This window comes from Heterodontus francisci, chromosome 25 (genome assembly GCF_036365525.1).
Source record: "Heterodontus francisci isolate sHetFra1 chromosome 25, sHetFra1.hap1, whole genome shotgun sequence".
Lineage (NCBI taxonomy): Eukaryota > Metazoa > Chordata > Chondrichthyes > Heterodontiformes > Heterodontidae > Heterodontus > Heterodontus francisci.
In genome coordinates this window covers 33,514,899-33,586,987 of record NC_090395.1, presented here as the reverse complement: position 1 = coordinate 33,586,987, position 72,089 = coordinate 33,514,899, and the positions used below count along the sequence as shown (strand labels likewise).

Genomic DNA, 72,089 nt, shown 5'->3' with positions numbered 1-72,089 from the left:
GAACTGATGTTACATTGCTGGTGGAGGGAGCAGACTCAACACTGCCTACATTAACCATGTACTGGGCAATCCCTCTATTCATCCAGCTACTCTACGTGTGATCTGTGTAATGACTTTCTCCATCTGACCCCAAAGCATGTAGAAGCCAGGGAGAAAGTCCCTCAGTGGTAGCACCCAGGACCTCCATAGTAGCAATGTGAGTAGTATGTAAAGGATCTCAGTCACTGGGGGCTCTGCTGCAGACCTTCTTGCAGTTGCTCCATAGCTGACTGCAGTTCCGATAACTGGTTATGCACAACAACCCCACATCAGTGGCAGCATGGATACGAAGTTGGCTGAGTGACAGGAAACAGAGAGTAGTGATGAACAGTTGTTTTTTGGACTGGAGGAAGGTATACAGTGGAAATCCCCAGGGGTCAGTACTAGGACCATTGCTTTTCTTGATGTATATTAATGACCTAGACTTGGGTGTACAGGGCACAATTTCAAAATTTGCAGATGACACAAAACTTGAAACTGATGTGTACTTTGAGGAGGATAGTGATAGACTTCAAGAGGAGATAAGCTGGTGGAATGGGTGGACACGTGGCAGATGCAATTTAATGCAGAGAAGTGTGGTAGGAGGTATGAGGAGAGGCAATATAAAATAAAGGCTACAATTCTAAAGGAAGTGCAGGAACATAGACCTGGGGGTATATGTGCGCAAATTGTTGAAAGTTCAGGGCAGATTGAAAAAGTAGTTAATAAGGCATATGGAATTCAGCAAACGCAGCCGAGTACAAAAGCAAGGAATTTATGGTGAACCTCTATAAAATACTGGTTCTGCCTCAATGGGAGTATTGTGTCCCATTCTGGGCACCACTCTTTAGGAAGGATGTGAAGGTTTTAGAGAGGGGGGCAGAAAAGATTTATGAGAATTATTCCTGGAATGAGGGACTTCAGTTATGTGGATAGATTAGAGAAGCTGAAGTTTTCTCCTCAGAGAAGAGAAGGTTAAGAGGAGATTTGATAGAAGTGTTCAAATCATGAGGGATCTGGACAGAGTAGATTAGATTAGATTAGAGATACAGCACTGAAACAGGCCCTTCGGCCCACCGAGTCTGTGCCGAACATCAACCACCCATTTATACTAATCCTACACTAATCCCATATTCCTACCAAACATCCCCACCTGTCCCTATATTTCCCTACCACCTACCTATACTAGTGACAATTTATAATGGCCAATTTACCTATCAACCTGCAAGTCTTTTGGCTTGTGGGAGGAAACCGGAGCACCCGGAGAAAACCCACGCAGACACAGGGAGAACTTGCAAACTCCACACAGACAGTACCCGGAATCGAACCCGGGTCCGAGTAGATAGGGAAAAACTGTTCCCATTGGTAGAAGGATTGAGAACAAGAGGGCACAGATTTAAGGTGAATGGCAAAAGAAGCAACGGCGACATGAGGAAAAACCTTTTTATGCAGCGATTGGTTAGGATCTGGAATGCGCTGCCTGAGAGTGTGCTGGAGGCAGATTCAATTGTAGCTTTCAAAAGGGAATTAGATAAGCACCTGAAGAGAAAATATTTGCAGGGTTACAGAGAAAGGGCAGGGGAGTGGGACTAGCTGAGTTGCTCCTGCAGAGAGCTGGCACCAACATGATGGGCCAAATGGCCTCCTGTGCTGTAACCATTCTATGATCAGCTGATAGACCTTGCTGATATTTGGGGCACTCTCTAATGACTGCAGAAAATGATGGTGGTCAAATAGTATCTGTCTTTTAAAGTGGGAGGTCCTGACTACGCCTGGAATTTTGAACCTGACTTAATACTGGGATCTATTCGGTGGTGATCTCTGCGACTGACCCTTCCCAAATTTCGCAGGGTCAGGGAGGTCATGCCATTTAAATGCCCCTGCTGCCCACACGTGCCAGTAGAGATGCATTCCATGGGCATGCCTGCCTTGGGATGCTGAAAAATGCAGTGGAATGTGCCAGCTCATGGGTGGGGGGGTGACTGATTCTCCAGGAATCATTTTCTGAGCATGGAATAAAGGGGCCAAGAGAAATTTTTAAATTCCAATGTGTTCGGGGACCCCATCTTTGCTGGCTAATATAGCTGCTTTCCATTGGCATAATCATGCAACTGAGGTCCCACCAGATGGGGTAAAATGCAAACGCACCATCTGGGAGTTCCAGCCACTGGACACACCCTCTCCTATGCGTCTAGCTTTGGTTGAGGTGGGTGGAGTTTACACCCCTTACAAGACCCCATGGAAGGGAGGCAATGGCATAGAGGTAATGTCACTGGACTAGTAATCCAGAGGCCAGGCTAATGCTCTGGGGACAGGGTTTCAAATCCCACCATGGCAGCTGGTGGAATTTAAATTCAATTAATAAATCTGGAACCAGCAATGGAAACCATTGTTGATTGTCATAAAAACCCATCTGGTTCACTAATGTCCTTTCGGGAAGGAAATATGTCTTACATAAGACCTAGGAGCAGGAGTAAGCAAATCAGCCCCTTGAGCCTGCCCCGCCATTCAATACGATCATGGCTGATCTCATCTCGGCCTTAACTCCACTTTGCTGCCCATTCTCCATAACGCTTCAAACCTTCACTAATTAAAAATCTGTCTATCTCCTCCTTAAATTTACTCAATGTCCTGGCATCCACTGCACTCTGGGGTAGTGAATTCCACAGATTCACAACCCTTTGAGAGAAGTAATTTCTCCTCATCTCTGTTTTAAATCTGATACCCCTTATCCTAAAACTATGACCTCTCATTCTAGATTGCCCCACCAGAGAAAACATCCTCTCTACGTCTACTTTGTCAATCCCCTTAATCATCTTATATACCTCAATTAGATCTCCTCTCATTCTTCTAAACTCTAGAGAGTAAAGGCCTAAACTGCTCAATCTCTCTTCATAAGACAAAACCCTCATCTCTGGAATCAATCTAGTGAACCTCCTCTGAACTGCTGCAATGCAACTGCATTCCTCCTCAAGTAAGGGGACCAAAACTGTACGCAATACTCCAGGTGCAGTTTCACTAATGCCTTATACAGTTGCAGCAACACTTCCCTACTTTTATACTCTATTCCTTTAGCAATAAATGCCAAAATTCCTTTTGCCTTCCTTATTACCTGCTGCACCTGCAGACTAATTTTCTGCGATTCATGCACGAGGACACCCAGATCCCTCTGCGTCGAAGCACTCTGAAGTTTCTTTCCATTTATTTAATAATTTGCCTTTCTATTCTTCCGAACAAAATGGATAACCTCACGCATATCCTGGTCTGGCATACATGTGACTCCAGACCCACAGGAATATGGTTGACTCTTACATGCCCTCTGAAATCGCCTAGCAAGCCAATCAATTGTACCAAACCGCTGAAGAAAAGTCTAAAATGAATGAATCTGGATGGACTACCCGGAATCGACCCAGGTACTGGGCCATGTTGACTCTGCAAAGACCTCCTTACTAACATCGGGGGGCTTGTGCCAAAATTGCGAGAGCTGTCCCACAGACTAGTCAAGCAACAGCCTGTTGTAGCCATAGTCACAGCATCACACCTTACTGCTAATGTTCCAGACATCACCATCCCTGGGTATGTCCTGTTCCACCACAGCTCAGACCCACCAGAGGTGGCGGCACAGTGGTATACAGTCGGGAGGGAGTTGCCCTGGGAGTCTTCAGCATTGAAGTCTCATAGCATCAGGTCAAACATGAGCATGGAAACCTCCTGTTGATTACCACTGACCGCCACCCACCCCCCCCCACATCTGATGAATCAGTACTCCTCCATGTTGAACATCACATGAAAGAAGCAGTGAGGGTGGCAAGGGCACAGAATGTACTCTGGGTGGGGGGCTTCAATGTCCATCACCAAGAGTAGTTCAGTAGCACCACTACTGACCGAGCTGGCTGAGTCCTAAAGGACTTAGCTGCTAGACTGGGTCTGCGGAGGTTGGTGAGGGAGCCAACAAGAGGGAAAAACCTTGACCTCATCCTGACTGATGCATCTGTCCATGACAGTATTGGTAGGAGTGACCACTGCACAGTCCTTGTGGAGACAAAGTCTCGTCTTCACATTGAGGATACCCTCCATCATGTTATGTGGGACTACCAACATTCTAAATGGGATAGATTTCGAACAGATCTAGCAATGCAAAACTGGGCATCCATCAGGTGCTGTGGGCCATCAGCAGCAGCAGAATTGTACTCAATCACAATCTGTAACCTCATGGTCTGGCATATTCCCCACTCTACCATTACCATCAAGCTGGGGGATCAACCCTGGTTCAATGAAGAATGCAGGAGGGCATGCCAGGAGCAGCACAGACATACCTAAAAATGAAGTGTCAACCTGGTGAAACTACAACACAGGACTACATGCAGACCAAACAGTGGAAGCAGCATGCAATAGGCAGAGCTATGCAATCCCACAACCAACAGATCAGATCTAAGCTCTGCAGTCCTGCCACATCCAGTTGTGAATGGTGGTGGACAATTAAACAACTAACAGGAGGAGGAGGCTCCACAAATAAATTTGGAGTATATATAAATGATTTGGAGGAAAATGTAGCTGGTCTGATTAGTCTGACACAAAGGTTGGTGGAGTTGCGGATAGTGATGATTGTCAGAGGATACAGCAGGATAGAGATTGGTTGGAGGCTTGGGCGGAGAAATGGCAGATGGAGTTTAATCCGGACAAATGTGAGGTAATGCATTTTGGAATGCAGGTGGGAGGTATACAGTAAATGGCAGAACCCTTAGGAGTATTGACAGGCAGAGAGATCTGGGCGTACAGGTCCACAGGTGACTGAAAGTGGCAACGCAGGTGGATAAGGTAGTCAAGAAGGCATACGGCATGCTTGCCTTCATCGGTCACGGCATAGAGTATAAAAATTGGCAAGTCATGTTGCAGCTGTACAGAACCTTAGTTAGGCCACACTTAGAATATTGTGTGCAATTCTGGTTGCCACACTACCAGAAGGACGTGGAGGCTTTGGAGAGGGTACAGAGGAGGTTTACCAGGATGTTGCCTGGTCTGGAGGGCATTAGCTATGAGGAGAGGTTGGAAAAACTCGGATTGTTTTCACTGGAACGACGGAGGTGGAGGGGTGACATGATAGAGGTTTACAAAGTTATGAGCGGCATGGACAGAGTGGATAGTCAGAAGCTTTTTCCCAGGGTGGAAGAGTCAGTTACTAGGGGACATAGGTTGAAGGTGAGAGGGGCAAAGTTTAGAGGGGATGTGCGGGGCAAGTTTTTTACACAGAGGGTGGTAAGTGCCTGGAACTTGCTGCCAGGGGAGGTGGTGGAAGCAGATACGATCGCGACGTTTAAGAGACATCTTGACAAATACATGAATAAGATGGGAATAGAGGGATATGGGCCCCGGAAGTGCAGAAGGTTTTAGTTTAGGCAGGCATCAAGATTGGCGCAGGCCTGGAGGGCCGAATGGCCTGTTCCTGTGCTGTACTGTTCTTTGTTCTTTGTTCTTTTTGAACTATCCTCAATCTTGGGGGAGCCCAGCACATCAGTGCAAAAGACAAGGCTGAACCATTTGTGACCATCTTCAGCCAGAAGTGCTGAATGGATGATCCATCTCGGCCTCCCCTTGAGGTCCCCAGTATCACAGATGCCAGTCTTCAGCCAATTCAATTCAGTCCACGTGATATCAAGAAATTACTGAAGGTACTGGATACTGCAAAGGCTATGGTCCCTGACAACATTCCGGCAATAATACTGAAGACTTGCTCTCCAGAACTGGTTGCGCCCCTAGCAAAGCTGTTCCTGTACAGCTACAACACTGTCATCCACCTGACAATGTGGAAAATTGCCCAGGTATGTCCCGTTCACAAGGAAAAGGACAAATCCAACCCGGCCAATTACTGCCCCATCAGTCTACTCTCAATAATCAGCAAAGTGATGGAAGGTGTCGTCGACAGTGCTATCAAGTGGCACCTACTCAGCAATAACCTGCTCACTGACACTCAGTTTGGGTTCCACCAGGGCTACTCAGCTCCTGACCTCATTGCAGCCTTGGTCCAAACATGGACAAAAGAACTGAACTCCAGAAATGAGGTGAGAGTGACTGCCCTTGATATCAAGGCAGCATTTGACCAAGTGTGGCATCAAGGAGCCCTAGAAAATCTGGATCGGGGGATAACTCTCCGCTGGCTGGAGTCATACCTAACACAAAGGAAGATGGTTGTGGTTGTTGGAGGTCAATCATCTCAGTCCCAGGAGTTCCTCAGGGTAGTGTCCTAGGCCCTCCATCATAAGGTCACAAGTGGGGATGTTCACTGATGATTGCACAATGTTCAGTACCATTTGAGACATTGAAGATACTGAAGCAGTCCGTGTCCATATGCAGCAAGGCCTGGACAACATTTAGACTTAGGCTGATAAGTGGTAAGTTATATTCACACTACACAAGTGCCAGGCAATGGCCATTTCCAATAAGAGAGAATCCAGCCACTCCCCTTGACATTCATTGGCATTATCATCATGGAATTCCCCCACTATCAACATCCTGGGGGCCAGTATTGATCAGAAACTGAACTGGACCAGCCAAATATGTGGTTACAAGAGCAAGGTCAGGGGCTAGGAATCCTGCAGTGAGTAACTCACCTCCTGACTCCCCAAAGCCTGTTCACCATCTACAAGGTACAAGTTAGGAGTGTGATGGAATGCCCTTCACTTGCCTGGATGAGTGCAGCTCCAACTTAAGAAGCTCGACACCATCCAGGATAAAGCAGCCCATTTGATTGGCACCCAATCCACCAACATTCACTTCCTCCACCACCAACACACAGCGGCAGCAGTGTGTACCGTCTACAAGATGTACTGCAGCAACTCACCAGGGCTCCTTTGACAGCAACTTCCAAACCCGCAATCTCTACCTCCTAGAAGGACAAGGGCAGAAAATGCATGGGAACACTGCCACCTGCAAGTTCCCCTCCAAGCCACACACCATCCTGACTTGGACTGATATCACCATTCCTTCACTGTCGTTGGGGCAAAATCTTGGAACTTCTTTCCTAACAGCACTGTGGGTGTACTTACACCCCAAGGGCTGCAGTGGTTCAAGAAGGCAGCTTCTCAAGGGCAATTAGGGATGGGAAATAAATGCTGACCTAGCCAGCGACTTTCACACACGTAGAAAAATATTTTTAAAAACTGCAAGATGAGGCCAGGACTTATATATGGGCCCTGGCCTAATTTATAATATTAGCACCACCCTGTCAGACTGTCAGAGTTGTGGCGGGTTTGCATTTCGTTTCAGGCCTTTAATACAGTGGTAAAAATGTAGTACTTTTATTGGCAGCTGACTGAGCTGGAATATCAAATATGCCTGTTCAAAAATAATTGTCGTGCCATGTTAAAAGACACTATTCCGTTCATTTACTGCTGTTTGCACATTATTAAACACTACTTTTTCAATAATTCCACAGAAATACATAATACTGTATCCTGGAGCTGGTTTTTTAATTTAATTTTTTATTTATTACTTTTATTTTTTTAATTTACTTTTTATTTTTATTTATAAAAATATATAAAAAAGGATACAGACTGGCATTTAGATATATAAGAGTTAATATAGGAGATTAGCTGGGTGGAGGTTCGGAGGGTGGTTGGGGGGGCGTTGTGGGGGTGGTGGGGGTTTATGGGGATAGAGGCAATCTCTCCAGTGTCAGTAAATTCTCTGTTCATTTTCCATCAGGCGGGAATCTGAAAATTGAGTGGAAAACTGGGTTTTGATTAAATTCCTGCCAGTCTGAAATTTCACATTATCTTAAACTAGGCAGAACATGTTTGCACGCAGCTCCTGTATCTGGAGGTTTAGCGAGATCCAGTGGGGTAGTTTGTTGTCAAACCGGTAATAGGGAGTCCATTGACATCACTGGAAATTAAAAAATGGGACAGGTGTAAAATACGCTGCCAACCAGCCATCACCCATGTTACACTCTGGCACAAAGTCAAAATCTACCCCAATGTGTGAAATTTAAGCTGCCTTAGAGTAGGTTAAAATATTTCACTGTCTGCAAGGCGAATGGAAAATAAATATTTCTCAGGGCCATAACATTACAAAAACAACTTGCACTTATCTAACACCTTTAACATGGAAAACCATTCCAAGATTCATAAGGAAAATGGATAATTTCCAAACATTACATCCATATTTATCTTTGGCTGCAGTAATAGATGTCTGTATAGCAATGTTACTGTGCAGTATAGAAGAAGGGCAGGAGGAATCTCACCTCTGAGTGCATCACATTGAGAAATCATAGAATATGTGGCAACACGTCAGTTCCACAATATTAAAAGAAAATCTTGCAATTACAAGTGTATCTAGTTTCTGACATTAAAACAAACAATTCTGGAAACCTTCAGCAGGTCAAGCAGCATCTGTGGAGAAGGGAGAGTTAACACGTTTCAGGTCTTTGACATTTTCTCAGAACTCTGACATATGGGCTGAGTTCTTTCTTTTGTGTGCTCTGAGACAGTGGTGGTGACAATCTAGAGATAGAATCTGTTGGTATGTTTCTTTAACCTGCTTGCTCTGTAAGTAAAGAAAAGGGATTGCTTCCTCCTGCACTACTGCACGTATGAAGATTTATTCTCCACGTGGACCTTGCTTCACTTTCTCAGTCTCCACATAGTCTTCACTGGCACCAAGTCAATCAGCTTGGGCGGGCATTTCCTCTTCCAGAATCATGATGATTTGAAGTTGGGACCCCAAGAGAATTGGGTGTCGAAAATTCAGATGTCGAGGTAAAAGCGCAAGGCACTACAGACTTCAGCACACGGTTTGTTTTAAACTTTTTTTGGATCGTTTGGGGTTGGAACATTGAAACAGAGACAGAGGATGGAGAGAGATCAATGAGCAGAGTGGGAAATGTAATAGAGAAAGGTCCAGCAAGAGTGGCAAAGGCAGATGGTATCCCTCAATCTCTGTTCCAGTTCCTAATCACACAACGTTTAACATCATCAATCTATCTTTTTTCTCCTTCCTTCGAGATTGCTGTTATCATCTCTTCAGAAAATCCACTCAGTCTTTCCATTCACTCCACTACCAAACCCATCTCCAATCTTCCCTTTCTTTCCAAAGTTTTGAAATGTGTCATTATCATGCAGCAATGCTGCCATTATTTGAGATTTTCTAATCTGGCTTCCACCTTGCCCATAGCACAGAGACTGTACTGTTCAAGGTCACAAAAGACTGTGACCGCTTTTCTCATTCTTCTTGATCACACATCCTCCTCCAACCACAGACTGGTTCCACTCATACCTATCATAATGCAGAAATTGCATTGCTTCCAAAGGCATCACCTCTTCTGCTTGCATGATTATCTCAGGTATGCTTCGAATATCTGTCCTTGGGGACTACCCCTTCACCATTTATTTGCTAATCCGTGGGAATATCTTTTGGAAGCACTGAGTCAGTTCCATAGGCTAATAAAATGTGGCAATACTTTTCTGCCTCCTTTATTGATCCAAAGCCCACTGCTACACCTTCTATCTGACTGTCACATAGCGAGACATCCATGGATCTAAAATTCCTGCCATGCTCTTTTGCTCTCACCAATAATTGCTTGTCTTGCACTTTGCCTCCATCAACCTCCCTGACTGTCACTTTAAACTGAGTCAGAAACTGATCTAGAGTTAGCTTCCTTCCCTATTTTGCTTTGTTTCCAAAATATTGCAGTCTGCATGCTCACTCAGACAAAGTCCCATACTCCCATCAACCTTGTCCTCTCCAGGTTCTCCCTGGTTCTCTCTGTGCCAGCGTGCTGACCTGAAAATTTTCATTCTCATTTTAGCCTCACCCACTCTACCTCAATGACCTCTTCCAGCACTCATTGAATAGTGATCACCCTACTTTAGTGGCCTCCTCCACTTGGTTTGTGTACCACTAGGTTACTTCTTGTCCTTTGCTGTCTCTGCACTGGTCATGCACTCTGCTCTTGCTCTTCGGACCTCCCTCCCTAGTTCATTGTGCCTTTTAACCTCCCACCCTGCTTTCAAAACCTTCTCAAAACTCTTCACTCTTTTGACACATCACTGGAACCTTTTCCTGTTTAATGTCATGTGCTTTGAGGTATTGGGGGGCTTGCACCAGTTTTAGGTGTGAATCAGGTGCAAGTGCCAGAAGAGGCCAACCTGAAGACTACGCAAAATTGGACAAGCCGCTGGCTGCAGTCATTCCCTCGGGGGCAACTCATCGTGCTGGTCGCCTGCAATTCTGGACCAGCTGCCTCGCTAGCAGCAGCTCCAAGGCAAGTCCTGGTGGTGGGGATGGGGTGTTGGAGGAGAGTGCTAAGGAGCTGGGAGGAACACTACTGCTCCTCCTGACTCCACATTAAGTATAATAAAAGCAAAATACTGTGGATGCTGGAAATCTGAAATAAAAACAGCAAGTGCTGGAAATACTAAGTAGGTCTGGCAGCATCTGTGGAGAGAGAAACAGAGTTAACGCTTTAGGTTTGTGACCATGCTGATGAAAGGTCACAGAGCTGAAACATTAACTCTGTTTCTTTCTCCACGGATGCTGCCAGACCTGCTGAGCATTTCCACATTAAGTATGTTTTTAAAATGTATCATTTTGTTTGGGGCTTGTAGTGGTTGCTATAAGGACTGCTGGTTAAGCTGCATGTAGACCAGATAATTCTGAGCATGACTTCTGCTCTACTCAGGGCAAAGTCATATCTGGAATGGGTCCTAAATTTGGAGGTGAGAGTTCTAGATTTCCACTCCTATTTGTGTGAAAATATGCTTCTAAATGGCTTAGTTTTAATTTTTATTCTTATCCTATTCTGGACTCCCCTACCAGAGGAAGTAGTTTCTCACCATTTACCCTATCAACACCTTTAAACATCTCAAACATTTTAATTAGCCAGAGCATCTCTACCAAATGTTTCTCTTTCCACCCTGGACAATCACATCAGAAGTCAAACAAGCCCTGTTCCCTTCTTCAGCTACATCTTGGTGATATCATTGCACACAAAACAAAATCTGGAAAAATCCTAGGGTATTTCACAGAAACATGGAATAGTCCACCATATCCCATTGACTGTCTACCAGCTCTTACAAAGAAGCATGCAGTTTTTAAAACATTCTTCCATGGGATGTGGGCATCACTGGCAACAACAGCATTTGTTGCCCAGTCCTAATTGGCCTTAACAACTGAGGGGCTTACTAGGTGATTTCAGAGGACAGTTAAGAGTCACATGTAGGCCAGACCAGGTAAGGACAGCAGATTACCTTTTTTGGAGGACATTGCTGAACCAGATGGTTTTTAACAACAACTGATGATAGTTTTCATGGCACTATTACTGAGACTAGCATTTAATTCCAGTTTTTAAAAATCAATTAATTGAAATTCCAACAGCTGCCATGGTAGGATTTGAACCCACGTCCCCAGTGCAATAACCAGGGCCTCTAGAATACTAGCTCAATGACATTACCCCACACCATCATCACCCCTTGCTAATCCCACTTCCCCACTCTTTCCCCATATCTCTGATTTTTTTTCTCCAGCAAGCATTTTTCCAATTCCCTTTTGAAGGCTACTATTAATTCTAAACAGGTGAGAAAAAACTGACTTTAATTATCCTTAAAAATGATACATAATAACAGTGCTTACTTTTATATATTCTAGAATTGATTTTACCAAAGAGCTTTAAAGATTGTTTTAAATTCATTGCCCTGGATATGACAATCTCAAACAAGAGAGTCTAACAATGTCCCCTTGATGTTCAACGGCATTGCCATTGCTGAATCCCCCACCATCAACATTGTGGGGGCTACTATTGACCAGAAACTTAACTGCAGCAGCCATATAAATACTGTAGCTACAAACGCAGGACAGAAGCTGGAAATTCTGTGGTGAGTAACTCACCTTGTGACTCCCAAAGCCTGTCCACCATCTACAAGCCACAAGTCAGTAGTGTGATGGAATACTCTCCACTTGTCTGGATGAGTGCAGCTCCAACAACACTCATGAAGTTTGACACCATCCAAGACAAAGCAGTCCGCTTGATCGGCCCCCCTTCCAGTAACTTAAAACCCCTCCACCACCGACCCACAGTGACTTCAGTGTGTACAATCTACAACAGGGATTGCCAACACATCGAACATGAGCTACAGATAACTTGCGCTGGCCTTTGAGTAGCATGCATAATGGTTCTGACAACACAATCCGATCACCCACGTCATCCTACCAGCATTAATCTGCGTTTGCGCATCCTGACGTCACCACCCATGACATCATGTGTACTGACATCACTGTGCACTAACATCACTGTGCACTGACATCACCACGCACTGACATCACCATGCACTGACATCACCAGGTACCGATGTCACAATAGGACAAGCGAGCAGCGGGAGGAGCAGGTGATGGGGAGGGAGTGAGCAGAAGGGGAAACAAGCAGAGCAGGGAAGCAAGCTGGGGGGAGCGAGTTGGGGGAGCGAGTGGGGGGATCAGAGCAAGTGGGAATGGGGATTGAAGCAAGCGGAAATGCGGTGTGAGCAGGGGGGATGGTTCGTGATTTTTTTCTTTATCAGAAATAGCTCTCACTAAAGAAATGTTTGGCGAAGCCTGATCTACAAGGCGCACTGCAGCAACTCACCAAGAGTCCTTCAACAGCACCTTCCAAATCCACGACCTCGACCACCGAGAAGAACAAGGGAGCAAGTGAATGGAACACCACCCCCCCAAGTCAGACTATACCGCCATTCCTTCGCTGTCACTGTCAAAATTCTGGAACGCCCTCCCTAGCACTGTCGGTATACCTACACCACATGGACTGCAATGATACAAGAAGCTGGCTCACCACCACCTTCTCAAGGGCAATTGGGGATGGGCAATAAATGCTGGCCTTGCCAGCGATGCTTATGTCTCATGAACAAATTTTAAAAATACACATTGGGATAGTGATCCACCAAGATAATGCAGAAATTGGTGATATTGCGCCTGCCAACTGTTATACGTCCTACTGAGTATTGCATTCCGTTGCAGTCAGTTGAATTGACTAACAGGTTGGATACCAAGCTTGGCCAAAGAAGTGAGCTTTAAGGGTGATCCAATACCAGCCCAAACAAATTTCTACCTCAAGTGTCAGGGTGTCGACGAGAATTCTTTCAACGGATGATTAATCATCACACCTAAACCTTTTTCCAATATTCTTGCACTGTGCTGGTACAAGTGTTTTCATGAAGTGTTTATGAGGGGTGATGTTTCAGCTATATTGCAAGGTGAAAATCAAACAGGAAATGTGTAATTACAATAAATTGCCCTTCACGACAATTACATTCCAATTGTAAGAGGGGTGGAGATGAACTCAACAGAACCCTGAAGAAAGACAGAGAGTTGAGTAATTCTCCTTCAACGATATTGTAAGGCTGGTTTTCCACAGTTATTCAAGTTATGCGCTTATCTTGTAATCTGATCTGTCAGGAGACATAAGAGATGTTAAATGATAGTGATAAAGGTGCTTTGCTGAATCTGAAATAGCATTTGTGTGACATGCTCACTTGTCTTAACTTCTGCCGGCAAACACTATTAAAATTCAAATGCTGATGTTTCCATTACCCATCGATGAACACAAAGGCAGGAACAGGTTTCCCTTCATTCCAGTCTCACTCTTTAAATTATTATGTGTAGCTGTTAACCTCAATGAATTTAATAAGAGAACAAAATGACAATCGCAACTGAAAAATTTAGAGATCTCATTGTCCTTAACACCAAATGAAAGGATGCTGGGATTTCCCCATCAAACTCATGTTTCGCGGTACAAAAGGCTGTTCAAGACATCTCTCGGGTCTCTGTTGAACCCATTCAGAGACTGTGACAGGAAATTGGAAATTCCCACTCCGTATCTGCGTACTAGTACTTGATTGCTCTTTATGTTCAATTATAGTCAAACAAACCTCAGGGCCTGGGTGTGGGGTGGGGATGTCAAGGAGGGAAGGGAATGGAATTTCCACAGAGTAAATCTATCAATCTGAAGCAACTTTAAGTAGCTGGCCAAACGTTGCTCATGGACTCGGCTTCAGTGAAAGTCAGAAGAATTTAGCAAAGTCTTTGAGGACAGATGAAATCATACGTTGATGCAGAACGTCACATAGGATTTTAAAATAGCCATTGCATATTTCTTTCTTTTTTTGATTTATTGTTGATTGTGTTATTTTGCCCTTTCTCTCCCTCCTGAAGTGTTGCAAACACCCCAGTCAGCCAATAGGGCAGGGCTGGAGTCCTGCTCTGAGACCGCTGCCTCCCTCTGTAGCTAGGTTGAAATTGAGATGACCTCACTCTTTCTCAGGAAGCAGCAGGCCTGATGTATCAGACTCACTCTTGGATCTCGCAAACAATATGTTGTCATACCAACACTTCAGATTCTTTTAATTATCTTTGTTTATCCGTTTTCCAGCACTTCATTAATTTTATTTTTCTCCCTTCTGTCATTTTATCCAATCTTTGTTTCTTACACGTTAAATAAAGGCATAAGGTGGAATGCACAGACCTGTGATGCAGGCAGAAGCGCGTGTCTGAAGGTCAAGCCAGATCTTGGGTTCAGGGGATGTTAATAAGATTCTCAAGCTCCATATTGTAGTTTTTAATATTCAAACTATTCAGTTCATGATTGCTTGTATGGGTTAATTCTTTTTATTTACTCATGGGATCTGGGTGTTGCTGGCAAGGCCAGCCTTTATTGCCCACCCCTAATTGCCCTTAAGGAGATGATGGTGAACCACCTTCTTGACAAATGTGTGTTTGCTTGGCATTTCATAGGGCAGTTAAGAGTCAACCATATAGTTGTGTGTCTGGACTCACATATAGGCCAGGCTGGGTAAGAATGGCAGATTTTCTTCCCTGAATAACATTAGTGAACCAAATGCGTTTTCACATGAATCCGGTAGTTACATGATCATCATTACTGATGCTACTTAGGTAGAATACACTGTTATTTTTGGCATTACGACTTGAATGGTTCTCCTAACTCTTGTACTCCCTTGTATTCCATTATTCTCATGACCTTGTATTATTTGACTGCCAACACTGCCTACATTTCCAAAAAGACCCAGCCCAGCTGACCTGTGAATCAATCACTTGAGAGCTACATTCAGCTCTTTGGTATATATTACATTGACCCCCCGATAATGGCATAGTTGGAAATTGTGCAAAGTGACACCTGAGAAGAGAAACTCTGCTTACAGCAACTTTGATCCATTGTTGGTGGTGCTGGGAGTCAGATTAATTGCTGCTGCCTGCCTGTTCATGCAGACATTATAGATTCCATGGCACGATTTGAAGATTGGGATTGTTCCTCTTATTCTGGACAACATTCCACCCTCAACCAGTACCACAAAGACACATGAACTGATCATTGCCTCTGCTCTGTTTGTGGGATCGTATTGTATGCAGAATGGCTGCCATGTTTGCCCTCATTACAACAGCTTAATATGCGTGAGTGTGTGTTTATGAGTATGTGTGCATGTGTGGGTGAGTATGTATGTGAGTGTCTGTTTGCTTTAAAGGTGTAAGCCTTATCGCAATTAAGAAAAAAATAACAACTTTTTTTCATACAGTAACTCATTTGGTCCTTCTCCCTTCCAAATTGTCTGTAGTGATGGTTGGTCTAACAAGCAGGTAGGGGGATCTGTTAATCTTCCACATGCTGCAGGAGACAGGTATGTGGAGACGTGTAGTTAACAGCTTCCAGCAGTGGAGACAAGTTGTTTTCCTCGATATTGAAGAAAAACCGAAATGATACATTTTTGATTGGCAGATTGACTGGTAATCAAATCATGCTCCTTGCAACATTCAAGGGATGTAATTCTATCACCTCTGAAATTTTTCTGCTGTTGGGAACCGATGGTGTTGGCTGGCTGAATGGTGTTGCAATCTTACATGAGGCGGCCAATTTAAAGGACACCTCCTTTTCACTGTCCAATTAAAAGTGTGGATGGGTTCCCAAGGCGGGAGGCCCAATCAGAGGATCTGATGCTCTGGACAGTTGGCAGCCCCCCTGGGAGAGTTGGGTGCTGCTGATGCAGGTAGGGGAATGCGAGTGTGCCTCAAAACGGAGGCTTTATCTGAAGCCTTCTGCAAATTAAAAATTAAAGAATAGCCACAGCTGTCAGGCCATCATTTTGGAGGGGGAATCTGGTTTGTGGCCGCAGCTGAGGCTGTCTGATCCCTGCGGCTCTGGGATGGGAGGATTGAGTGGTGGCGTTAATTAGCCCCACCTCTCCCATCTTGACACTGGGAGACTGCTTCCTGATACCTGTTGGGCTTCAGCCTCAGCGGGGAGGGGGGGGGAGGCGGGGGGGGGGGGGGGGCTTGTCTAACATTGGCAAGATCCTGGCGGCATCAGGAACTTGCCCCCAGTTAGTCCCTAAAGTGGCTTAATTGGCTACCTTCCATTGCCATGTTGACCCAGTTTCAGGCATGATTGCTCAGAAGTGGGAATGCATCAAGGAGCCAACCTGACACACCCTGTTCAGATTTTACTCCTGGTCCCACCTCCAACCCTGCCTCTGCAGGGTAGCCAAGATTCCACCCAAGGTTGCAGTTCTTTCTCCTTTCGAGTCTGGGTTTTAATCCAGGCCTTCTCCCTCTGCTGGTTGTAATGGACTGTCTCAACTCAGTTCCCATTAAATGTGAATTTATAGCACATGCTAACGTACATTCTCTGACTGGGCATAATCCCAACAGAGTGCGAGTTGCAGCTGCCTGCTCACCTATCCTTCCTGTCCTCACTGAAGTACAGTGGCTCTTTAAACCTCCAGTTTAAAATCCTCATCCTTGTGCCTAAATCCATCCATGGCTTTGCCCCTCCCTATCTCTGTAATCTCTGTAACATCCTCCAGCCCTACAAACAGCCACCTGCTCTCCTCCCAACTATCCGTTCCTCTGACTCTGGCCTTTAGTGCATCATTCAGCTCAAAGGAATATTCCCAGCTAAGGTAACTGAATTTTGCATGTTCTTTTCCCAGTGATGTTCTGCTTGCTATGTTTATCTAATTTCATGATTAATGTGCCATGTGTGATCTGGTACCAGTGGGGAAATTATATTTTAAATTAAAGAAAGAACCTACATTTCTATAACACCCTTTGCAACTTCAGGATGTCCCAAAATACTTAACGTTCAATGAAGTCCTTTAAAGTATAGTCACTGTTGTATTGTAGGAAATGTGGCAACCAATTTCCACACAGCAAGCTCCCACAAATAGCAATACTATAATGACCAGATAATCTGTTTTAGTGATGCCAGGTGAGATTAGTTATTAGAGAAATTTTAAAAAAAAATTTGGTTCAGCTAGTTTTTTTAATACATTTTAAAAAAGAATATAAGCTTTCTAAATCTTGTTCCAGCACATAGGTTCCTGATTTGGGCATAGGAGAAGTGGAGACGGGGTGGATGATGCAAAGTTAGAGAACAAATAAAATTAGGAAAAGGTGACAATAAGCAAATAATATGTATTTTTGGCTAATTTACAAAAGAAAAACGTTGGAACCCTCCAACTGAAAAATAGAGGAATAAAAAGCATCTGGGAGCTAACAATGTGTTGTCAACTCTGCTGTGGGTGGGGGATGGGGGGAGAGGGAGCCCACACCAGTGAGCAGAGCCGCGAAGCTGGTGGCTGTGGTATCCCTTCCTGAAGGGAAAATGCAAAGGAGCGTTCAATGTTGCACAACATGGTTATAGAGCATAATTAACAGAGACCTGTGAGTAGATGAACTGGTTCCACTCAGTCCAGGAAGGTGTGTAGTATGAATAGACATAAATACATACAAATATTAACTCTCTCACGCACTAACTGCCTGGTGTCTCTGTGTTTTTCTCTTGCTCTCTTTTCCCTCTCTCTTTGTCTACTGTCCGAGCTTTCCTGACCTCAGGGCACCTCAGAGTGCTTTACAGCCAATTAAGTACTTTTAAAGTGTAGTCACTGCTGTCATGTAGGAAATGCACCAGCCAATTTGCACACGGCAAGCTCCCACAAACAACAATGAGATAAATGGTCCGGTTATCTGTTTTAGTGATGTTGGTTGAGGGATAAATATTAGCCAGGACACCAGAACTTCCCTGCTCTTCTTCAAATTGTGCCACGAGATCTTTTACATCCACCTGAGAGGAAAGAATAGGGCCTCAGTTTAATGTTTCATTTAAAAAGCAGCATCTCTGGCAGAGAGGAATTGTGATGGACCATAGGGTAGAAATGACAGAGGTAGAGGGCTTAGTAATGAGAATGTCTCCCTCTCTTCAGCCCCTCTAAAATTCCCTGGAGTGTTCTCTGCTCAACAAGTTCCTTCTTTTTTCAATTTGCAAGAAAAAATCTTCAAGTTGGTGCACAGGCCATTTAAACGTGACTTTGCTTACTTCTGACCCTGTGGTCGAAGTCGCGAATTTGTGACGCATCAGCGAGCTCCCTCTTGGTGGTATAATTAATGAACCCTAGTGTAAAGAAATAAGTCAGGGTCACAACAGAGTCAAGGCAGCAGGTGAAAGTCTCAGCCTGAACTTCTCCCAGTGCCGAAAGTGCCCTAGTGAAAATGTCAGTCCCAAAGTGCCCTCTCATGTCTGGTGGGCTGCTGAGGATACTATTGGTTTGAAATTCTCCAATCAGGGTTCTGCCACTGTCACAATACTGAAATGGACTTTATCAAAGTCACAAATGACATCCTCAGTGACTATCATTATAGTAAACTATCCCTCATCATCCTTTTCTACTGCTCTACAGCATTTGACAATTGATCACAGGATAACATAATATTAATGTTAGTGGACTAGTATTCTAGAAGCCCAGACTAGTGCTCCAAAGATGTGAGTTCAAATCCGACCACAGCAACTGTGGGAGTTTAATGTTAATCAATAAATCTGAAATAAAAAAGCTAGTATGAGTAATGGTGATCATGAAACTACAGGATTGTTGTTCATTGAGAGATCTGGGGGTTCATGTGAATTGATCTTTGAAGGTGACAGGACATATTGAGAGAGTAGTTAGCAAAGCAAATGGGATATTGGGTTTCATAAATAGAGGTATTGAGTACAAAAGCAGGGAAGTTATGCAGATCCTTTATAAAGTTTATGGAGTATTGCGACCAATTCTGGCCATTACACTTTAGGAAGGATGTGAGAGTCCTTGAGAGAGTACAGAGGAGATTTACCAGAATGGTTGCAGGGATGAGGGATTTTAGCTACGAGGTTAGGTTGGAGGAGGTGGGGTTGTTTTACTTGGATCAAAGGAGATTGAGGGGAGCTTTGATAGAGGTGTACAAGATTATGGCAGGTTTAGATAAATTAGACAAAGAAAAACTGTTCCCATTAGCTGATGGTACAAGATCAAGGGGACAGATTTAAGTTTTTTTTTATTCATTCATGGGATGCAGGCATCGCTGGCCAGGCCAGCATTTATTGCCCATCCCTAATTGCCCTTGAGAAGGTGGTGGTGAGCTGCCTTCTTGAACCGCTGCAGTCCATTTGGGGTAGGTACACCCACAGTGCTGCTAGGAAGGGAGTTCCAGGATTTTGACCCAGTGACAGTGAAAGAACGGCGATATAGTTCCAAGTCAGGATGGTGTGTGACTCGGAGGGGATCTTGCAGGTGGTGGTGTTACCATGTATTTGCTGCCCTTGTCCTTCTAGTTGGTAGAGGTCGCGGGTTTGGAAGGTGCTGTCAAAGGAGCCTTGGTGCATTGCTGCAGTGCATCTTGTAGATGGTACACACTGCTGCCACTGTGTGTCGGTGGTGGAGGGAGTGAATGTTTGTAGATGGGGTGCCAATCATGTGGGCTGCTTTGTCCTGGATGGTGTCGAACTTCTTGAGTGATGTTGGAGCTGCACCCATCCAGGCAAGTGGAGAGTATTCCATCACACTCCTGACTTGTGCCTTGTAGATGGTGGACAGGCTTTGGGGAGTCAGGAGGTGAGTTACTCGCCTCAGGATTCCTAGCCTCTGACCTGCTCTTGTAGCCATGGTATTTATATGGCTACTCCAGTTCAGTTTCTGGTCAATGGTAGCCCCTAGGATGTTGATAGTAGGGGATTCAGTAATCGTAATGCCGTTGAATGTCAAGGGGAGATGGTTAGATTCTCTCTTGTTGGAGATGGTCATTGCCTGGCACTTGTGTGGCGCGAACGTTACTTGCCACTTATCAGCCCAAGCCTGGATATTGTCCAGGTCTTGCTGCATTTCTACATGGACTGCTTCAGTATCTGAGGAGTCACGAATGGTGCTGAACATGGTGCAATCATCAGCGAACATCCCCACTGCTGACCTTATGATTGAAGGAAGGTTATTGATGAAGCAGCTGAAGATGGTTGGGCCTAGGACACTACCCTGAGGAACTCCTGCAGTGATGTCCTGTAGCTCAGATGATTAACCTCCAACAACCACAACCATCTTCCTTTGCACTAGGTATGACTCCAACCAGTGGAGGGTTTTCCCCCTGATTCCCATTGACCTCAGCTTTGCTAGGGCTCCTTGATGCCATACTCAGTCAAATGCTGCCTTGATGTCAATGGCAGTCACTCTCACCTCACCTCCTGAATTCATCCCTTTTGTCCATGTTTGAAACAAGGCTGTAATGAGGTCAGGAGCTGAGTGGCCCTGGCGGAACCCAAACTGAGTGTCACTGAGCAGGTTATTGCTAAGCAAGTGCCGCTTGATGGCACTGTTGATGACCCCTTCCATCACTTTACTGATGATTGAGAGTAGGCTGATGGGGGAAGTAATTGGCTGGGTTGGACTTGTCCTGCTTTTTGTTTGGAGCAAGAGATGCAGGGGGGAATATAAGGAAAAACATTTTCATGCAGCGAGTGTTAGTGACCTGGAACCCACTGCCTACAAGGGTGGTGGAAACAGGGACAATCAGTGACAAAAGGAAATTGGATGGGCACTTGAAGGAAATAAACTTGCAGGGCTACGGGGATAGAGCAGGGAAATTTTCCAAAATTCCATAGATTTGGGAATGGTCCCAGATTGGAAGTTGCCAAATGTTACACTGCTTTTCAAGAAAGGAGGAAGAGAGAAAACAGGGAACTACAGGCCAGTTAGCCTAACATCAGTTGTTGGGAAAATGCTGGAATTTATTGTTAAGGAAGTCTTAACAATCCACTTAGAAAAGCACAGTATGATTGGAACAAGTCAGCATGGTTTTACTAAAGGGAAATCCTGTTTGACAAACCTATTAGAGCTTGTTGAGGATGCAACTAGTAGGATAGATAAAGGGAAACCAGTGGATGTAGTATCCCTGGATTTCCAAAAGACTTTCAATAAGGTGCCACATAAAAGGTTAATAGGCAAAATAAGGGCTCATGGAGTTGGGGGTAATATATTAGCATAGATAGAGGATTGGTTAATGGACAGGAAGCAAAGAGTAGTCATAAACAGGGCATTTTCTAGTTGGGAGGCAGTGAAAAGTGGAATGCGGCAAGGATTAGTGTTGGGCCTCAGCTATTTACAATTTATATTAATGACAATACAGAGAGTAATGTATCTATGTTTGTTGATGATACAAAGGTAGGTGGAAAGGTAAGCTGTGGGGAGAACACAGAGAGGCTGCAAAGAGATATAGACAGGTTAAGTCAGTGCTCAACAAGATGGCAGATGGAGTATAATGTAGGGAAGTGTTAAATTATGCACTTTGGTCATAAGAATAGAAAAGCAGAATATTTTTAAAAGGTGTGCAACTTGTAAGTGTTGCTGTTCAAAGAGACTTGGGTGCAGTTGTACAAGGAATGCAGAAAGTTAGCATACAAGTACAGCATGCAATTAGGAAGGCCAATAGCATGTTGGCCTTTATTGCAAGGAGGTTGGAGTACAGGAATATGGAAGTCTTGCTACAACTGTACAGAGTTTTGGTGAAATCACATCTGGAGTACTGTGTGCAGTTTTGGTCTCCACATTTAAGAAAGAATGTGTTTGCTTTGGAGGTGGTACAGCAAAGGTTCACTAAATTGGTCCCTGGGATGAGGGGGTTGCCCTATGATGGGAGGCTGAGTAAATTGGGCCTATATTCTCTGGAAGTTAGAAAACTGAGCGGTGATCTCATTGAAACATACCAGATTCTGAAGGGGCTGGGTAGGCTAGACATCAAGATTGTTTCCCCTGGTCGGGAAATCTAAAACATGGGGGCACAGTTGCAGGATAAGGGGCTGATCGTTTAGCATTGAGATGAGGAGAAATTATTTCACTCAAAGGGTTGTGAATCTTTGGAATTCTCTCCCCCAGAGGCTTGTGGATGCTTTATCGTTGAATACATTCAAGGCTGGGATAGACAGAGTTTTGGTCTCTCAGAATCAAGGGATATGGCGAATGGGTGGGAAAGTGGAGTTGAAGCCTAATATCAGCCATGATCGTATTGAATGACAGAGCAGGCTTGATGGGCTGTCTATTTCTTGTTATTGTGAATGGGACTGATTGGATTGTTCTAGGGAGAGCTGGCATACACTCAATGGGCTGAATGGCCTCCTTCTGTGCTGTAAATGTAAATGAATCTAATGACTCCTTCATGGAAGGAAACCTGCTGCCCTCTACCTCTGACATTTCTGCCCTATGGTCCACCACTATTCCTTTCTGGTGTAATCCTTGGCTCAGCGGATAGCACTCCCCTCTGAGTTAGGAGGTAGTGGGTTCAAGTCCCACTTGAAAGACTTGAGCTTATAATCTAGACTGATACTCCAGTGCTGCACTGTCAGCCCGCATACTGCTCTTGCACTCTTATTTCTGGAAACCATCAAAATTCCATCCTAGACCTCTTCCTATTTCTCAAGTCCTGTCTATACATCACTGCTGTGCTTGCTGAGCTACATTGGCTCCCAGTCTGGCAATACCTCAAATTTAAAATTCTTATCCTTGTATTTGCCTCGCTCCTCCCTGGCTCTGTAACCTCCTGCAGTTCTACAACCCTGAGACTTGTGTGCTTCTTCAGTTCTGGCCCCTTACGCACTCCAATTTCCACCATTGGCAGTCGTACCTTCAGATGCCTAGACCCTAAGCTCTGGCATTCCCTCCCTAAACTTCTCCACCTCTCCCATTTTTTTTTTCTTCCTTTAAATGCTCCTTAAAACCTACCACAGACCAAGCTTTTGGTCTAATATCCTAATATCTCTTTATATGGTTTGGTGTCAAATTTTGTTTGGTTATATCCCTGTGAAGAATCGTGCAACATTTTAGTATGTTAAAGGCACCTATGTTAGCCCATATTGTTAACAGTCCTCTCTCTTCAGGTCTTGTTCCTCTTTCCTTAAACTGTTGTGATCACCCCTCAAAAAAGCAACCCTTGACCCTGCTACTGCCCTATCTCCAACCTCTTTCCTCTCAAAGGTCCTATTTTCAACTACATGCCACCCCTCGGCGACATCATCCAAAAGTACAGCATTACTTTTCATATCTACGCTGATGACATCTGGCTCCACCTTACTGCCACTTCTCTCCATGACTCCAGTGTTGCTAACTTATCAGACTGCTTATCTGACATCCAGTTCTGGACGAGCAAAAACTTCCTCCTTCCTTCCAATTTGAAAGACTGAAGCTATTGTTTGTGCTCCCCACTCCAAAACCTGCTTCCCTAGCTACTGACTCCATCCCTCTCCCTGGCAACAGTTTAAGACTAAACCAGTCAGTCTGTTTGCAACCTTTGTGTCTTATGACACCGAGATGAGTTTCTGACCACATATTCGTGCCATCACTAAGACTGCCTATTTCCACCTCCATAACATTGCCTGTCTTTGCCCCATCACAGCTCATCTGCTGCTGAAACCCTCATTCATGCCTTAGTTACGTAAAGTCTTGATTATTCCAACACACTCCTGGAAGGTCTCCCAGATTCTATGCTCTGTAAACTTGAGGTCATCCAAAACTCTGCTGCACATGTCTTAACTCGCACTAAGTCCCATTCACCTATCACGCCTATGCTTACAGGCCTACATTGGCTCCCGGTCAAGCAACATCTTGATTTTAAAATTCTCATCCTTGTTTTCAAATCCCTCCATGGCCTCACCCCTTCCTACTAGTTAGTCAGTTGTTATCACTGAACTTATGCCTACTGGATCCTGCTTTTCCACCTCAGGAGCAGAGAGCAGTCAGACCTGTGCGGAAATACTGAGAACCGGGAGCAGATAAATTCAGCGTGAGGCTCTGGGCCTTCACTTACCTTCAGGAGCGGAGAGCATTCGGACCTGTGTGAGAGCAGTCAGACCTCTTCAAGCGCGCCGGAGCTTTGGGGGAAAAAAAGGCCAACAGTGATGTCACAGGAAAGCTGCAAGTTGATTGGTTGGTGAATCACTGCTATTGGGGAATAATTCTAAATAGCTGGGTAAGTAACTAAAGTAAAGGGAAAAGTTAGTTTTAAAAAAAATATATTGGGTATTTTTTTTTTAATAGGGAATCAAGGTCCCTAGGATAAATAATCTAATTTTTGGGTAATTAAAGGGGATAAATTAAGGGTAAGTCATGGCAGGGCAGCTTGGCAACATGGAGTTCTCCTCCTGTGCAGTGTGGGAAGTAAGGAACACTTCCAGTGCTCAGGGCGAACACGTGTGCAGGAAGTGTCTCCAGCTGCAGCTACTCGAAATCCACGTTTTGGATCTAGAGCGGCGGCTGGAGATACTGGAGCATCTACGAGTCTGAGATCATCGTGGATAACATCAGGAAGGTGGTCACACTGCAGGTAAAGACTGCTCAGACAGAAAGGGAATGGGTGACCGCCAGGCAGAGTAAAAGAACTAGGCAGATAGTGCAGGAGTTCCCTGGGTCCATCTCCCTCTCTAACAGATTTTCCACTTTGGATACTGTTGGGGGAGATAGCTTCTCAGGAATGCTGCAAGAGCCAACTCTGGCACCACGGGTGGCTCAACTGCACAGGAGGGGAGGAAAAGTAGTGGGAGAGCTATAGCGATAGGGGATTCTATCGTAAGGGGTACAGATAGGTGTTCCTGTGGCCACAAATGTGACTCCAGGATGGTATGTTGCCTCCCTGGTGCTAAGCTCAAGGATGTCACGGAGCAGCTGCAGGACATTCTGAAGGGGGAGGGTGAACAGTCAGAGGTTGTGGTACACATTGGTACCAATGACATAGGTAGAAAGAGGGTCCTACAACAAGTATTTAGGGAGATAGGTAGCAGATTAAAAAGGAGGACCTCAAAGGTTGTAATCTCTGGATTACTCCCGGTGCCATGTGCTAGTGAGTATAGGAATAGGAGGATAGAGCATGTGGCTGAGGAGATGGTGCAGGAGGGAGGGTTTTAGTTTCCTGGATCACTGGGACTGTTTCTGGCAAAGGTGGGACCTGTACAAGTTGGTACAAGGGTTGCACCTGAACTGGAACGTGACCAACATTCTTGCTGGGAGGTTTGCTGGTGCTGTTGGGGGGTGGAGTTTAAACTAATTTGGCAGGGGGATGGGATACAGAATGGAGGTACAGTAGGGGTTGATGCACAGTCAAATATAGAAGGGAAACAGTTAGTCTGGAAGGCAGAGCAAATATAGACCTGTTAAGGCACAAGTGAAAAATGCAGGGCTGGATTGCATCTATTTTAATGCAAGGAGTCTTACTAGTAAGGCAGATGAATTGAGGGCGCTGATTAACACATGGGAATATGATATTGCTATCACAGAGACATGGTTGAGGGACGGACAGGACTGGCAGCTAAATATTCCAGGGTATAGAATCTTCAGGTGTGATAGGGGAGGGGATAAAAGAGGAGGTGGTATTGCACTGTTGATCAAGTAGTCGATTACTGCAGTAAGGAGGGATGATATCTTGGATCCTCAAATGAGGCCAAATGGGAAGAACTTAAACAAAAAGGAGGCAATCACTTGGATGGGAGTGTACTACAGGCCTCCAAACAGTCGGAGAGATAGAGGAGCAGATATGTAGGCAAATCTCAGATGTAATAATATGAGGGGATTTCAACTTCCCTAAAATCAACTGGGATAGTCTTAGTGCAAAAGGCTTAAAGAGGGCAGAATTCTTAAAATACATACAGGAGAGCTTTTTGAGCCAGTACACAGTCCTACAAGAGAAGGGGCAGTACTGGATCTAATCCTAGGGATTGAAGCTGGACATGTGGTGGAAATGTCAGTGGGGGAACATTTTGGGGATAGTGACCATAACTCTAAGATTTAAGTTAGTTATGGAAAAGGACAAAGACGGACTGGAAATAAAGGTACTGAATTGGGGGAAGGCCGATTTCAATATGATAAAACAGGATCTGGCCAAAGTGGACAGGGAACAGCTACTTGTAGGAAAGTCTACAACAGACCAGTGGGAGTCATTCAAAGAGGAAATAGTGAGAGTTCAAAGCCAACATGTACCCGTTAAGGTGAAGGGTAAGACTAATAGGCCCAGGGAACCCTGGATGTCGAGGGATATAGAGCATTGCATCAGTTTAAAAAAAAAAAAAAAATTAGGCTTACGGCAGATCCCAAGCGCTGAAAACAGCGGAGGCACTAGAGGAGTATAGAAAGTGTAGGGTGGCACTTAAAAAAAAAAAAAAAAAGTAATTAGGAGAGCGAAGCGGGGGCATGAAACAAGGAAAGGAAAATCCCAAGGCGTCTTATAAGTATATTAAGGGCAAGAGGATGAGTAGGGCCCATTAGGGACCAAAGTGGCAATCTTTGTGTGGAGCCGGATGACATAAGTGAGGTTTTAAATGATTACTTTTCATCTGTGTTCACTTTGGAGAAGGACGATGGAGGTGTAGAGATCAGGGAGGGGGACTGTGATATACTTGAACATATTAGTGTATAAAGGGAGGAAGTATTAGCTGTTTTAGCGGGCTTAAAAGTGGATAAATCTCCAGCCCAAGATAAGATGTATCCCAGGCTGTTATGTGAGGCAAGGGAGGAGATATCAGGGGCTCTGACACAAATTTTCAAATCCTCTCTGGCCACCGGAGAGGTGCCAGAGGACTGACTACAGCGAATGTGGTACCATTATTCAAGAAGGGTAGTAGGGATAAACCAGGTAATTACAGGCTGGTGAGTTGAACGTCAGTGGTAGGGAAACTATTGGAAAAGTTCTGAGGGACAGGATTAATCTCCACTTGGAGAGGCAGGGATTAATCAGGAATAGCATGGCTTTGTCAAGGGAAGATCATGTCTAACTAACTTAATTGAATTTTTCGAGGAGGTGATTAGATATGTAGATGAGGGTAAAGCAGTTGATGTAGTCTACATGGACTTCAGTAAGGCTTTTGATAAGGTCCTGCATGGGAGATTGGTTAAGAAGGTGAGAGCCCATGGGATCCAGGACAATTTGTCAAATTGGATCCAAAATTGACTTAGTGGCAGGAGGCAGAGGGTGATGGTCAAGGGTTATTTCTGCGAGTGGATGCCTCTGACCAGTGGTGTATCGCTGGGACCCTTGCTGTTTGTAGTGTACATGAATGATTTAGATGTGCATATAGGAGGTATGATCAGTAAGTTCGCAGATTACACGAAAATTGGTGGTGTTGTAAATAGTGAGAAAGAAAGCCTTAGATTACAGGACGATATAGATGGGCTGGTAAGATGAGCGGAGCAGTGGCAAATGGAATTCAATCCTGAGAAGTGTGAAGTGATGCATTTTGGGAGGACTAACAAGGCAAGGGAATGTACAATGGATGGTAGGACCCTAGGAAGTACAGAGGGTCAGAGGGACCTTGGTGGACTTGTCCATAGATCACTGAAGGCAGCAGCACAAGTAGATAAGGTGGTTAGGAAGGCATATGGGACACTTGCCTTTATTAGCCGAGGCGTAGAATATAAGAGCAGGGAGGTTATGATGGAGCTGTATAAAACGCTAGTTAGGTCACAGCTGGAGTACTGTGTACAGTTCTGGGCACCACGCTATAGGAAGGATGTGATTGCACTGGAGATTGCACACACAGAGAGAGATAGAGAACAGTGGGAGCAGAGCATTTCTCGTGTATAGGCTGAGCGCACGCGGGACTGCCGGGTAAGTGAGGTTACATATTTGGGCGGTTGCTTTACCCGAAACACTACTCGGGTAGTGTCTCCCACCCATCCTCCTCCTCTCTCCAAAAAAAAAAGTTCTGTCTGTCGGATTGCTAAGCTAACAAGTTTTGACTTTTTTTTTTTGGTTTTCAGTAGACTTGTTGGGAATTTGGAATAGTGGGAATGGAGGTTAAGGCAGTTGAATGTTCCTCCTGCAGAATGTGGGAGGTAAGTGTCGCCAAGAGTGTCCCTGCTGACTGCATCTGCGGGAAGTGCACCCAACTCCAGCTCCTCGAGAACCGCGTTAGAGAGCTGGAGCTGGATGAACTTCGGATCATTCAGGAAGCGGAGGGGGTTATTGAGAGGAGTTATAGGGAGGTAGTCACACCTCAGGTAAAAGAAGTAGGTAGATGGGTTACCGTGAGGGGAAGGAGAGGGAACCAGCAGGCAGTGCAGGGATCCCCTGTGACCGTTTCCCTCAACAACAGGTATACTGTTTTGGATACTGTTGGGGGGGACGACTTACCAGGGGTAAGCAATGGGGTACAGGTCTCTGGCGCAGAGTCTGTCCCTGTTGCTCAGAAGGGAAGGGGGAAGAGGAGCAGAGCATTAGTCATTGGGGATGCCATAGTTAGGGGAACAGATAGGAGGTTCTGTGGGAACGAGAGAGACTCACGGTTGGTGTGTTGCCTCCCAGGTGCCAGGGTTCGTGATGTCTCGGATAGTGTTTTTGGGATCCTTAAGGGGGAGGAGGAGCAGCCCCAAGTCGTGGTCCACATAGGCACCAACGACATAGGTAGGAAGAGAGATGGGGATTTAAGGCAGAAATTCAGGGAGCTAGGGTGGAAGCTTAGAGCGAGAACAAACAGAGTTGTTATCTCTGGATTATTGCCCGTGCCACGTGCTAGCGAAGCGAGGAATAGGGAGAGAGGGGAGTTGAACACGTGGCTGCAGGGATGGTGTAGGAGAGAGGGTTTTGGTTTCCTGGATAATTGGGGCTCTTTCTGGGGTAGGTGGGACCTCTACAAACAGGATGGTCTTCACCTGAACCAGAGGGGTACCAATATCCTGGGGGGGAGATTTGCTAGTGCTCTTCGGGGGGATTTAAACTAATTCAGCAGGGGGATGGGAACCTAAATTTGTAGTTCCAGTGTACAGGATGTTGAGAGTAGTGAGGTCAGGGATAAGGTTACAAGGACGCAAGAGGGCACTGGCAAGCAAGAACGTGGTTTAAAGTGTGTCTACTTCAACGCCAGGAGCATCTGGAATAAGGTGGGTGAGCTTGCAGCATGGGTTGGTACCTGGGATCTCGATGTAGTGGCCATTTCGGAGACATGGGTAGAGCAGGGACAGGAATGGATGTTGCAGGTTCCGGGATTTAGATGTTTCAGTAAGAACAGAAAATATGGTAAAAGAGGGGGGAGGGGTGTGACATTGTTAATCAAGGAGAGTATTACGGCGGCAGATAGGACGTTTGAGGACTCGTCTACTGAGGTAGTATGGGTCGAGGTTAGAAACAGGAGAGGAGAGGTTGCCCTGTTGGGAGTTTTCTATAGACCTCCAAATAGTTCCAGAGATGTAGAGGAAAGGATAGCGAAGATGATTCTCGACAGGAGCGTGAGTAACAGGGTAATTGTTATGGGGGACTTTAACTTTCCAAATATTGACTGGAAATACTATAGTTCGAGTACTTTAGATGGGTCAGTTTTTGTCCAGTGTGTGCAGGAGGGTTTTCTGACACAGTATGTAGACAGGCCAACCAGGGGCGATGCCACATTGGATTTGGTACTGGGTAATGAACCCGGCCAGGTGTTAGATTTAGATGTAGGTGAGCACTTTGGTGATAGTGATCACAATTCGGTTAGGTTTACCTTAGCGATGGGCAGGGACAGGTATATACCGCAGGGCAAGAATTATAGCTGGGGGAAAGGAAATTATGATGCGATTAGGCAAGATTTAGGATGCGTAGGATGGGGAAGGAAACTGCAGGGGATGGGCACAATCAAAATGTGGAGCTTATTCAAGGAGCAGCTACTGCGTGTCCTTGATAAGTATGTACCTGTCAGGCAGGGAGGAAGTTGTCGAGCGAGGGAGCCGTGGTTTACTCAAGAAGTTGAAGCGCTTGTCAAGAGGAAGAATGTGGCTTATGTTAGGATGAGACGTGAAGGCTCAGTTAGGGCGCTTGAGAGTTACAAGCTAGCCAGGAAGGATCTAAAGGGAGAGCTAAGAAGAGCAAGGAGAGGACACGAGAAGTCATTGGCGGATAGGATCAAGGAAAACCCTTAGGCTTTCTATAGGTATATCAGGAATAAAAGAATGACTAGAGTTAGATTAGGGCCAATCAAGGATAGTAGTGGGAAGTTGTGTGTGGAATCAGAGGAGATAGGGGAAGCGTTAAATGAATATTTTGCGTCAGTATTTACAGTAGAGAAAGAAAATGTTGTCGAGGAGAATACTGAGATACAGACTACTAGGCTAGATGGGATTGAGGTTCACAAGGAGGAGGTGTTAGCAATTTTGGAATGTGTGAAAATAGATAAGTCCCCTGGGCCAGATGGGATTTATCCTAGGATTCTCTGGGAAGCCAGGGAGGAGATTGCAGAGCCTTTGTCCTTGATCTTTATGTCGTCATTGTCGACAGGAATAGTGCCGGAAGACTGGAGGATGGCAAATGTTGTCCCCTTGTTCAAGAAGGGGAGTAGAGACAGCCTTGGTAATTATAGACCTGTGAGCCTTACTTCGGTTGTGGGTAAAATGTTGGAAAAGGTTATAAGAGATAGGATTTATAATCATCTTGAAAAGAATAAGTTCATTAGCGATAGTCAGCACGGTTTTGTGAAGGGTAGGTCGTGCCTCACAAACCTTATTGGGTTTTTTGAGAAGGTGACCAAACAGGTGGATGAGGGTAAAGCCGTGGATGTGGTGTATATGGATTTCAGTAGGGCATTTGATAAGGTTCCCCACGGTAGGCTATTGCAGAAAATACGGAAGTATGGGGTTGAAGGTGATTTAGTGCTTTGGATTGGAAATTGGCTAGCTGAAAGAAGACAGAGGGTGGTGGTTGATGGCAAATGTTCATCCTGGAGTTTAGTTACTAGTGGTGTACCGCAAGGATCTGTTTTGGGGCCACTGCTGTTTGTCATTTTTATAAATGACCTGGATGAGGGTGTAGAAGGGTGGGTTAGTAAATTTGTGGATGACACGAAGGTCGGAGTTGTGGATAGTGCCGAAGGATGTTGTAGGTTACAGAGGGACATAGATAGGCTGCAGAGCTGGTCTGAGAGATGGCAAATGGAGTTTAATGCGGAAAAGTGTGAGGTGATTCACTTTGGAAGGAGTAACAGGAATGCAGAGTACTGGGCTAATGGGAAGATTCTTGGTAGTGTAGATGAACAGAGAGATCTTGGTGTCCAGGTACATAACCTGGGTGGCAACTTTCAGGGATTTAATAGGGCTGTTAAGAAGGCACATGGTGTGTTAGCTTTTATTAGTAGGGGGATCGAGTTTCGGAGCCACGAGGTCATGCTGCAGCTGTACAAAACTCTGGTGCGGCCGCACCTGGAGTATTGCGTGCAGTTCTGGTCACCGCATTATAGGAAGGATGTGGAAGCTTTGGAAAGGGTGCAGAGGAGATTTACTAGGATGTTGCCTGGTATGGAGGGAAGGTCTTACGAGGAAAGGCTGAGGGACTTGAGGTTGTTTTTGTTAGAGAGAAGGAGGAGGAGAGGTGACTTAATAGAGACATATAAGATAATCAGAGGGTTAGATAGGGTGGATAGTGAGAGTCTTTTTCCTCGGATGGTGATGGCAAACACGAGGGGACATAGCTTTAAGTTGAGGGGTGATAGATATAGGACAGATGTCAGAGGTAGTTTCTTTACTCAGAGTAGTAGGGGCGTGGAACGCCTTGCCTGCAACAGTAGTAGACTCGCCAACTTTAAGGGCATTTAAGTGGTCATTGGATAGACATATGGATGAAAATGGAATAGTTTAGGTCAGATGGTTTCACAGGTCGGCGCAACATCGAGGGCCGAAGGGCCTGTACTGCGCTGTTATGTTCTATGGTGCAGAGAAGATTCACCAGGATGTTGCTGGGGCTGGAGCGTTTCAGCTATGAAGAGAGACTGAAAAGGCTAGGGTTGTTTTCCTTAGATCAGAGAAGGCTGAGGGGGGACATGATTGAGGTATACAAAATAGAGGGGCATTGATAGATTAGATAGGAAGAAACATTTTCCCTTAGTGGAGGGGTCCATAACCAGGGGCCATAGATTTAAGGTAAGAGGCAGGAGGTTTATATGGGATTTGAGGAAACATTTTTTTAACCCAGAGGGTGGTTGGAATCTGGAATGCACTGCCTGAAGTGGTGGTAGAGGCAGGAACCCTCAACATTTTAAGAAGTATTTAGATGAGAACTTGAAATGCCATGACTCTGTCATACACACACTAGCACATTCATATGCACAGCACAGTCATACTCAAATTACTCACAATCACTTACTCACACTCAAATACAGACATACACACACACAGGCTCACCCATGCGCGCACAGAAACACAAACAGTGGCACTCACACAATATATTCTCCCACACACATACACACATGACATCTGACTCGAAGTAGGCCATTCAGCCCTTCGAGCCTGTTCTGTCATTCACTATGATCGTGGGCTATCATCCAGCTCAACTCCACCTTTGCACATTATCCCCATATTCCTTCATGGTCACTTTTATTGACACCAGCTTTTTACTTCCAGATAAATTTTAATAATGAATTAAAATTCTCAAGCTGCCATAATGGAATTTGAGTTCACGCTCTCTGGATTTTTAGTCCTGTAATATAAGCACTACACTATCATGCTCCAATTTGGTTGAATAAGAACAGCATTTGGATAAATGACATCAACAAAAATCTTCATTGCCCAATATCTGACCTCTGATGTCTCATGGCCTGCTTCCACTCCTGTCTACCCACTGCCCCCTTAGCTGAGGCCCACTGTAATTTTAGCAGTGGCCCTGTTTTCTCTAGCCTTTGCTAGATCCATAAAATGTGGCCTGAGGCCCAATATCTAGGAAGACTCAGACCTCACCATTCTGGTATGTAACTTTCATCCTTTGTGCAGCCAAAAATGGACACTCCCAAATTTCTGTCCCTCTGTCCCTTTTCGAAGTGTGGCTGTGATGAATGGACTGACCACAAGGTAGCAGCACTTCAAAACTAGTCATCTGTGGTGAGTGCAGGAAACTCTTTACTTCAGGAAACACTCATTAAAGTATCTTTACTTACATATTCTATAAAGTGTTTCATGATGCATTTTGTCTTAACTTTCCTTGCTTTCTCTTTCAAGTAAAGTGTTCCGTTTAATACTATTTTAATCTTTAAAATTTTATTCTCAAGATGTGGGTGTCATTGGCAGGGTTGACATTTATTGCTCAGCCCTAATTGCCCTTGAGAAGGTGGTGGTGGGCTGCCTTCCTGAACCACAACAGTTTTTACAACAGAGTGGCTAGCTCAGAGTCAACCACATTGGTGTGGAAGTGGAGTCACATGTAGGCCAGACTGGGTAGGAACGGCAGATTTCCTTCCTTAAGGGACACAAGTGAATCAGTTGGGTTTTTACAACAGTCCCAAAGCTTGCATAAGAAGCAGGAGTCGGCCATTCAGGCCTCTGAGCATGTTCTGTCATTCAGTACAATCACGGCTGATCAACTCCACCTTCGCACACAATCCATGGGCAAAACTTTATCAGCTCGCTGCCATTCTCGGCAGAGAGCTTGAAAAAGTGCACGGTGCATGCACGAGATATTATGCACGGTGGCTCATTAGCATGGTGGATTTGGAAGTCCTATCCCAGATGACGTAGAGGGAGTGGGTGCTCCGTCACTGGTAACAGCGCCCAGCACCACCACGCAGACGCCTGCATCATTTTTAAAGGTCTTCAAGCCCTTACCGGAAATTTTAATTTTTAAAGGTCTCGCTGTAATAAACATTGAAATGAAATTGTAATTAAACTTTGAAGCCCCTCGCCCACTGAGTGAACAGTACATAAAATGACCTATGCTCCCCAAAAAACACCTTTTGCTATGCCGTGCTTTCACTCCCCAACATCAGCACCTTTGACCCTCAACCCCTTCCGACTATCCCCCACGACCAATCGGAATGGTTTTCAATGCTCCCTGCTCCGACCTGAAACTTTCACTCCTTTTTCCACCCCCCCCCCCCCCCTCCCTCCCCACCAGTGTCATGCCTTGGATCTCCAAACGGAGATCTGAAGGCATGGGAGTTCCAGCCACTGGCCAGAATAACGGCATGGGATGGACGTCGGGTCAAGGTAAGTTAATTTACATTTATTTAAATTGATTTCAATATGCAAATGAAGGGTGCGGGTGCTGCACTGATGAAATTTCACTTCAATATTTTTGTGATATTTAACTCATTTTTGGTGTTGCATCTTCTCCCCTTTTTGACATACTACTGCATGTACAGACATCTTATAATGCGGAACAGCCCATTCAAAAATTCTGGGAGGAATCGGCTGAGTAGTTCCTCTTGGGCTGTATTGTGAGCAAGCATTCAAGCTGGACTAGAACTTCCATATTAAATATCAGAAGTAAATAGACAAATGATTTTTGCTGTAATGAAATCAATAAGGTAAGATGACCCTTCCCCCTCCCCAGTGGAATGGCTAGGTACTAATGGAACACATCTTCCACTCCCATGCCCAGCTTACTAGAGTTCCTGCAGGCAATGAACGTGAGTTTTAGAACTGACAGAACGGACTGCTGTCAGAAAACTCAGAATTTTACAGTACAGAGGACACCATTTATCCCATCGTATCTGTGCTGCCTCTTTGATAAAGCTATCCTATTAGTCCCATTCCCAGCTGTTTCCCCCATAGCCCTACAATTTTATCCCCTTCAAATATTTTTATAAAGTTCTGGTTAGGCTACAACTACAGTATTGCATCCAGTTCTGGTCTCCACACTTTAGGAAGGATGTGAGTGTTCTTGAGAAGGTGCAGAGGAGATTTACCAGAATGGTTCCAGGGATGAGGGATTTTTGCGACAGTTAGGTTGGAGAAGCTGAGGTTGTTCTCTTGGAAGCAAAGGAGATTGAGGGGAGATTTGATAGAGATGTACAAGATTATGACAGGTTTAGATAAGATAAACAAAGAAAAGCTGTTCCTATTAGCTGATCCCACAAGGAGTAGGGGGATACAGATTTAAGGTTCTGGGCAAGAGATGCAGGGGGGGATGTGGGAAAGATCTTTGTTACGCATCGAGTGGTAATACATTGAACTGGCTGCCTATAAGGATGGTGGAAATGGAGACAATGAATGATTTCAAAAGGGAATTGGATGGGCGCTTGAAAATAAACTAGCAGGGCTGAGAGGAATACGGTTGACTGGATTGCTCTGTGGAGAGTTGGCATAGATTTGATGGGAATGAATTGCCTCCTTCTGTGTGGTAACTCCTCTATGACTATTTATGCAATTCCCTTTTGAAAATTACTGTTGAATCTGCTTCCACCATCCTTTCAGGCAGTGCATTTCAGATCACTGTGTAAAAAAGAATTCTCCTCACCACCTCTCTGCTTCTTTTGCCAATCTGTGTCCTTTGGTTACCAACCCACCAGTGTAAACAGTTTCTCCTTATTTACTCTACCATAATCCTTCATGAATTTGAACCCCTCTATTAAACCTTTCCATAATCTTCCCTGCTCTAAGGAGAACAATCCCAGCTTCAGTAGAGCTGTTTGAGATAATTTCCATTTGCTCCTGGTTCTCACTTGGATCAAGTTTAATTTTGCAAGTTACCAGGCACTGATTAGGCTAAAATAAAAAGTGTTAACTGTGGCAGTGTCATGTGAATAATAATGCTCTGAAAGTGCATCAGTGTATTTGCTAAATGAAAAACAAACAAGACAGATCTGATAAAGGGAACACACCTAGACCGTCAAATCCTGTCTTTTCTCTTTACAAATGATAAATGCCTGATAGCATTTTATATTATTTCAAACAATGCTGTGTTTTAGAATTGAACAATGATTTTCTGAATTTCGGTCATTTGCGATGTAATAACAGTGCACTGATGACTGAAGTCTAGAAATACTGATTGTTAAATGTTTGTGATTGCTGTTTTTTTAATAAATCTGGCTTTCAACAAACAATGTGAGCTCTGTTGAAATATGTTCCAGATTCTTTCTTTCATCATGGTACATTAAAGCATATTTTAAAGGGTGCCATCCAAATGAAAAATTGTTTGGCGAAACATCTTTTGTCGACTGGCAAATATAATGTAAATTGAACGTATAGATATCACCTCGTGATGTGCAGGTCATCCTGCCTTGATGGGAGTGATTCTTTTAGCTCGAAGGAAAATAAACTTTAGCTGAACTCTAACTTTCAAATGAGATACTGTTCTTTAAAGATCATGGCAATTCTAGTTGACTTGCTTTAATTTAAAAAGTAGCTATTTTATTGCTTTTTATGGTAGTCTGCCTGCTAAAGTTCACCATGTCATAGTTAATAGTTGTTCAAGTTATGAATATGAATGGAGAAGGAAGCCTGCCATCAGAATCCTGAATCAAGTGGTTGGGGAGAATTATGTTTTGCTTGAAACATTTGCTTCTTGTTCTTTTTAATTGTTTAAAATGGGGCTTGATGACCTCATCAAGGGAAGTGTTTCAGAGGAGAAACTCTGCGAGAGAGCATTCTCAGGCAGGCAGACTGAAGTACTCCTGTCTGAGCATTGTTACTGTTACAGTGCAAGGGAGCTGAATATTGCCTGGAGTCACTACACCCCAAAAGTAGTTTTGCCAAACAGCCTTTCACAAAGATGGTGTTCCTTTAAAATATTCTTTCAGGAAAAATGAAGGGAAAAGAACAGATTGGGCTGGATTTTAAGGAACCCTCGATGTCTGGATCTGTGGCGCAGGTTGGGAGCCTGAAGATGGCCCCAGATGAGGCTGGCCAGGGACCTCTATGCCGGCAGGGCCTGGCCTGATCCTACTGGCGGCGGCGAGGCACCATGGCAGCCTCCCCGCTGCTAGGCAATGGGACCATAATTTGAATATTTAAATCAATTATATTAATTAATTGTAATATACTTAAGCCTCCTCTTGATGGCCTGCTGCGATCTTCGACCTAGCGGTCAGCACTCCCGTGCCTTTGGATCCGTCTGGGGAAACGAGGAGCAACACTGGTGGGGAGGGGGTGGACGAGGTAAGTTTATCAGCATGGGGAGGTAGTGGTGTAGTGGTAATGTCACTGGGCTAGTGATCCAGCATCCAGGCTAGTGCTCTGGGGACATGGGTTCAAATCCCACCATGACAGATGATGAAATTTGAATTCAATTAATAAATCTGGAATTAAAAACAAGTCTAATGGTGACCATGAAACCATTGTCAATTGCTGTAAAAACCCATCTGGTTCACTAATCCCTTTTAGGGAAGGAAATCTGCCATCCTTACCTGGTCTGGCCTACATGTGACTGCAGGTCCACAGCAATGTGGTTGTCTCTTACATGCCCTCTGAAATGGCCTAGCAAGCCACTCCGTTCAAGGGCAATTAGGGATGGGTAATATACGTTGGCCTAGTCAGTGACACCCACATCCCACAAAAAATGAATAAAAAGAACAGGGTCAAATTAATGTCATGGGTGTAGGGGAGGGTTGTAGTTTAAAATCTGTGCAGTTTGGGAGGGGGCGGGGTGGTGGGGAAGGCCCAGTGATAACAGACAGCCCATCCCCTTCCACATCTTCGGATGGGGGGGGGTGGTGGCGGCCCCCCGGCTATTTAAATGAGCAACTGCATTTGAGATCTTGGTGGCTCTTTGGCACCATTTTTGAAGCTCTTTATAAAGTCCAGCCCATTTAATGGGAGCTAGCAGCATATTGATTCTTTAAACTTTCTTTAATGTTGCTTTAAGCAAAGAGGATTCAGTACCATTTAACTATCCGTCACAAAGACCTCCACCTCTGTAACATTGCTATCCCTGCCCCGCCTCAGCCATCCGCTAATGAAACCCTCATCCATACTTTTGTTACCGGCAGACTCGACAATTCCAATGCTCTCCTGGCCGGCCACCCATCCTTCACCTTCCCTACACTTCAGCTCTTCCAAAACTCTGCTGCCCATATTTTAGCACGCACCAAGTTCTGTTTATCCATCACCCTCATACTCGCTGTCCTACATTAGCATCCAGTCCACAAGCCTCAATTTTAAATTTCATATCCGCGTGCTCAAATCCCTCCATGTCCTTGTCCCTCCCTATCTCTGTAACCTTCTCCAGCTGTACAAGCTTCCGAAAACTCTGTTTCTCTGATACGCTGTTAATATTTATGCAGTACTCACTTGACCATCAAGTGCTCTTCTAAAAATCAGTTACAAAGAATCCTGGCTAATCTTTAATGTCCTTTTTTCCCAATCCACTTCATGTATAGATTTGGCAATGTGTTGAATGCTGGTAACATCATTAATACACTCAGCCCACTTCCTTCACCCCACCAATGGTTAGGGCCTTCAGTTGCCAAGGCCCTAAGCTCTGGAATTCCCTCCCTAAACCCCTCCACTTCTATTTTCCTTGCTTTAAGATGCTCCTGAAACCTACCTGTTTGACTGAGATTTTGGTCATCTGTCCTACTGTTTCCTTCTTTGGCTTGGTATCAACAGCCCTAAAGAGTGAATTTGAGAGATTCTGAGCACAGTGGAGCTGCAGAGCACATTCACTGGAATGATACTGGGGCTTTGAGAATTCAGTTGGGAGGACAGATTGCAAAAACCTGGCTTGTATTCCCTTGAGTATAGAAGATTGAGGGTGATCTGAGCATGCGTTTAAATATTAAAGGAATTTGATAGGGTAGAAACTATTTCCTCTGATGGTGGAATCAAGAACGAGGGGACCCAATTATAAAAGTAGAGCCAGGCCATTTAGGAGGGAAATCGGGAAGCAGTTTTACACATTAAGGGTAGTGGAAATCTGAAACCCCCCTCCTCCAAAAGGCTGTGGATGCTGAGACAACTGGAGCTTTCAAGACTGAGAATGATAGATTTTTGCTAAGCTAAGGGCTACGGAGCTACAGCAACTAAATGGGGTTGAGGTACAATTCAACCATGATCTAACTGAATGGATATACAGGCTTTGGGAGTGGGGAGGGTGCCCTGGCTGAATGGCCTATTCCTGCTTCCCTTGACATTCAACGTCATTACCATTGCTTAATCCCCCCACCATCAACAGCCTGGGGATTACCATGACCAGAAACTGAACTGGACCAGCCACATAAATACTGTGGCTACACTAGCAGGGCAGAGGCTGTGAATTCTGTAGGGAGTATCTTACCTCATGACTCCCTAAAGTGTGTCCACCATCTACAAGTTCACAAGTCAGGAGTGTGATGGAATATTCTCCACTTGCCTGGATGGGTGCAGCTCCAACAACACTCAAGAAGCTCGACACCATCCAGGACAAAGCAGTCCGCTTGATTGGCACCCCATCTACAAACATTCACTCCCTCCACCACTGACGCCCAGTGGCAGCAGTGTGTACCATATACAAGATGCACTGCAGTAACTCGCCAAGCCTCCTTTGACAGCACCTTGCAAAACTGTGCCCTCTACCACCTAGAAGAACAAGGTGCATGGGAACCCCACCACCTGCAAGTTCCCTTCTAAGTGACACATCTTCCTGGCTTGGACCTATACCGCTGCTCCTTTGCTGTCGCTGGGTCAAAAACCTAGAACTTCCAATTGAACTGTGGGTATGTACCCCACATGGACTGCAGCGGTTCAAGAGGGCAGCTCACCACCACCTTCTCAAGGGCAATTAGGGATGGGCAATAAATGCTGGCCTTACCAGTGACGCTAACTTCCCAGGAATTTTTTTAAAAAATACAACTAGCTCTCAGCACAGAGGCGCTTCTCCCACACGAACCGTACGGGGGCAGCAGAGAGCAGCGTGAGGGGCCATACACCTGTTCACCTGAGTAGGAGCAGGTGCAACCAAAAGTTGGCTCAGCTTGACAGGGAGCAAAATGAAGCGTCCTCGCTGACTCAGAGTCTCCACACACACGCAGACAGCCAAGAAGCTGTGTGACTGGGAGCAGGGGCGAGTCACAGAGTGTTCTGCAGTTGTTAAATCACACCACTGAAGCAGATTTTGCCCTTCACAGTTCTGCAAAGAAACAATAAACCCCATTTTGCACACTTCTAGCTGGGAACAAATAGAAGCAATTGGAAATCACACCCAACTTGAGTTTAATCGCAATCCTGTAGCTTTCCCTGCGATAAATCCATAATATTTCACGCATATCTTAAATCATTGCAAAACCTGTTAACGTGAGCTTTCTGGCAATGATTAATGGGAGGGATCTGGTTTCCCGTCACTCGCCAGGCGGGTTGGCCAATCTCCAGGTGTATAATGCATTGTATTTTCTCTCTCTCTCTCTATCGCCCTCCTCTCCCTTTTATGCAAATTCAATCTCGGTGACCGTGGCCCTGGCTCAGGTAGGAATTCCCCCGAAGGTGGAGTTTAGGCTGGAGAGCTCACCTCGTGATTCCAGGCGAGTTATATAAACTCACAATCCGCAAAAAGCAGACAGGAGTCACGGTAAAAGGCAGGTGTGAGAGTCTCCAGTCAGGGTGTAACCTTTTGCGAGGAACAAACTAAAGTACGGATTACCATTCGAGCTTTGCTCAATTCGACCGGCTGTTAAAGGTAGGCTTTACCGAGCAATGCACACAGCAGATCTCGCAGTGAGAGTCGGAAGTTACAATACAATGACTGTACTTAATTCAGTTTTAAGTTCACATTCACCTATTTGAAATTGCAAAGTTTAATTTTTAATGGCGCATTCGCTTTATTGTAATGCTGTTTTGAGATCCAGAAGTTTGTGCTTGCTTGTCTGGATTTTAATATTGATGTCCCCTGTCTGCAGAAGTTATTATGGCTTCAACCTATGGGATTGGCAATATTCTTACTGATGTGATGCGCTCCATGTATCAGACTGAGGAAAATCAGTCCCTCTCCACAGGCGCCAAGGAGCAGCTACCCAGCCCAGTGCTTCCAACAGATATGCTTGGTAAGAGATAGAGAAAAGACCCATCACAGTGGGGGAGAGGGGAAGGGAGAATGGGGGAAAAATACATATTAAAATAATAACATCTCTAAGAGAAGTAACAGTTTTAAAATTGTAATTTATGTAAAAAAATTAAAGTGACTTGGTGGACAGGTAAATCAGATTAAAAGTCTGAGCTTGTTCTCGAGAGCTTGGTTTATGAATGCTTCTCATAGGTTGTGCTTTAACTAAGATATCCCAAACGGCTGTTTGTTATACACCAGCCAAAAATAAACCTCCCATGTTCAGCAGCTGTTTCCACGATTTAAAAATATCCAGTTATTAATTTCAAAAGGTTTGTCATTGTAATGGACAATTTTAACAGTATTCTATGGGATCAATTAGGGTTTCTTTAACAGTTTCTTTCTGTGGGTCTTCATGTTTATGTCCTTGCTCCCAGCCAAAATTATCTGGCAATTGCTTCCTATAACGTTAGCATTGACCAGTTGTTGATCTGTAGTCACTAAAATATTCAAAGTGCATATTTATTTAGACTTGCATTCTGAGGTAAATGGAAATATGAATTATTCTAATTCATATATTCATAACTTGACTCTGGAGTCGGGTTGGCAGTTTTCCAAGGTGATACACCTGTCGATACTGAGTGAATCACCTGACCGTTTTTTTTTTATTGGATTGGTTTCTTTTGTATCTAGATTCCACCTCCTGGTTTCAACTGGATCCTCAGTTGTGGAGCAAGCAGCACGTCCTGGAGTGGATCAGTTACCATGTTGAGAAGCACAAGTACGATGCCAACAATATCGACCTGTCCTTCTGCGATATGGATGGAACCACTCTTCGGGCGCTGACAAAGAGCCAACTTGTAGCTATCTTTGGTCCACTGGGGGAAGAGCTCTACAAAAGCCACCAGGACTTAAGTAAAAACAGTAAGTAAAGGAATCATTGTATGACAGCCATCAGCTAGGCAAAGTGTTAATTTATCCACTGTGCCGCGTAGCCTCTGGCCTAATGGACAATGCCCAGTGCAAACACTGAAATGTCCATTCTACATTGTCTAAATTGGTCAGAATAAACTGGAAGGATACCTATGGCGAGCACTAATTGTGAGCATAAGGGACTACTGCTGCACTTCATTCTTGAATGCAATGGCTAGTGCCAATGTCAGATAGCAAGAAACTGCAGGCTTCCCATCTATTTTAGGTTATCACTTTTTTTTTGATCTACAATGACCATAGCACTAATACCACTGATTTGTGGTCTTCATAAAGAAACGGGAAACAAAAAAGCTATAGTGAGCCATTACAGTTGGTTAGCAATTCACATGAATATTGTGGTCATCTAAAAGATCATTAGAAAATTCTCCAGTATATTTATGTATCCAGTACCTGCAGCAAGATACTTTGGGTGCCTATTGTTTCTGTAAAATGTTACAGTTGAAAACTATAAGTCTTATAATTTATTTTAATCTTAGACATTGTGCAACAAAAATGGATTAATCTTACTTTCCATTGGTGCCAGGCTTTGATCTGATGCTGCCTGATGACTTCAGTGACATCTTCTTTCCGAGTATCCTGCCAGAAGACTGTAATGAATACAAGTTCCTGGACACCGTAATTAGTAAGTTTTTAACTTTTTTTGAGAAGCATTCAACTGAGTTGAGCAGGATAAGGTCTACATATTTCATGGGTGTTAGTGACTGCATTGAACTGAGTTGATTTAAATGAAATCTTTTTGTTCTGGGGCTTTGTGGTCTGGTGCCAGCAATCTCTATAAAGGAGATATCAAGCCCTTTGGTACATTTGTAGTTCTTGAGGAACCAAGGTTCATGGTGCAGGAGGAAAGATGAGCTGAGTTGAGAGAAAGCTTTATCTCCCTATGATTACATTAACAAAATGACAAGAGTATAAGCCTGGAAGCCCACTTGACACACAGGCTCTTTTTTTCTTTCTAACATTGGTGAATAGAGGGCTATTCTGGATAGGTAATGCAGAGCTTGAGTTTTAAAAAAAAAACTTGAGGATTGGGAAGATTTGAGGAAGGAGAACCTATAGCAATTTTGAAGCTTAAAACTGCTAGTTTATGAAACTCCATTTTCATGTGAAATGCACTCCGGAGTTACAGGTGCAATACCTGTAATTCAGAATAAATTTGATCAAGTCAAATTCAGTGCCCTGCATTGGCATGCAAGAAGGAGGGAGAGTTGTTGAGAAACTTGGAGTGCCTTTAAAGTTCCAGAAGATGCAAGTGATCGCTTATCTCTGGCAATGAAAATGATACCAACTGTCGTTTAGAACTAATGGAGTTTGACCTCTCTTTAATCTGCCAACTGCTGTGTCCTTGGCTGAACAAATGTGGGGGAATTATGCTGCATTTATTTTTTGATGTTTGTGTTTTAAGGTGGCTTTTTATCTGTGGTAGTTCGTGTAAACATCAAGCTGCTCTGTCTTAATGAACTCATTTCTCTTGCTGCTAGCCTGGAATGAATTGGAGCCTGTAGAATCACCAGACCATTGGAAAACTTTGCCTGATTTCGTACCCAGTGACCCTGGGTATGAATCTGCACCCACATCTCCATACAGCATTGATGACTCTAATCCAGGTAAATTAGCTCTTGTAAATAAATACCCTGTGCCAGATTTCCATAGCAAGTACACAGCAAGCTTAGCAGGGTAAGGCAATGGACTGAGATCACTAGGTATTAAACTTTAAAAACTGTACATTGAAAGTATTTTGGTAGACCAATAATATGAGCAGTGAGGTGACATAATTCAGTTAATTTTCTGAAATTATTTAATCTTGTACAATAAACTGCCAGAGGCCATTGCTTCATGAACTGAACATTTTTTATACTTATCTATATTGTGTAGATCTGCATGTAACCATATCAAAACTAACTGTGGATCCCTCTATTCCATATTATATTTTTTTAAAAACTAGCCTTGAGTTTGGGAGTTACCAAACATTCATCTCCCACGATGATTTTTGTGGAGCAATCTAGGCTGTGTATTTATTGTGGCCATTGCCAGTCCTGGCTTATGGTTGACCAGGTGGTATATTCACTGAGCCAATACATACGAGAAGATCTCTTTCTCCTCCCATTCAGATGGAACACTTCCATGCATCAATGTTGATTTCATCTACTGGCTTCCACCTTGGCTAACCGCAAGAGAAGGGTGTACCATTTGAGCACTCAGTTGGGTCTTTATTTTTGGGCAGGAGGTGGGGTGGTCTTTAGAAAGAGACTGCATGCTCAGTCACTTTGACTCTACCTTTGGTACTTTTTAAGGCTGTATTGTGGTAAATCTCTTTAGGAGATTCAAACCAGTCAATTGAAAATTGTTTGTTTTTAATAGTTTGTTGCACTTCAATTTTTAAAGCTCACTTTTCTGTTTAGTTGTAATGCCCAGCTAAATGAACTCCAGTAATACACGTGATGTAATGTGTTACATTCTTGGTATATTGCAGGTTCCCAAGCTCCCAACTCTCCAGACTCCGGTGGAAGTGAATCAGATTTTGATCACTCAATAACAAATAGTCAATATGCAACCCCAAATGGTAATTTTTTTCCCCTCAGTTTGCTTTTAAGAGGACAAATGACATGACATGTAGCACCTTTCTCACTTTTTTTTTGTTTACTTTTTACATTCTTTTGGGGTTGGGGCAGTGTTGAAGTTTTTATACATCCATGCAATATTGGAATTGCTTTCCTTTCTCTCTCTCTCTCTCTAATGTATCATGTACTCCAAGGTCAGGATTAGCTGTCTAACAATGCCCTGTTTAACACTTTCTCCACCCCTCCCCTCCACCCCCCCCCCCCTCCGTCTTACATCAGCATCCCCTCTTGTAAAATGTTCATTTTTATCATAGCTACTGTGAGTAAGACTTATCATTTAGTGTCAATTTAAGGTTGAATTTATGGCTAGTTTAACACTGTGGAGTGGTGCCTCATTTTACTGAGAGCTCTGCAAATATTATGAGGAAGTAACCTTCCATCACCTATTCTGAGTTGGCCTTAAATCTAGATCCTAGAAGTGAAAAGACTTTGTGCTAACCCATTGCTCTAATAAATCCTTATTTATGTTAACTTCTATTAAAATTGGCAATCATTTAATAATCTTGACAAAAAAGCTCAATGTTTAACAAACGTTTTTTGTGTAGTTGACCAAATATCCTTGATAGTACTTTTTATTAATGCTCTGTTCTTCCAAGATAAAGAATCATTTTAGTAGTTAAACTGTAATTGAGCCTTTCAATACTGTATCTGAAACCACTTTCTCAATTCCAACATGCATTTCAGTCTGACCAGTAGATATCCCAGTATTGTGGGGTAATTATTTTCACTGACTTTTTTTTTAAACTGCAGAAGGATTTCCTAAAATTTCAAACATTGATTCCAATCCTCCCAAACGAAAAAGAGGAAGGCCAAGAAAATTTGGCAAAGAAGAAAAGAACTGTGTAGAAACCAAGAAAAGTAAACACTGTAAGTGATCAGTACTGTCATAATGATGCGAGAAATCTGTATCAACTAAAAGTGTCTTAAGACTAACTCCAGTCACCAAGGCAGCCAATTCTGGATGGGATTTCTCATTTTAAAATCCTCTTCAGATGAGAGAAATGTAGTTTCTTGGTTATATTTATTTAATTGATCTCTTTCAACCTGTTGGACTTTAATCTATCCATCTGCCATCTATCCATATCAAATCTGTTCCCTTAATTGCAATCTCACCAACTGTCTTTTTTTCAGATCACATTGTTCTGTCACCCAAAAACTAGATCAACTGGTTATTCATGTTTGTGGGATATGGTCAATGCAGAATGGCTTCTGTGTCTGATTGCAGTCAATGCCCTTCAAAAGTAATTCATTGCGTGAAGCACTTTGAGATATTTTTAGTAATGAGCTGCTATTTTTGATTTTGGTTAAGCTGATGGGACACGAGCCTCATACAAAAGCAACATACAGCAGATGTAAATCTGAAATAAAAACAGAAAATGCTAGAAATACTCAACAAGTCTGGCAGCATCTGTGGAAGGAGAAACAGTTAACGTTTCACGTTGATGACCTTTTCCTTTATAACATGCTTTGAGCCTTTATTGTTTGGTACTATTCCAAACTTGGAGCTGCCATTAATATCCTGATTAACATCAAAGCACTTGGGCTGACCAAGGAGACTTTGCTGATGGATGGCTTGCAAACAACTTTTTGTCTTTTATTTTTGGTCCATTGGTGGCAAGTATTCAAATAGTTTAAATATTTAGTCTCTATTACAAATACTCATAGTTTTGTATAGCTTCTTTCAGTGGCTGTTTTATTTCTCTTGTGCCTGAACATTTAATGTTTTTTTTTGCATCTAAATTCGCCTCTTTCTTGTGTTTTGCAGCCCCACGTGGCACACACCTCTGGGAGTTTATAAGGGATATCCTCCTTCATCCAGAGATCAACAATGGCCTTCTGAAATGGGAAGACCGGTCAGAAGGCATCTTTAAATTTCTAAAGTCTGAGGCTGTCGCTCAGCTCTGGGGTGAGAAGAAAAAGAACAGCAGCATGACGTATGAAAAACTGAGCAGAGCCATGAGGTGAGCAGATCTTGTAGGAGATATTCATCCTCTGATCTGGGCACAGTTGGCATTTATTGGCTATCCTTACTTGCCCTCAAAAAAATATTGGTGAGCTGCTGCCTTAAGGCACTTCTGTTCCTGTGGTAAAAGTACTCTTGCAGCGCTGTAAGGTAGAATATCCAGGATTTTAACTCTGGGACAATGAAGAAATGTTTTTTAAAAAAAATGTTAGTCGGGATGGCGAGTGACTTAGGTCTGCGGTATCTCTCCTGCTCACACTAGTGGATCATCTGCCATCTTGGTTGATAAATGAATGGTCCATGATTTGGAGAGAGGGGAATTTACCAATGAATTCTAATTTATATGGATCTGTGTCAGAATATTCATCTTGTACAATTAAGGTGTATAACCTATAATTATGATCCTTCCTGTTAGACAAATTAAGAACTAGTTAAACATTCTGTTGCTGAGCAACCTTCTTGATAGGAGTATAGAGCTATTAAAGGTAAAATGCATTGATCTAATCCTTTCTTTGGCAGATATTATTACAAGCGTGAAATCCTGGAGCGAGTAGATGGGAGGAGGCTGGTCTACAAATTTGGAAAGAACTCCAGTGGTTGGAGAGTTTGAGATGCATGATCAGAAAGATTTTCTTTTCTTTCAATAAAAATTCACTAACTCAACAGATATGTTTGCTGGCAAACAAATCCAATCAGTTGGAGTGAGGGAAGCCAGCTGACACTGGACTGATGACTTGTTCCTTTTGGGGGATGTCCTCCATGGGCATTGAGTGGTGAATCTACGAGAAGATGGATGTTTTTTTTTTTAATTCTCTACATTTATCAGACTCCAGCCTTTCTAGGGCCAAAAGTGTGTGTCATAAAGATGACACTGGAAATAGTAAGCCTATATTTGGGCCAAAGTAGGTTATTAAACCAATTTTTAAACTGTTGCGGACATGCTACAAGCTGTTTGTATGAAACCCACTGAGTATGCAACAGATAATTCAGGCACAGTGGGAGAATGTGAACAGCTCCAAGAAATAATTTTTCTTCCATCCTGGCATTGTTGGTGTTACTTCATGAGTCCAAATTGCTGAGCAGGTGCTGTGGTGTGTACATATGGACAATGTAGCTGTATTGCAGGACTTGTTTTATTGCTTATGCATGGAAGTTTGTTTTGCAATAAAGTTTTTATTTTAGAGAGATTGACAACCTATGTATAAATATATATTGACATTTCTTTATGGCAGTTTGAAACATTGGAAACTTATTCAGCTGGACTGCAATTTCCACTGGAATGTGATTGTACATATGATTTGAAAGACATTAGGTTAAATATTCTCTAAATAGGCTGATTAGATTTTGTAAGAAATTTTAAGTTCCTGAACATATAATTATGGATCTGTATGTACTTTATTTTCCTATGGAATATGTTGATATTTTGCAAATAAAAATAACTTAAAATTCAAGCCCTTCTATTTCATGTGTCTGAATCATCAACTTCTATTTCAAACAGAGACAAATCAAATCGGTCATACAGTTTTTAATCTTGGGAGTGAACATTGAGTGCAGAGAGAGGGGGAAAAAAAATCCATCAGTCTTTCTGGTTTAGAACTGGAATTTTTGTCACTGTTACTAGTAGGACATTTCCTTAGATTTTTATACTCTCCAAGTGCTCAGAGATCAGAAACCACTCCATTGGATAAACAGAAAAGCTCTGTAATCTGTTCCAATGAATCCTTAACCTCCATCTCACAGGAGTGGTGCACCAACATGAACTGTTGTGGACACTAGCTGTCCTGCTGAACGGAGTATGATGGCTGACTTAGGTCTTCCTTTGACCAAAGGCACAATCACTTCAGTTTGTGTGTTAATAAAGTCTGCCTATGCTATGATGCAGGCTTTTTAAAATTGGACTTTTTAAAAAATATCTGATATCATTCTTGTCCAGGAATCCATTTAGAAACAAATATTAGGGGAAGATTGAAGGGGGAAAATATGTGCATTGTAGTAATCACAGAGTAATAGAATTCTGGCAGTGAATCAAAGGCTACAACTTGACTGAATGATTTGGTTGAGGTCTTGTACCATGAGAGCAAAGTGGAGTGAGGTTATGAATATCCGCAAAGCCTTGGTAGCTTAAACTAACCAAGGTAGGTGGCATGTCAAACTTGATATCAATTTTGAGTTTACTTATAACAGGTAGAAACATAGAGATAAATTGATGTATGTGAAAGGGTACAAGGACAATAAGTAATGTGATACCACTTGAGTACAATAGGTGCACCAGATTTCTCATCTGGTAATAAGGTGCACACAGATTACTATAGAGACTAATGAATACTTGTGAGAGATTGCTAGGTAAAAATCTCCTCAAGGGGTTTAGGTAATATAAACCAGGAGATAGAAGCATAAATGGTTTATAACTGTCATCTAAACTACAGAATGAGATTAACCCGTAGGCTGCCAGCAAATCCAAGCAAACTCCAAACTCCCTGGTCTTTGAAGCTGAAACAAATACAAACATTATTGTGTAATAAAGCTACTAATTTGTCAGCAGTGTCTTTGTTATTGTAGTATTTACAGCATTTAAACAATTTTAAATACCAATCAAAATTGAGACTTTACATCAGCTTCCCCTGCCTTCCCTTTTCCTATTTCTCTTGGTTTTTTTTATCATTTTAAGTTTGCTTTGACTTTTTCTATCTACTTGATCTTACTTTGTTTTATATCTTTTTATTTATGTTCTTATCTCTATCTCCTGGGGCTCATTGTCCGTTGTGGAGTTAGGAGCCAAAAGCAAAAGAACTGGCCTTGGATTGGCTTAGTTGTCTACACAGTTTAGATTGCAGACATGATCAGTTCTATCTATTTTCTTCATACCAAATGGACATATGAACATACGAATTAGGAGCAGGAGTAGTCCACTCAGCCCCTCGAGCCTGTTCCGCCATTCAACAAGATCATGACTGCTCTGATTGTAACCTCGACTCCACGTTCAATTCATCCAGTTGCTTATCAAGAATCTACCTCTGCCTTAAAAATATTTAAAGACTCTGCTTCCACTGCCTTTTGAGGAAGAGAATTCCAAAGACTCTCAGCACTCCGAAAGAAAAAATTTCACCTCATCTCTGTCTTAAATGGGCGACCCCTTATTTTTAAACAATGTTACGACTGAGGCGGGGGAAGTGCACTGTCTTTCTCTAGTTCCACTTCTCCACAGGTCACAACATATAGTTAAATATTTCCCAGTTTCCGATATGGTCAATCATATACACCAACCAGATTTCTTTAATAAACAACAAAATTATCAGTTTATTATAAAACAAGACATCCAGTAAAGATGCAAAGAATTAACACACAGTTTGAAAAAAGAATGCAAATAGATATTCCTTTTTAGGTACCCAACACACACGCTCACAAACACACCGGTTAAAAATACAAAGTAAAAAGGTTTTCTCTGCAGAGATACACTTTACACAAAGTCCAAAAAAAATACTTTGGCCAAATACTTGTTAATTCTTGAAGAAAACAGAGAAGATATGGAAGGATATCAGTTGTCCTTTGGACTGACATCCAGGGACATGGAGACGGGTCACTGGGATCATTTCAGAAACAGTTTGTTCTGGAGATGTCAAGAAATAGTCTAGTCGGAGTTCCAGGAGAAATGCGGCATCAGGGGTTTCAACTATCACACTGGATTTGCGGGGTTCTTTAGAGAGGTGGAGAAAGATGCGCTGGGTGTTTCTTTCAGCAGGCTACAAACCCAACTGCCTTCAAAACAGTCCACACCCCAACAAGTCAAAACCTCTTGACCACCATAAATCTTGACATGTCACTTCTCTGTAAACAACTCTCCTGTCTAACAAAGTTTCTGTTGTTTATTTAGCTTAAGGCATGTGACATCTAGTAAAGGTTGTTTTTAAACACAAAGCTCAATTGTTTTCCCAGTGACCCTCATTAAAAAAAAATCACATCCATGGAATCATTTCAGTTTTCCAAATGAACCAGTGTCCATAATCGTTAACACAAGTTCTCAAAACACTTTAAGCATGGAGCACCTTCATAACAATAGTGACCCCTAGTTCTAGATTCTCCCACAAGGGGAAACATCCTTTTTACATCCACCCTGTCAAGACCCCTCAGGATCTTATATATTTCCATCAAGTCGCCTCTTACTCTTCTAAACTCCAGTGGTTAAATGCCGAGCCTGTCCAACCTTTCCTCATAAGACAACCTGCCCATTCTAGGCATTAGTCTAGTAAACTTTCTCTGAACTGCTTCCAACACATTTACATCCTTCCTTAAATAAGGAGACCAATACTGTACACAGTACTCCAGATGTGGTCTCACCAATGTCCCAATGCCCTGTATAACTGAAGCATAACGCCCTACTTTTGTATTCAATTCCCCTCACAATAAGCGATAACATTCTATTATCTTTCCTAATTACCTGCTGTACCTGCATACTAATCTTTTGTGATTCATGCACCCAGATCCCTCTGCATCTCAGAGCTCTGAAATCTCTCACCATTTATATAGTATACTTTTTTTATTCTTCCTGCCAAAATGGACAATTTCACATTTTTCCACATTATACGCCATTTGCCAGATCTTTGCCCACTCACTTAACCTATCTATATCCCTCTGTAGACTCTTTATGTCCTCTTCATAACTTACTTTCCTAACTATCTTTGTATCAAGTAGACCATCTTTACTGCTTGGTCAGATATCTTACTGACTCTACATGCAAGACAGCTTCGCACTAGTGCAGTAAGGGTTAAAGCCAACACCTCACTCTAGAAAGTCTATTATTTTTTTTTAGAGATACAGCACTGAAGCAGGCCCTTCAGCCTGCTGAGTCTGTGCTGACCATCACTGATACCAGACCCACCGGCCGTCCATGTCTCTGCTTTAAAGACGTCTGCAAACGCGACATGACGTCCTGTGACATTGATCACAAGTCGTGGGAGTCAGTTGCCAGCGTTCGCCAGAGCTGGCGGGCAGCCATAAAGGCGGGGCTAAAGTGTGGCGAGTCGAAGAGACTTAGCAGTTGGCAGGAAAAAAGACAAAAGCGCAAGGGCAGAGCCAACTGTGTAACAGCCCCAACAAACAAATTTTTCTGCAGTACCTGTGGAAGAGCCTGTCACTCTAGAATTGGCCTTTATAGCCACTCCAGGTGCTGCTCCACACACCACTGACCACCTCCAGGCGCTTACCCATTGTCTCTCGAGATAAGGAGGCCAAAGAAGACATTAATCCCATTACCCTCTCACATCCCCACCTTCCCTCAATTCCCCTACCACCTACTTATACTAGGGGCAATTTATAATGGCCAATTTACCTATCAACCTGCAAGTCTTTGGCTGTGGGAGGAAACCAGAGCACCCGGTGAAAACCCACGCAATCACAGGGAGAACTTGCAAACTCCGCACAGGCAGTACCCAGAACCAAACCCGGGTTGCTGGAGCTGTGAGGCTGTGGTGTTAACCACTGCGTCACTGTGCCGCCCACTATGCCGCCCATATCATATGCATTTTTTCTAGAATGATACCGGGGATGAGGGACTTAAGATATTTGGAGGGATTAGAGAAAATTGTTCTCCTTAGAGCAGAGATTGTTAAGAGGAGATTTAATAGACTAGATCGGGACAAACTGTTTCCACTGGCAGGAAGGCCAGAGATAATAAGCAAACAATCCAGAGATGAGATGAGGAGACACTTTTTTACACAGCTAGTTGTTATGATCTGGAATGCACTGCCTGAAAGGGTGGTGGAAACAGATTCAATGGAAACTTGCAAAAGAGAATTGGATAAATAATTAAAGGGGAACAATTTGAAGATCTATGGGGAAAGAGCAGGGGAGTGGGACTAAATGGATAACTCTTTCAAAGAGTAATCACAGGCACAAAGGGCCAAATAGCCTCCTTCTGTGCTGTATGATTCGATGATTCTATATACATAATTGCAGATGTGGCTCGCTTCAGTTTTGGATCCGTGTTTTGTCCAGCACAACACCCGACAATGCTGAGGCCTACAACTGTAAAACATTGCGTCATTGGTGATCATTGATATTTCCAATATAATAACTGTGTCATAGAGTCATACAGTTATACTGCACAGAAACAGGCCCTTCAGTCCATCGTGTCTGTGTAGGCCATCAAGCAACTAACTATTCTAATCCCATTTTCCAGCACTTGGCCCGTAGCCTTGTATGCTATGGCGTTTCGTGTGCTCATCTAAATACTTCTTAAATGTTGTGAGGGTTCCTGCCTCTACCACATCTTCAGGCAGTGCGTTCCAGATTCCAACCACCCTCTGGGTGAAAATTTTTTTCCTCAAATCCCCTCTAAACCTCCTGCTCCTTACCTTAAATCTATGCCCCCTGGTTATTGACCCCTCCACTAAGGGAAAAGTTTCTTCCTATCTAACCTATTAATGCCCCTCATAATTTTGTATACCTCAATCATATCTCCCCTCAGCCTTTTCTGTTCGAAGGAAAACAACCCTAGCCTTCACAACTTACAGTCTCTCTCCATAGCTGAAATGCTCCAGCCCAGGCATCATCCTGGTGAATCTCCTCTGCACCCTCTCCAGTGCAATCACATCCTTCCTATAGTGTGGTGCCCAGAACTGTACACAGTACTCCAGCTGTGGCCTAACTAACGTTTTATACAGCTCCATCATAACCTCCCTGCTCTTATATTCTACGCCTCGGCTAATAAAGGCAAGTGTCCCATATACCTTCCTAACCACCTTATCTACCTGTTTTACTGCCTTCAGTGTTCTTTGGACAAGTACACCAAGGTCGCTCTGACCCTCTGTACTTCCTCAGGTCCTACCATCCATTGTATACTCCCTTGCCTTTTTAGTCCTCCCAAAATGCATCACGTCACACTTCTCAGGATTAAATTCCATTTGCCACTGCTCCGCCCATCTTACCAGCCCATCTATATCATCCTGTAATCTAAGGCTTTCTTCCTCACTAATTACGACACCTCCAATTTTCATGTCATCTGCAAACTTATTGATCATACCTCCTATATTCACGTCTAAATCATTAATGTACACTACAAACAGCAAGGGTCCCAGCACCGATCCCTGTGGTACGCCATTGGTCACAGGCTTCCACTCGCAAAAACAACCCTCGACCATTACCCTCTGCCTTCTGCCACTAAGCCAATTTTAGATCCAATTTGCCAAATTGCCCTGGATCCCATGGGCTCTTACCTTCTTAACTAATCTCCCATGTGGGACCTTATCAAAAGCCTTACTGAAGTCCATATAGACTACATCAACTGCTTTACCCTTATCTACACATTTTGTCACCTCCTCGAAAAATTCAATCAAGTTAGTCAGACACAATCTCCCCCAGACAAAGACATGCTGACTATCCCTGATTAATCCCTGCCTCTCCAAGTGGAGATTAATCCTGTTCCTCAGAGTTTTTTCTGATATTTTCCCTACCACTGATGTTAGACTCATCAGCATGTAATTACCTGGTTTATCCCTGCTACCCTTCTTAAAAAATGATACCGCATTCACTGTCCTCCAGTCCTCTGGTACCTCTCATGTTGCCAGAGAGGATTTGAAAATTTGTGTCAGAAACCCTGATATCTCTTCCCTTGCCTCACACAACAGCCTGGGATACACCTCATCTGGGCCTGGGGATTTATCCACTTTTAAGCTCGCTAAAACAGCTAATCCTTCCTCCCTTTCAATGCTAATATGTTCAAGTATATCACAGTCCCCCTCCCTGATCTCTACACTGACATCGTCCTTCTCCATAGTGAACACAGATGAAAAGTAATCATTTAAAATCTCACCTATGTCCTCCGGCTCCACACACAGATTGCCACTTTGGTCCCTAATGGGCCCTACTCTTTCCCTGGTTATCCTCTTGCCCTTAATATACTTATAAAACACCTTAGGATTTTCATTTATCTTGCCTGCCAGTGTTTTTTCATGTCTCCTCTTTGCTCTCCTAATTACTTTTTTAAGTACCCCCCCTACACTTTCTATACTCCTCTAGGGCCTCCGCTGTTTTCAGCGCTCTGAATCTGCCATAAGCCTCCTTTTTTTTCCTGATCCAATCCTCTATATCCCTTGACATCCAGGGTTCCCTGGGCTTGTTGGTCCTACCCTTCACCTTAATGGGTACTTGTTGGCTCTGAACTCTCACTATTTGCTCTTTGAATGACTCCCACTGATCTGATGTTGACCTTCCTACAAGTAGCTGTTCCCAGTCCATTTTGGCCAGATCCTGTTTTATCATCTTAAAATCGGCCTTCCCCCAATTCAGTACCTTGATTTTCGGTCCATCTTTGTCCTTTTCCATAACTACCTTAAATCTTACAGAGTTATGGTCACTATCCCTGAAATGTTCCCCCACTGACACTTTTACCACTTGTCCGGCTCCATTCCTTAGGATTAGGTCCAGTATTGCCCCTTCTTTTGTAGGACTATCTACGTACTGGCTCAAAAAGCTTTCCTGTATGCATTTTAAGAATTCTGCCCCCTTTAAGCCTTTTGCACTAAGACTATCCCAGTTGATACTGGGGAAGTGTGGTTGTTAAGTCATTACCGATAGTTAACTATGGGGAAAAAACATTGTCAGTAGTTTCTATATTCGAATGAATTTGATAAGAAGTCATAGAATAGATAAGGGATTGTTGAAAAACCATTCAACTATTAAATAAAAATCTGCAAATGCTGGAAGGTGGAAACAAAAGCAGAAAATGTTGGAACAAGTTGGTCAGAATCGAAGGCAGGGTAAGATTTCACGTGAAATCCTTCTTTAGAACTGAAAACTGAGAGATAAGTATTGTAGTAGAATTGAACAAAAATAGAAAGGGGAACAACAAAAAGACACGTGCCCGATCACAGAGAGTGAGTTAATGGGTCAAATGACTCGCAATCTGGTTAAATGAACTGTGGGGGATTGTTAGATAATAGAAGAGATGATCTTAATGAGACAATGAATGATGTTAAATAAAAACAAGGAACATGCAATTAGCAAAGATGATGAGAAAGACTAAAGGAAGACTTGCATTTATATAGCACCTTTCACAACCTCATGACGTCCCAAAGTGTTTTACAGCCAATGAAGGAATTTTTTTGTACTGTAGTCTCTGTTGTAATGTGTAAATGCTGCAGCAAATTTGTGTTCAGCAAAGTCCCGTAAACAGCAAACATAACGACCAGATAATTGTTTGGAGGTACTGATTGAGGTTTGGTTGTTGGCCATGACACCAAGGATAATTTCCCTGCCCTTCCTCCAAATAGTGCCATGGGATCTTTTACATCCACCTGAGGGAGATGAGAGGGTCTTGGTTTAAACATCTCATTCGAAAGACAGCCACTCCAACATTATAGCACCTCCTCAGTACTATGCTAGCGTATCGCTTGGATTTTGCACTCAAGTCTTCAGAGTGGGACTTGAACCCACAACTGTCTGACTCAGAGAACTGAACCACGGCTAAAGTTTGTTAAAGTCCCCTCCAAAAAAAAATTGTAAAGAATCAGGGCCAAATGAAATGCTGGAAAACAATGGTTACATCAGTCTGAAAAGGAGAAAAATCAGGCCCGCTGGCCGGGGGCACAGATCCCAAACCCAACACCAGAAATGTAATCTGATAAACAGCCTACGCCCACAATACTAACCTGCCTCCCAACTTGGCCAGACACTAATCAACAATAGGAGACAGTGGCCTAGTGGTAATGTCACTGAGCTAGTAATCCAGAGATCCAGGCTAATGTTCTTGGGACATGGATTCAAATCCCACCATGGCAGCTGGTGGAGTTTAAATTCAATTAATTAATAGATTCAACTAATTAGTAAAAAAAACTAGAATTGAAAGCTAGTCTCAGTAATGGTGCCATGAAACCATCATCAATTGTCATAAAAACCCATCTGTTCACTAATGTCTGTTAGGGAAGGAAATCAGCTGTCCTTACTTGGTCTGGCCTACATGATACTGCAGACCCACAGCAATGTGGTTGACTCTTAACTGTCCTCTGAAATGGCCTAGCAAGTCATTCAGTTGTCGAGGGCAATTAGAGAATGGATAACAACTGCTGGCCTTGCCAGTGATGTCCACATTCCATGAAAGAATAAAAAAAATTGATTCCCTATCATCTGCTGCTGCAAAATCAAATGGGTAATTATAGTCAAGGTCTGAAGTTAATAAAGATGGTATTCAGATCAGAGGGAAGTAAATGCCCTGGGGAAAGGGGAGTTACCACTTCTACAGCTTGCCTTGAGCTTGGTTGTCACAGGGTAGGAGGCCAAAGACAAAGTTGGAAAGGGAAGGAGATTTAAAGCAATGTCATACTTTGGACGCAGAAGTCTTCAGCAGAGTAAGTGGGGCTGTCATTAATCAAAGAAGTAGTATTTTCTTGTTGAAATGGCCTTTTTCTGTTCCTAAAATTCTTTATGTACCTAGCATTTCTTTGATTTTGGGGATCTGATAACATTAATAAATAGCTTCAGTTCCTCTCATTGTTTAGGACACTAATTATTCATTGTGTTGAACTCCTCTTAGTTGTCTATGCAACTGACTAACCACATGAAAGGATATCCCTTAAATCATGGGGGTAGATTTTCAACTAGCCACCAAGGTGTAAAACCGGTGGTGGGGATTGGCTGCCAGGATTGAAAATCGGTGGCCAATCCGCAGTGCTTGCGGCAAATTGGAAAACTACCCTAATTGTATTAGTCTTGTGTCTGGCATGCATCCACGTCCATCACACTTCAGATGTCACACTTTATGGTGCCATACTTTGCTACAGATTCAAAACAGTCTATAAAAAGTGTAAAAAGAAAAGCAAAGCCAAACATTTCCTGCTGAGCTTCTGAACTTGGGGACAAGCCAGGAATTTACTAGTACTTGCCAATTCACAGAGAAATAATTACATTGTGCATTACTTGCTATATCACCCTTGCCCTTATAAAATAGTAGAACCCTTTGAATTAATATAAGCAACGCCGCACCAGATCCACAAATACTTCTTGGTCTCAGCCATGGTTCAGTGGTAGAACTCTTGTCTCTGAGTCAGCTGATGAAGGTTATGCTCCTCTCCAGAGACGTCAACGAATAGGGCGGCACAGTGGCGCAGTGGTTAGTACCGCAGCTTCACAGCTCCAGAGACCTGGGTTCAATTCTGGGTACTGCCTGTGTGGAGTTTGCAAGTTCTCCCTGTGACTGTGTGGGTTTTCGCCGGGTGCTCCGGTTTCCTCCCACTGCCAAAGACTTGCAGCTGATAGGTAAATTGGCCATTGTAAATTGCCCCTAGTGTAGGTAGGTGGTAGGAAATATGGGATTACTGTAGGGTTAGTATAAATGGGTGTTGTTGGTCGGCACAGACTCAGTGGGCCGAAGGGCCTGTTTCAGTGCTGTATCTCTAAATAAATAAATAATATACGCTGACACTTCAATCCCTTACTGAGGAAGTGCTGCACTGTCAGAGGTGCTGCTCCTCAAATGAGGCTTTAAACTGATACCCCCAACCGCCTTCTTGGATGGAGGTAAAAGATCATTGGCACTTTTTGAAGAATAGGGAAGGTGTGCTGGTGAACATTTATCCTTAAACCAACACCACCAGAAACTGATTATCTGGTTATTTATCTCATTGCTCTTTGTTGGGTTGGACTTGCTGGACTGAATTTAGTGGAGGCTTTGGGGTCCTGACGATGGGCTGAAAAGGCTAGGGGAACCCCACCTCTGTCCTCCGGAGCCCCCTTGATGTTATTCAATGGCGCTCGGGCAATTAACTGCCCAGCACCGGGGTCCCCATCCCTTTAAGGACGGGGATGCAGCATCCCAGAGCTACAGGCCAATCTGAGGGCCAGCAGCTCAGTAGCATCAGCAGTGCAATTGGGAGTGGAGGCCACTGTCGGTACTACACCAGGCCAGGTACCAGTACCGGAGTGCCAGACCCCAGGTAAGTGAGCCCCGGCAAGAGGGGAAGGGTGGTCTTTGAGGGCGGAAGGTTAGCAGAGAGGCAGACCTTGCCAGCGGAGGCCCTCCATGGGCTACAAATTTCCCACTGAGGAGGTCCCCCCCAAAGCCTGCAGGGAGGCTGCCTTGTTTTACTGGGCAACCTCCCCCCCGTGGCGGAGACCCAACTGACTGTTGGTTTCATTCCAGCGGTGGCAGGCAGAGGCCCTAAAGTGGCTGCTGATTGATCACTTATGGATCTCAATTGGCTTCTGTGTGGGAAGGCTGTCCTCGATCTTTCCCATCCCTGATTTAATTGCAGTGTGACTGGAAGGCGACAGCCCCTCTGCCTCCCCCCCACTTCCATTGCGATTCTATGGGCCCCCCGCATCTTAGCCTGTCTCCCAGGGGCCCATTATATTCCGCCCACTGGGTGTAGATCAGTTGTTGTGTTTACTACAATACAATGGTAACTATATGCAAAAAAAAACTTCATTGGTTGTAAAGCATTTTGGAATGTCCCGAGGTTGTGAAAGGTGCCTCTTAATTGACCCCAGGATGTGATTATCCTCTAATCAATTAAAACATAAGACTGTTTACATCAATTACACTTCGTGGCCTTCATTCACACAAATAGCAGCAGAATAATACATTCTGTATTACCTGATATAATGCCCCAGTGCTTGTTACATGGCCTATCCCTTCAAATTAATATAAGTAATGTCACAGCAGATCCACAAGTGCTCTTAATAAACTGAATAGAATCTTTACGATAGTAAACATTTTTACTTTGGAAAAGAAGTGCTGTTGAAGGCCTAGTTGAAGGTAAAATTAGGATTGATCTTGTTTCATGGATTTAACTTAATTCTCACAGGTGGCATGATGTGCTTGCTGGCTGCACACATTAGATGTTTGAGAAGCTGTCCCTCTCCCCTTCAAATCTGCTGTCATCACCCCTCTCCTTAGAAAAAAACCACCCTTGACCCCTCTGCCTTTTCAAACTACTGCTCCACCTCCAATCTCTCTTTTCTCTCCAAAGTCCTTGAATGTGTTGTCCCATCCCAAATCTGTGCCCATTGTTCCCAGAACCCCATGTGTGAACCCCTCCTATCAGGTTTCCCCCCGCCACAACTGTAAGTGGCCCTTATCAAAGTCACAAATGACATCCTATGTGACTGTGATAAAGGTAAACTCTCCCTTCTTGTTCTTCTTAACCTGCCTGCAGACTTTGATGTGGTTGACCACACCATTCTCCTTCAACACCTCTCCACTGTCGCCCAGCTCTGTGGGACTGCACTCACCTGGTTCCTTCTTACTATCCAGTCGCAGGCAGAGAATCACCTGCAATGGCTTCTCTTCCAACTCCTGCACCATTATCTCTGGACTGCCGAGAACCTACCCTTGGCTCCCTTCTAATTCTCAACTACATGCTGCTCCTTGGTGACATCATCTGAAAGCACAACACCAGGTTCCACATGTATACTGACAACACCCATCTCTATCTCACCTCCTCCTTCAATGCCGCCACTGCCTCTGATTTGTCACGCTGCTTGTCCAACATCCAGTATTGGATGAGCAGAAATGTCCTTTGATTAAGTATTGGGAAGACTGAACTACTGTTTTCGGCCCTTCGTGCTCGTTGAACTACATTGACTTCCGTCTGACACAGCTCGATTTTAAAACTCACCCTTGTTTTCAAATCACTCCATGACCTTACCCCTCTTTAACCTGCTCCAGCCTTACAACCCTCCAAGATATCTGCACTCCTCCAATTCTGGCCTCTTGTGCATCCCCAATTTTCTTTGCTCCACCGTGGCCATGCTTCCAGCTGTCTAGCCCATAAGCTCTGGAATTACCTTCCCAAACTTTTTTGCTCCTTTATCTCTTTCTCCTTCTTTAAACCTTCCTCTCTTGACCAAGTTTTGGGCCACCTGTCTTAATATCTTCTTGAGAAATGCTGAAAATAGAGACATGTTGTCGAAGCTTTTCATCTTGTACTCCTCAGGACAATATGCAAGAATAACCAATGAAAGGGAAAACAATAACAACAACAACAACCAGTGCGATGCTAGTTATCTAGGTCGTATGTCTCAAAGACTGGCAGATTGTATCAAACAACATGTCCCTTCCGCTGTTCGCAATGGGCAAGGTACAGGCCGTACCCAACCAGCTTGTGCTGGCAAAACTCAAAACACAGGCCGGGATTTTACCCTTAGCGGATGGGAGCCAGCCACCAACTGAAACATCGGTGGTGAACCCGCTTCCGGCTGGCCTGGGGATCCGACCCGTATTTTGCGGGTCCCCGGGCTATAATTGCTCTGAGGCGGGACTTCCACCAGCTTGAGGCAGGAAGTCCCGCCTAATGGAGCTGCCAGCCAATCAGCGGGCCGGCAGCTCTCTGTCTCAGCAGTGCCACCAGGAGCGGTGGCCGCTGCTGGGATAGCAGCCCAGCCTGCAGAAGATGATGACGGGGTGCCCTGGACCGAAGGTAAGTTTTTGTTGCCTCGCCAGGGGTGATCGCTTGGGCCCCAGCGAGGCAAGGGTGGTCAATTGGGGGGACTGGGTATAAGGGGACGTGTTGGGTGTTGGGGGTGGTTGGGGCAGCGGGGGTGACCCTCCATGGGGCACAGAGTGCCTGATTATGAGTGCCCCCCAGGCCGTCAGTGAGCCGCCTGCTTTTGTCAGGCGACTTTTCTTGGGTGTAGGATGCCCGCGTGCCATGCATAAAATCCGCATGGAGGCAGGGTAAGGCCCTTAAGTGGCCATTGATTGGCCTGGGTCGGACGGCCTGTTTTTAGTGGCTGCCGCCCTGCATAAAGTAGTGGCGGAGGTGGGAGCGGGTCGGGAAGGGCATCCAGAACCTCCTGCTCCATTTTATGCCATTCCCCCTCACCACCATCCTGCTCTTTGGGGGGCGGGTAAAATTCAGCCCACAGTGACCTGACATTAGATGTGATTCCGCGATTGGACAACATTTGCTAAATAATCTGCAGTGTGCTAAGAATTATGCCGACAGCCATTTTAAGATTGTCAGTAGGACTCACAGTGTGGCGCATTTGCGTGTACTGGAAGCTACATATATTAATACACGGGGCCCTGTTCTTTGCAGACAGAAAGAACATGTATGCACATTGTGCCTGTTTCAGCTGAACAAAATAAGTGACAGCCATTCGCTGATTCATTCCTCAGGACAATGCTTTGACAAATCAGTTTGAATTTCAAACAAAGCTTGGTAGTTAACAGTCAGTCACCGTAAACTGGTGCATTTTCCATCGCAACATCTCTACCAGAGTTCACTTGCTAACCAATCAGCACTCTCTTCTCATGCAGTATAAGTTGTTGTTTTCCCTTACATTGTTTATTCTTGCAGATTGTCCTGATGAGTGCAAGACGAAAAGCTTCGACAACATGTCTCTATTTTCAGCAAGTCTCAAATTCTGTACTACCAGCGACTATTAATATCTTCTTATGTGACTCAGTGTTAAATTTTGTTTGATAATGCTTCGTGTAAGTGCCTTGAGACATTTTACCATGTTAGATGTTTTATATAAAGGTAAGTTGTTGTTTTTTGTTATTGTAGTATTGTGCACTCGCTCCTGGTGAGGAACCATAGGCTCCACTTAGTCTCACAAGTTCAGAGTCTCACAGTGGTTGTTTTTGTTTCTCTGTCTGTGATCGTTCATTTTGGTCTGAAAACAGTGGTAAGGGCTCCCTTTGTACGAAAGTATCTTTATAACACCCAAGCTTCGTTCTGCACACACTAGGTGTGATTTATTTTAACTTGAAGATATCTTTCTCTCCCTGCTACCTGTCTCTACCTGCCTCATGGACCATTCTTTCTTGGGTTCTCTCTCCCTCCGCTTGAGAGAAACATGGGCATCGGCTTGGGCCTTCCTGATTGTGATTTGCCTCAGAGTGTGATGTATTCTGGGCGTGAACCCATGTTCAACCTAGCCAACTAATTCAATAGAAAGCCAAGCTGGTACATCAACTGAACTTAGTTGGTTGACAAGAAGTAAAAGGAAAATGAATTTTACCTCAATGTCAGAAAATAAATTATTGCTTGATGAAGTGACAATTTAGCATCAATCTTTTATAAGTTAGAATATTCATGCTTGCTTTTTTTATTCTTTCATGGGATGTGGGCATCGCTGGCTAGGCCAGCATTTATTGCTCATTCTTAATTAGCCTTGAGAAGGTGGTGGTGTGCTGCCTTCTTGAACCGCCGCTGTCCATGTGGTGCAGGTACACCCACAGTGCTTTTAGGAAGAGAGTTCCAGGATTTTGACCCAGTGACAGTGAAGGAACGGCGATACAATTTCAAGTCAGGATGGTGTGTGGCTTGGAGAGGAACTTGCAGGTGGTGGTGTTCACATGCATCTGCTGCCACTGTCCTTCTAGGTGGTAGAGGTTGTGGGTTTGGAAGATGCTGTCGAAGGAGCCTTGCTGAGCTGCTGCAGTGCATCTTGTAGATGGTATACACTGCTGCCACTGTGCGTCGGTGGTGGAGGAAATGAATGTTGAAGGTGGATGGGGCGTTAATCAAGCGAGTGCTTTGTCCTGGATGGTGTTGAGCTTCTTGAGTATTGATGGAGCTGCACCCATCCAGGCAAGTGGAGAGTATTCCATCACGTTCCTGACTTGTGACTTGTAGATGGTGGGCATGCACTAGGGATACAGGAGGTGACTTACTCGCTGCAGAATTCCCGCCCTCTGACTTGCTCTTGTAGCCACACTTTTTATGTGGCTGGTCCAGTTCAGTTTCTGATCAATGGTAATCCCCGGATGTTGATGGTGGGGATCCAGAGATGGTAATGCCATTGAATGTCAAGATGAGGTGGTTAGATTCTCTCGTGTTTGAGATGATCATTGCCTGGCACTTGTGTGGCGCGAATGTTACTTGATGTATGCTAACCCAAATAACTTTAGGGAAATTAAGATGTGCACAGTGGGTGTTAATGATCTGAAACTCGCTGCACACAAGGGTGGTAAAAGCGGAGACCATCAGTGACTTCAAGAGGACGTTGGATGGCCACTTGAGAGAAATAGACTTGCAGGGCTATGGGGATTGAGCCGGGAAGTGGGACTGACAGCATAGCTCCATGGAGAACCGGTATGTACTCGATGGGCTGAATGGCCTCCTTCTGTGCCATAAATTACTCTATGATTCTATAAGATGTACCTAGTACTGTCCTTATGCCCAAAAGAACTAACCTAATTTTCAGCGTCTCCTCAAAAGCTTGTAAACGAGCACAATTAGCAGAAATTCCCAACGGTGATTAATTCGATCGGGGGGTGTGGGCAGTTCTCTAGATGGGATAGGCTTCCAGCGCGATTTTTAAAATCTATTGCAAAGATAGCGGAAACTCGATTTGCTCTGGATATAATTTGTGCTTCAGGTTCTTAGATCTTCTGTACCCCTTTGCCTGATGATGGGTGAATTATACTGAAAAAAAACAGTTGAAACTCTAGACCCTCAGCTTTTCCTATTCTGTTCCAGATCATTTTGATTGCAGGAATCTTTTCCTCCGAGATCCAGTTTGAACGGATTAATCCGAAGCATGTACCTACATCAGTTTTATGATTAAAACTTTTACAGCTGGCAAGCAACTGCAGTATTTCCCATTTCAAAGGTGTCATATCTGAAAGCGTGGCATCAGAAGTACTGTACTTCAGGTCATTAGATGTTCAAATGGCTTGTAAGGCAAAAATATTAGGATTGTCTCAAATAACCTCTTATCTGTTAGTAATCAAATGTTTGACCATATTAACTAATCAGAAAGCCTATATATCTAGAAATAATTGCTCCAAGTTCCTTTTGGGCTTCTTGACCCACTGAGGGCATTACTGGGGCAAATTGGGAGCTAACAAGAGTGGAAATTGATGCAGGCCCAGTTATGTTGGAGATTCCTCATGCAGTGGGACTAGCAGCCTCTTGTGTCCACTCTCTTTCCAGATGATATCAGAAAAGAGGAGACTGTCAGAATACTACCATTCGACAGTAGTCCCACCAGTTCCCACCTCTGGTTGTCGGCATGTAGCAGTACTTTAAGTTGGCAAGTCAAACTTGACAAGTCCAGTTTCTTGAACAAAAACTTGCATTTATGTAGTCTTATTAATATAGTAGTATCCCAAGGTGTTTCACAGGAGCGATTATCAAACAAAATTTGACTCTGAGCTATATAAAGGAATATTAGGACAATGACCAAAGCTTGGACAAAGACGTAGGCTTTAAGGAGAATCTTAAAGGAGGAAAGAGCTAGTGGGGTGGAGAAGTTTAGGATTCTTTAGGGCCTAGGCAGCTGAAGGCATGGCCGTCAATGATGGAGTGACGAAAATTGGGGATGCGCAAGAGGCCAGAGTTGAAGTAGTGCAGAGATCTTGGAGGGCTGTGATCGCACTGCATGAAGAAACTCCCACATAACTGGGCCTTGCCCCAATTTCCACCCCTTGGAGTGACAGTAGCTGGTCACAGAAATGTTTGTTGCTTAACGAGATCAGCCTCCTTCAGAGTTGCCTTCCCCTTCAGCCTGACCTACTAATGCTGGGCTTCAACAGCTGACCGATCCCCATCCCACTGAGGGGGTGCCCAGTGGGGCAGATACTGGCGTGGGCACCTGTCCACTTCATTTAAACTGCTTGCCACTGTGAATTCTGTTGGGGTCAGGCTCTTAAGTTGCCAGTGTAGAAGAAGCTTTGCTCTCGAATTGTTTTGGTGGTGGTGTTGGGACATGGATTCTTTTGTCCAACATTTCAACATAATAATCACAGAGGATATTAGAGTTCTTAACTAGAGATTGGTTATTTATGTTGCCAATCCCTGCAAGATGTTTTCTTTACATAGGCTTGCTGCCTGTATCTGTGTCCTGTGGCTTGTGCTGGGAAAGTTACCAAGGCTTTGGGTGCTGAGGTCTTTTAGCTGCTGAGAAAGGATTTAAGGATAGAGGGGTGAAGAAAAAACACATAATGTAGCGGCATCTGAATAACTACTACAGATTTATGAGGGAAAGTGTTAAACTTGCGATGGGGGTTAGCCACCAGTTATAGAAACAACCCAATTTTCATCTTCCTTAATTTTGACGAGAATGGGAATCCAGTGGTTCCTATAACAAGAGGATGATCCACAGTGACAGTTTTATGCCCTGGTGGCAAGTTAAAATTTACCATGGTAAAAAGGCATTTTACATGGTAACTAATTGAGAATATGAATCTTTGATTAGGTAATGATAAAAAAAGTTAGTTGAATCTTATGCATGTTTTATAAAGTGGTGAGTATGGAATGTTACAAATATTATATGTGCCAGGTCTGTATCAATAAGGTATGTTTTTTTTTTATAACAGTCATGTGATATATTTGCTGTATCACAGTGATGGGCGAACCCCTGTCACATGCTGAAGTGAATCCCACGTAAATATCAGAAATTACAGTCCAGATCTTGAACCATGAGCAATGCCATAGGTGTTCTATTCGCTCTCCATAAAGCGATCAGTGTTTTGAGTCAGTCTGATTTCTTGTTCAGGTTATAAGTTGTCAGTACCATTTTTGTAATTCTAACATTGGCAAATGATTCAAACAGCCATTCTTCATTGAACTTTGGTTGTGTATTTAGGGTGAAGGAGTCGTTAAGTTTTCTTTTCTTCCCCTTATTGCTGGTCTCCATACACTGTGCACCATCACTGGTTCATGAACGACATTCCTTCTCAGGTTCATGCCAATTACAAACTGAGTCATAAGGACTCCAAAACTGAGCTCTGGAGATTTCTCTCATTACATCACATTATTTCAAAATTATGAAGGGTTTTGATACAATAGGTGGAGAGAAACTCTTTCCACTGGCAGGAAGGTTGATAACTAGAGGATACAGATTCAAGGTAATTGGCAAAAAATGAAACAAGCGAGGTGAGTAGAAATGGTTTTATGGAGTGAGTTGTTATGATCTGGAATGTTCTGCCTGAGAAGGTGGTGGAAGCAGATTCAATAGTAACTTTCAAAAATGAATTGGATAAATACTCGAAAAGGAGACATTTGCAGGGCTAAAGGGAAAGTGCAGGGGAGTGGGACTAAATGGATAGTTCTTGTGAAGAGCTGGCACAGGCACAATGAGCTGAATGGTCTCCTGTGCTGTATGATTCCATGATGATTCTATTACAATTGATTCCTACACTTTGTATCTTGGTATCTAGCCTATTTATGTCTACACTAGAACTTCATTCTCGATCCTGCAAGCTTTCAATGTAACCACTTCTTTCTGAAAGGCAAATGATATAATATCCACTACCTTAACCTCATTCACTAGCTCAGTTACAGTCAAATGATTTCAAGGATTTCATTAAGCATGATCTCATATATCCGTGTGACTTCAATTTATTGCATTATGTTAAATATTCTTAAGGTACATCATTCACCGGATACTCCAGTGTGTAATGTACTACAGATGTCGAGTTAACACCACTTAATTCCTGGTTTTGACTTTTGTAAAAGTCAAAAACAATATTAATTATTTTCCAATCCTCTTGTGCCATCCTTTATCCATGAGCTTCACAGTATTTCCTTCCTTCTTTACCTGTTTATTTTTAAACACTCTAAAGCATTCTATCTTAGCCTGGTGCTTTAAAATCTTTACAAGGTCGTAAGCAGGATGAGGAAGGTCAATGCTCCCCAGCTGAGCTCATCCATTCAAAACAAAAAGGGCTAATTATATCTTCCACGACTCCAGTGGAAAGCCACAGTAACTGGGAATGCAGATTGGAGATTAGGGGTTAAGATGTTGAAGCATTTTTCCCCATTGACCACATTTTCCCCCACCATCCATGCTCCTCCACTCCACACTCCTCCCTGCACCCTTGCCAGAGCATGATACCATGGAAATAGTCCCATTAGAGCCTCCAACTGCTTCTAAAATGTTTCCAGGGTTTCAAGTTCTCCAATCTCTTGATGACCATAAATGAGCGGCTGGCCCTTGTTAGAAGCTGCCAACTATGGAAATACATCTTCTGTATTTTTATTATCAACTTTTAGAAATTTCCACCATCTGTGGTGAATACGGTTGTGAAAGAAAGTACTTAAAGATTTTGCAGTACTGCAAGCTCCCACACTACCACACCTCTCTTATCCTTCAAATACCTCACCTGCACTTTAACATTCTGGTGGCTGTGAAAACACCCTGAGAGTTCATTTCATTTCTTTTCACTGCCAACATCCTATTCCTGTGTCCTCTTTCTAAAGAATGGTTCTCCTTCTAGCATCTCCGACTTTGCCTGTGCATACTTTCTAATAACCCTATTCTGCTACGTAGTGTACTATGGACGTCATGGGGAAGATTTTAACTTAATCCTCCCTTCATGAAACTGATGGGGTGGGTGTAACATTGGTTTTAACACCTCACCCGCTTTTACTCTGCATTGAATTCAGCGGTGAGAATATTGGGCGGGTGTAAAAGTGGCGTGAATACCCAATCCGGTAAATTAGGTTAAAAAATGCTTTTAAGTGGCTGAGTGGGGAAGAAACAGATGAGGGTTTTTGCTGAATGCAAATAATAGGCTTTCCGTTTTCATTTTCTCTAACTGGAGAACGATGTGCTGCATTCTTTCTGTTAATAAGTCAGCCACTGTAGACCCCAAGGGCTGAGGCTCACTTGTGTAAAGCTGCTTGAATATACCTGCGATTAACTGCTTGGCAGACAGGTGTGTCTGGGTCAATGCCAGAGGTCGATTCATACACGCAACTTACTGTAACTGGACCTCTTAACAGTAAATACAAGAGTGAAGATAGGAGAATAGAATGAGCTCATAGGTAAACAGCTTGGGAGCTCATTTCCAGCATCGCTTCACATGAGTTCACCCATATTAAATATATTTGTTCATTTCATAAGCTATTTATTTGAGGTTGTTTCTCCTATTAAACTTGTGTTTGATCAGTGCGGTGGCATTAAGTATTCAAATGATGTGAACCTCATTGTGGGGATTTGGACAATTAAAATATTACTTACCTTGTAGGGTATACAATGGCATTGAGATGAAAGCCTTTTTTTTCTTCTTTTCTCTTCTTTTGGTGAGGAGTTTTGTCAAAATAAGATAAGTTCACGCTGGGGATTGAAGATATTCCATCTGGGGCTATTCAGTTACAGGTCAATTATACCTATAGTAGATGCAGATTAAAGTTTCTTCTCCTCTGCCCTAATCTCAGAAGAACATTCTTTACTGCACCAATGTGGCCATTTCTATTTTCCACACAGTCTATTGGAGAGGGACGTTGTCAATTCAGTGCCATTTAACAATGAAGCAGGGTGGTTGTTTTTTTTCCACTGAGGCTTAAGCCCAAAAGAGATGGGATTGAAACCGACATCCATCCCATTACTTTGAGTTGGCTTTGAACAATGATCCAAGAAGTGAAACTCAGTTCGCTCAATGGACCACCCATTTTACCAGCCCCTTGACGGGTGGGCCGTGGCACGGGGGCCCATAAAATTCAGCAGGGAGAGGCCCACTTGGATCCCTGATGTCGAGAAGGGCCCGCCACATATTACCGGCGGTGGGGTGAACCTTGGTGTGGCCCTTCCCCCGGCCACCTGGTGGCAGACCCTTCATCTTAATATTCAAATGAACAATAATGTGATGTAAATTAACTAACCTGCAGGCAGCGGATGTCCCATGCCGATTTTACGGCCGCCAAACGCAGCTCGCGCTCCTTCAGAACTCCGTACAGAGCTCCGAGGCGAGAACCTGGTGGGGAGTCGGGGAGGAATAAAATTGCTAGGGCAGGAGGGGTGGGGGAGCAGGGAAAACAATTTTTATTGGCTGTGGGGATAATGGGAAGGGGTTGAGGGTCAAAGGGAACAGATTTCGGGGGGAAAGTTCAGGATACTAATAAAAATTTATTTTGGGGGAAGAGGTCAATTAGTGTATAAATTACCCATTGTGGGGTGGGAGATGTGATTTACAATTGAAATAACATTTTTTTTATTTCCCAGAGATCGGGACCTTTAAGTTTTAAAATGTAACTGAAGGGCTTGAAGCCCTTTAAAAATGGCGCTGGCACTTGCACGGTGGCACCTGATGCCATTGCCGGGGTCACGGCAGCCGCCCCCGCCATGTCATCGGGGGAGGCCACTCCACCCCCTCTATTTAAATCAACCCCCGCGCGTAATATCGCGGGGGCTAAGTGGCGGTACTTCCATGTCAGAATGTCGCTGAGCTCAAAGTGCACTGCTGCAGAGCGCAGAGCGCCAATAAAATCCAGCCCCATACTTCCCCGCACCCCCTCTCAGCAATTCCAACCTTCCAGTAAAACAGCTCTAGTTAAACTCAGGACAATTGGGGGAGGGTGATCAAAGGAAACACCATACAGTGACTGAAGTCATACCTGACACAAAGGAAAATAGTGGGGGTTGTTGGAGCCCAGTCATTGGAGCACCAGGACATTGCTGCAGGAGTTTGTCAGGGAAGTGTCAGCAACTACCTTCAGCTGCTTCAGCAATGATCCTCCCTCCATCATAAGGTCAGCTAAAGCACTGTTTGCCAACAATTCCATGATGCAGCAGAACAACATCCAAGCTCCAAACTCGGATGAAAGGTCACAGACCTGAAACATTAATTCTGTTTCTCTCTCCATAGATGCTACCAGAGCTGCTGTGTATTTCCAGCACTTTCCGTTGTATTTGCGCTTTGGACGTATTTCCAATAAGTTGATCATGTAAAATATGCTGACACCTACCAGGACAGCAATCAGTCCAAAGTATTTTTGGTCATTCCCCCATTTGGAAATACCAACCTTTCTTCCATCGTAGCAGCAACCATTGCTAGCTTTGGGAGAAATTCAATAAATAGCCAGTAATTACACAAATTATTCAGAATGCCCTGGATTTCCAAATTTACAAGATTTTAAGAGTTTTACTTTATTGAAAGGTCACAATTTTAAAATAATTTCTAATTTTCTTGCTGGCTTAGCGGGTAAATGCATTAGCTGGTGTGGTAAGGAATTGCACAAAGCAGGTAGATCCCAGGTTTTAAATCCTATTTGTGTTCAGTTAGCTTATCTCACGTAGGGCAGTAATAGGGAAGCTACAGCTAAAGCAAAAGACTGCGGATGCTGAAAATCTGAAATTGAAACAGAAAATGCTGGAAATAATCAGCACGTCAAGCAGTGAGGAGAGAGGGATAGAGTTACTGTTTCAAGTTGATGGCCTTTCATCGGGGACACTATAGTTAACCTCAGTGTCTCTGATCTGGAAACAGGGAAAGCCAGGCTGGTTTCCTGCTCACCATTACTATCTGGTGACTCCTTCTGATAAGTGTGTGTGTGTGGCTTGATATTGGGTGAAAACAGGGCCTCTGAATTTCTTCAAGAGTTATTCCAATCTCTGGCTGTAACTTTAGCAGGAGATCAGTGGAACCCCCCCCCCCCCCACCAAAAACACTCAGATAAAAACATCCATTTCCATTGTTTCCCGGGGGCCGTATCAATTCTCCTCCAATGTTACAACAGGAGATCAGAACAATCCCTGCGGAAATTCAGGGCTAGAATCAGTCTTGTGTAAGATGCTGCCCATTGTCCAACAGTTATCAACACTTGCGCAGAGTGACAGGTCAAGGACAACCACTTGAGTAAAGTGTTGGAGGACTAATGGCACACATCAAACTAAATCACAGCATCAATCAGCACCTTGGCTTTGGCTGAGGAGTTAAACCGAAGCCCAGTCAACCATCCCCAGTGGATGTAAAGGATCCCGTGATACTATTCAAAGAGCCGGGGAGTGCTCCCTGTTGTCCTGGCCAATATTATCCATCAATCAACACGTAAAAACATATAATCTGTTCATTATTACATTGCTGTTTGTGGGATCTTGTTGTGCACAAATTGGCTGCTACATTTCCTACATTCCAACAGCAATTACACTTCAATACTTCTTAATTGGCTGTAAAGCACTTTGGGACATTCTGAGGCTGTGAAAAACAATACAAGTCTTTCAATTCTTTCTTTCAGGTGTCACAAAAATGCCACTTTTTAAAAATTTGACTTCAACATCAACATTTATTATGGCGTTATCAGCACTTGGACTTAATTTCTGCATTTTAGATGTTGAAGATTCGTGTTGGGAAAATTTGAAGCCAATGTAAAATTTGCAAATATGAACTGTATTCCCAGAGAAACCAACCAATTGTAGAGCCCTCATTGTTGCTCTGGCTGAGATTAGCTTTGATCCCAAACTTTTGGTGTTCCATATCTCATCAATAGGGTGCTCAAGCATTCTTTATAATTGTTCTATTCACTAGCTTTAAAACTGAGTGGTCTGACTAGGCCATTTCATAAGGGGTAAGAGTCAGCCACATAGTGTAGGACTGGATTCACATATAGGCCAGCCAAGTAGGTGTGACAGGTTCCTTTCCCCAGTTCTATTTTTAATTACAATCCAGCAGCTTTCACACTCATTTTTTCTGGTGCCAATCAACAAATGACTAGATTTATTGAATTCAGTTTCACAATTTTGAACTCAAACCTTTGGATTATTAGCCCAGTACTGACGAAAGAATGGCAATTCCAAAGCAAATCCCATTGCACTTCCTGTAGAATAGC

The 72,089-nt window shown here is 43.7% G+C and overlaps 1 protein-coding gene across 2 annotated transcripts; it reads left to right on the top strand.

Annotated features, from left to right (window-relative positions):
• The first annotated feature begins 40,515 nt into the window (after window positions 1-40,515).
• LOC137383809 (ETS-related transcription factor Elf-3-like) lies at window positions 40,516-48,047 on the top strand. 2 transcript variants are annotated; one of them, XM_068057048.1, is made up of 9 exons: window positions 40,516-40,659; window positions 40,880-41,023; window positions 41,716-41,946; window positions 42,539-42,637; window positions 43,494-43,619; window positions 44,486-44,575; window positions 45,384-45,500; window positions 46,399-46,594; window positions 47,116-48,047. In XM_068057048.1, exons 2-9 carry the CDS (start codon window positions 40,888-40,890, stop codon window positions 47,204-47,206), a joined length of 1,086 nt encoding a protein of 361 aa, XP_067913149.1. In that variant the 5' UTR covers window positions 40,516-40,659; window positions 40,880-40,887; the 3' UTR covers window positions 47,207-48,047. The 2 variants fall into 2 exon arrangements, with proteins under 2 accessions (XP_067913149.1, XP_067913151.1); XM_068057050.1 differs by lacking the exon at window positions 44,486-44,575.
• Window positions 48,048-72,089: the final 24,042 nt, after the last annotated feature.

What these genes read in the sequence shown, in the direction of transcription:
- LOC137383809 (XM_068057048.1), top strand. Translation starts at nt 40,888, where the DNA reads ATGGCTTCAACCTATGGGATTGGCAATATTCTTACTGATGTGATGCGC. An exon ending in CATTGATGACTCTAATCCAG is followed by an intron (nt 43,620 to 44,485) that starts GTAAATTAGCTC and finishes GGTATATTGCAG; the next exon opens with GTTCCCAAGCTCCCAACTCT. An exon ending in AAACTGAGCAGAGCCATGAG is followed by an intron (nt 46,595 to 47,115) that starts GTGAGCAGATCT and finishes TTTCTTTGGCAG; the next exon opens with ATATTATTACAAGCGTGAAA.